This window comes from Quercus suber, unplaced genomic scaffold, assembly GCF_002906115.3.
Source record: "Quercus suber isolate HL8 unplaced genomic scaffold, Cork oak 2.0 scaffold_582, whole genome shotgun sequence".
NCBI classification, from domain to species: domain Eukaryota; kingdom Viridiplantae; phylum Streptophyta; class Magnoliopsida; order Fagales; family Fagaceae; genus Quercus; species Quercus suber.
In genome coordinates this window covers 143,785-215,873 of record NW_027070027.1, presented here as the reverse complement: position 1 = coordinate 215,873, position 72,089 = coordinate 143,785, and the positions used below count along the sequence as shown (strand labels likewise).

General features: G+C 37.5%; 2 protein-coding genes across 2 annotated transcripts; both read right to left on the bottom strand.

Annotated features, from left to right (window-relative positions):
- Positions 1-28,170: 28,170 nt before the first annotated feature.
- Positions 28,171-33,861, bottom strand: LOC112036502 (uncharacterized). Its single transcript, XM_024069341.2, has 3 exons — positions 33,557-33,861; positions 32,796-33,015; positions 28,171-28,607 (listed from the first exon to the last, which is right to left on the bottom strand). Exons 1-3 carry the CDS (start codon positions 33,763-33,765, stop codon positions 28,392-28,394), a joined length of 645 nt encoding a protein of 214 aa, XP_023925109.1. The 5' UTR covers positions 33,766-33,861; the 3' UTR covers positions 28,171-28,391.
- An 18,758-nt stretch (positions 33,862-52,619) lies between these two features.
- On the bottom strand, positions 52,620-61,124 carry LOC112002104 (beta-glucosidase 12). The gene is made up of 13 exons (XM_024034255.2): positions 60,823-61,124; positions 60,630-60,699; positions 57,536-57,594; positions 56,612-56,687; positions 56,373-56,450; positions 56,197-56,284; positions 55,459-55,714; positions 55,115-55,230; positions 53,747-53,964; positions 53,611-53,642; positions 53,225-53,327; positions 52,997-53,105; positions 52,620-52,908 (listed from the first exon to the last, which is right to left on the bottom strand). The coding sequence occupies exons 1-13, from the start codon at positions 60,988-60,990 to the stop codon at positions 52,740-52,742; spliced, it is 1,542 nt and encodes a 513-aa protein (XP_023890023.2). The 5' UTR covers positions 60,991-61,124; the 3' UTR covers positions 52,620-52,739.
- Positions 61,125-72,089: the final 10,965 nt, after the last annotated feature.

Here is a 72,089-nt window from a genome sequence, read left to right as displayed (position 1 = left end):
CCTAATTCAAACAAGAAGGCACATAAGACTTGTCCAAGATGTGGAAAGGCTCTTAGTGGAACATGTTATTTGGAGTCAAGAGCATGTTTTAAATGTGGCAAGACTGGACATTTTATCAAAGATTGCCTAGCTTTGAAGAGTAAGCCAATGGTTGAGCCTAATGATGTGAATCAAAGGCCAAAAATCCAAGGATGAGTGTTTGCCATTACTGTTGTGTGGTTATGATAGTAGACAAGGAATTAATGGCCGACTTGATTCTTTTAAAGATTTATGATTTGGGGATAATATAATAAGGATTGGTCACGAGCATATCATGTTGCTTTAAGTTCTACGACCTAGTGTATTTCCTTGGGGCGCTTTTGTTAAATGAAAATTATATGCTAAGTTTATGAAGTGTGACATTTGGATGGATTAAGTGATATTTTTTTTTAGGCATTGTAAGGTCAAAGGTGAAGGTCACCTATTTGTTGGGATGAAGTAGGTGATAAAATAAATAAATAAATAAAGGTGTGCAGGGACAGTTGGAGGCATTGTTTATAGTCTGTAGTTAGTGTTCAAGTTTGATCTCTCAGGTAATCACTCCCTAGTTTTGACATGGTAGAGCTATAGTTTTACTAGAACCATTGTCAGATAAATATTGACCTATGATTGCATCAAAGATTTATAAAAATTCCGTATAAGTATTTCGTTATTAGACTTTGGAGTTTGTAGGATTCTGATTTGAAGGACTATACAAGACTTTGTATACTTTGAAGTATTAAATTACTAGTTTAGGATTGAACCTAAAGAGAACTTGTCCTATGAAGAAGTTCCAATTCAAATTTTGGATCATAAAGAGCAAGTGCTACGTAATAAGACTATACCTTTGGTCAAGATATTATGGAGGACTTATTCCACAGAAGAAGCTTCATGGGAGCATAAAGATGAAATGCAATCCAAGTATCCCTAGCTATTTCTAAATTGAGGATAGTTTTGCAAATTTTAAGAGACAAGAAGTTGCATGCTAAATTGAGGAAGTGTGAGTGCTAGTTGAATCAAGTGGTGTTCTTAGGACATGTGATCTCCATAGATGGAATTATAGTAGGCCCTAGTAAGATTGAAGCAGTGGTAAATTGAGGTATGTTTTTTAAAATTTTCAAGGACAAAAATTTTATAAGAGGGGGAGATTGTAACACCCGCCTCACTTAAATTTAATTTAATTGCTTCTAGAGCGAAATTGATGAATTATTTAATTTATTTTGCAGGTGATATTATTTTATATTATGATATCTACAAAGAAAATAAATAAAAGAAGATATAACATGGAGAGTTATTTTGTGGATTATTCATATTTAACTTTTAGTCTCCTAATTAGTTAAGGAAAATGATAAGAGATTAAAACCTATTTGGATTAGGAGTTTAAGTGTTATTGGAATCCTTTAGAGTTCTAGCCTATCTAAACAATCTTAATTTGAGTTTAATTGGGAATTAAAGTCTTGGAAGCTTATTTAAGTTTTAGTGGGTCTTATACTCTAGCCCAAGTAGGAAAGGTATTTAACGTGTAAAGCTGAATTTATTTAAGAGTACTATTTGGAGTGGGATTGGTCTTCCGAGACTGAATTGGAGTGTTATTTTAGAGGTATATATATTGGGTCTTTTTAAGTCAGCCACATGCAAGGTAGAGAGAGATTGCAAGATTCTGAAAAAAAAAAAAAAAGAAAAAAAAAAAGAAGAAGTTAGTGGTTAGCGCATAAAGGTTTAGGAGCAGAGAATTGGGGTTTCTCTACATTGAAAAGAGTAGAATAATTTGATACTACTAGAGCAGCCAGTGTGTTCATATTGTATTGAGGTAAACATCTAACTATAAGTGCTTTATTGGAATCGTTAAACGCATCTTTGACTTAGGATTCATCATCTCATAGTTGCATGGAAGTCGTAGAAATTATATTGATATATTCAAGGGAAAGTAGGCTATCATGGAAGTATCTATATGAACGTACATTAGTTTATTGATTTTGAAAGAGATCCTAGTATTTATATATATATATATATATATGTGGAGTAATATCACCATTCTTTATAAGTTAAGCCTATATAGACATCCATAGGTGGTGTTCAATGGTATATATATTGGTACAACAGATTGTAGTATTAGGGATTACATTACAATTATATAAAATATAGTATAGATATGATATATATTAGAAAACTGTGTTAGATTTAATATTGCGAAATCTTCACAGTGGCTAAGGAAAAGTTTTATGAGAGGACTTTTTGGGTTATTTGATACTCGCCCTTATTGAGTTATTTGATCCTTAATTAGGTTCTAGTTGACATTGTTCCAGATAATTGAAGTGAAGTTTGGTTTGGCAACTAGAAGTAAGTGGACTTCAGAACATGACATCTCTCAAGATGTGTATATTTATATATATTCTTTGGTAAAAGTATAATCTATATATCTAATACTATATATAAAAGAAGAAGTTTATTCCTGCAATTAAGGCTGTGTTGCCACGTAAGGAAAAAAACCCTTCTAACTTTTGGCCACATTTACAATTAAAACATGAAAGGTTATACCGTACAAAACAAACATACATAAAAACTCAAAGCTAGTTCTCACACAAGCATTAAACATATTCTTTCATTACTAACTGCCATCTCCTCTGTTCATGCTCTGCCCCTATCTCTTCTCTGTAACAATATCTCCTTAGTTCACTCGTTGTTGCTTTTCCCTGCTGAATTGTCTACGGTTGTTCTTTGACCCTTTTCAAAAAATAGATGGGTTGGTTTTTCCATTGTTTTACCTACGGTTTGGCATGGAATGCAAAAAATGTATGCACAAGGGAGATAGGGAGACATCTTAGGCCAGCACCACCATCGAACTCTAACCACCAAAAAACTGGCTTCCCTCAACTGGCGGTACTACTACAGGGTGAGTTTTTATTTATTTATTTTTCCTTTCTTTGTTTTATGATTTTTTATAATTTTTTAAAAGAAAAAACCAAAATCTTATGATAAGTATGATTTATGTTTGGCAGTTTGGGTATTTGCTTTGTTTTGATGTAGGCATTTTGGTTATTTATGGTTTCGATAAAGGTTTTTCGATTATGATTTGGTTTTTGCTTAGCCTTTTGTTTGTTTTGGATATTTGAAAGAATTTGTTTTTGCTAATTTTACAATTAGCGTAGAGAGGAGATGGAATATTTTTGGGTGTTCGCTCTTTGTTCTGCTTCTTCTTTTCAACACCATATACCCAAGTTTCAGCAAACATTGTTGGTTATCCTCTTCAAATACTTTTTCTTCTCCAAATATGATTTTTGTTGTCTATAATTTACCACAATTGTTTTTCCTTAGCACCTGAATTTTTTAGTATCTACACTCCTAATCATTAAAACCCACTGTTAGGACATATGTGATTTGATGTTAGGAACATATGTCAAATTAGAATTGGCTAATCCTTTGACAAAAGCATTTTACTTGTAATTGGGTAGATCTAGAATGTGTTTAATGCTTCAAGGAACAAGATTTCAAGTTCAAGTGTTAAAGCCATGTAAATCTGTCCAAGAAAAAAGTGAAGAAGTGTTGGATTTTAAAGCTCGACAACTAGCCTCTATTGAGATTTAAAAAGCTGCTGAAGCCCGAAGCTCAATAGCTAACTTGATAGATACCCTATCTATTGAGGTTAATGGAATTCAGTTTTTTAGTGCTGATTTTCATCAAATCCGTGTGTATATGTTTGGGCTTTCTTTTCTCACAACCCTAAACAAATATAAGAATTATTTTAAGGGCAGTCAAAGGTTGCACAAGTGTGAAGCAAAGTTTTGTTCATGCAAATTGTGACCGGAGACAAAATTTACCCTAGTTCATCTTTTTCTTAAAGAAGCTGCTATATTTGTACACCTTAGGGCTTTGTGACCAAGGAACTTCGTGATTTTCATCGTGTGATGAACTGAAGAACTTTGCAGCCAACATTTTTCTTAAGTTGGTGATTAAGTCGTGTATTAGGATCTGCGCATCTATTGATTAGTCACATATTGGGAGTCGTGTATTGAAAATGAGAGATTGTCACTATAGAACAAGTATAATTGGGTATTAGGGTAAGGTTTCAACTGTAGGTTGGTATAAGGTACTGGGATTCTTTTACTTATAACCGCTTGTTATGATAATAGTGAATTCTCGGGAGTGTTGACTTTAAAATCATCCGATGGGGTTTTTGCCGTGTAGGTTTTTCCCATTCGTAAACAAATCACCATATCAATTTAATTTCCATTGCATTTAGTTAATTGGTGACTTGTTTGTGCTACCACGTTTTGCATGTTAATTGAATTTAATTAATTAACTTGGCTAAATCAATTGATTATTTTATCCCAGGGGGTCAATACATTCTTGGCCTATCACCCACCGATCCATTCTTTATTAAAAATTAAAAAATTAAAAAAAAAAAAAAAAACGTAGAAAGAGAGCCCATAACCGTTAATAAAAACTTTAAACATAGAACAAAATGAGATAAATGTAGAGAGAGAGAAGGAGATAGGAAGGATTTTTAGGGGGACATTTTGCCCATTTCAATGGTTGGGGAGTAGTATTTCTACAACTTAATGTGTTTTGACAGGGTAGTTTGGTCATTTTAAGGGTCTTGGGGTTGTAATTTTAGCGATTTAATGGGTTTTAAGGGGGCGTTTTGGCCATTTTAACAAAATTGAGGGTTTTGTTTTGCAATTTAGAGTGTTTCTATGGGACATTTTGGCCCTTTTGATGATATTAGGGATATTTTTGCAATTTAATGAAGTTTGGGTTGGATTTGAGCAATTTTAATGAATTTGGATAGGGTATTTTACCAATTTAAGGTATTTTTCAGGGGGAATTTAGCCAATTTTAACGGTTTTGGTGTAGTATTTTTGCAATTTAGCGGGTTTTTAAGGGGCAGTTTGCCCATTTTAATGACTTTGAAAGGGTATTTTTGCAAATTAATGGGTTTTCAAGTGGCATTTTGGCCCTTTTAGTGGTTTTTGGATGGGGTGTTTATGATATTTAATTGGTTTTTTGGGGGGGTGGGGGAGAGCTAGTTGTCCATTTTATCAGTTTGGCGAGGATATCTTTACAATTTAATGGGTTCTCGGTCGCATTTTGGCAATATTAATGAATTTGGTGGTGAGTGTTTTGGAATTTAATGGGTTTTAGAGGCCGTTTGGCCCTTACATTGGTTTCGGAGGTGTATTTTAGCAAATTTAGTAAGTTTTTGGTGGGCATTTTTAGGTTTTAATTGTTTTTACTTGCAATTTAGCTTTTTTGTTGGTTTTTGAGAAGGGAGGATTTTGGAAATTATAGTGAATTTAGGAGGGTATTTTTTTTTCAAATTCAACGGTTTTAGGGGTATTTTGGCAATTTTAATGGTTTTGGCTTGGAAATTTTGCAATTTAATGGTTATTCTAGGTGCATATTGGACATATTAAAGGTTTTGGTGGGGTATTTTCACAATAGAAAGCGTTTTAATCCATGCTTTGGAATTTTTTTTTGCCATTGAATGGAATTTTGTGTGGCGATTAGGGGATTCTAATGAATTTGGAGTGGTATTTTGGCAATTGACTTGATTTTTAAATCACATTTTCACCATTTTAATGGTTTGGGAGGGGGTATTTTTACTATTTAATGTGCTTCAAGGGGCCATACTGGCTAATTTATTAGTTTTGGGTAAATATTCCAGCAATTTGATGGGTTTCTACTGGGGCATTTTGCCCATTTTTGCAATTTAATTAATTTTGGGTTGGATTCAGGAATTTTTAATGAATTTGTATAGGGTATTTTACCCATTTATGGGATTTTTCAGGGGCATTTTGGCAATTATAACGGTTTTGGTGTATTATTTTCACAATTAAGCGGGTTTTCAGGGGGCAGTTTGCTCATTTTAATGACTTTGGAAGGGGCATTTTTGCAAATTAATGGGATTTCAAGTGGCCATTTTAATAGTCTTGGTGTGGATATCTTTACAATTTAATGGGTTTTAAGTCATGTTTTGGCCGTATTAATGAATTTGGAGTTGAGTGATTTGGAATTTAATGCGTTTTAGAGGCCGTTTAGGCTTTATATTTGTTTTGGATTGGTATTTTAGCAATTTAATAGATTTTTGGTGGGCATTTTTTTTTTAAGTAAGAATGATATATATACACACGAAAGGTTACTCTAAAAAAAAAAAAAAACTGGAATCGATCTATGTATGACCCATGACACTCCAAAAGTTATAAAAACAAAACTCCATAGCCAATAAGCCATCTCGCAATGAAGGAGTAAGTGGTCCACCATCTCCCCACAATGTCGACACATAATGCACCAGTCCACAAAATCCAAGCCCCACAATCTCAGGTTATAACCCGTTAGAATTTTATTCCAAGCTACACACCAAATGAAGAAAGAAACACGTCTAGGGACCTAAACTCTTCATATACCTCTCCAAGGAAAGACAACTGAAGGAGAATCTCGCAACTTGTTAACATACGATTGGATGTCAAAATCCCTATTAGGCTTCAACTTCCATCTCAACTGGTCTCCAACATCCATTGAAGGAGTATTAGCTCCTAAGATATGAGGAAAATGCAACCCTTCATCCATCTCCCAATCATTAAATTCCCAAATAAAATGAACATCCCAAATTCTTCTATCCTCCGCCCCTTGCCTTGACAAAGAGGCTTCTATAAAGGCCTCCTTGTTAATAGCAATATCATACAACCTCGGGAAAGCCACTTGGAAACGTTGATCCCCATACCACCCATCTTGCCAAAATCTCACTGTATTCCCCAACTGAACAACAAACTGAACATTTTTGCTAAAATCCTCCTAGCCCATATGAATACCTCTCCACAAACCACACCCATACACTCCTCTACCTAACTTAGAAGTCCATCCCCCCTACCCTTCCCCAAACTTTAAAGCTACCACCCTCCTCCACAATCGATTCTTCTCTTTCCCAAACCAGCATTATTTCCCCAATAATGACTTATTGAACGTAGTAAGTTTCCTTATACCTAAACCACAAGCTATGGGCACACAAACTTTATCTCATCCTACCAGATGAGTCTTACTATCACTCCATAGAAAATCCCTTTGCATTTTCAATTCTATTAGCCACATAAGTAGGAATGGTGAATAGCGATAGAAAATAGGTAGGAAGACTAGATAATGTGCTCTTAAGTAACATCAATCTACCCCTCTTAGAAAAATACAACTTCTTCCACTCGGCCAACTTCTGCTCACTTTTTTCCAAGATAGGATTCCAAATTGAAGGAGAGTTAGGTGAAGCCCCCAGCGGCATGCCAAGATAAGTCATGGGAAAAGTTCCAACTCTGCAGCCCAAAATTTCAGCCAAGACATGCACATCATCTATCTCCCCTATTGGAACAATTTCACTCTTTTGCACATTGACCTTCAAACCTGTTATAGCCTGAAAACAAAGTAACAACAATTGAATATGAAGAATTTGCTCGACATTTGCATCACAAAAAGAATAGTGTCATTTGCAAATAATAGATGTGAAACACATTCCCCACCACCTCTCCTTCCCTCAACTTTAAAACCACGAATTAAGCTAGCTCCCTCCACTCTTCTCAACATCCTACAAAAAACCTCCATCATAATCAAAAATAGCATAGGTGATAGCAGATCCCCTTGTCTTAAGCCCCTTAAGCTACCAAAAAAATCCGCTAGAGGCCTATTAATCAAGACAGAGAACTGAACTGTGGATATATAAGTATGAATCCACATACACCATTTCACCCTAAAGGCCATCCTATTCAACAAATCCAGAAGAGCCTCCCAATTCACATGATCGTAGGCTTTCTCAACATCAAGTTTACATATGACCCAAGAACTCGACTCTTCACTTGGCTATCAACACATTCATTCGCAATAAGAACTGAATCAAGGATTTGTCTCCTATTTTGAGTTTTAGAAATCAACTGATCTAAAACCATTCTCATACGATTTGCTAAAACCTTAGCCAAGATTTTATACACACTCCCCACCAAGCTAATAGGTTGGAAATCTCTAATATTAGAGGCATCGATCTTTTTTGGAATTAAAGCAATGAAGGTAGCATTAAGAGATTTTTCGAACTTACAATATTGAAAAAACTCATCAAAGACTGCTAAGACGTCTTTTTCCACTACTCTCCAACAATGATGATAAAAAGCCATAGTAAACCCATTTGGACCTAGAGCTTTGTCCCTTTCTAAGTCTCTTACAACTTAAAAAATCTCCTCTCTCTCAAACTTTCTTTCAAGCCAAACCCTCTCCATATCACCAATACAATCAAACTCTAAGCCTTCCACAAAAGGCCTTCACCCTTCAGATTCCTTATACAAATTTTTATAAAACTGTACTACCTGAGCAGTTACCTTGGATTCCTCCTCAAAAACCACTTCATCCACCTCCAAAATCCTCAAATGATTATGCCTTCTATGGGAGTTTGCCATCTTGTGGAAGAACTTGGTGTTGTTATCCCCTTCCTTAATACATAACATCTTGGATTTTTGTCTTCGAGAAATTTCTTCCAAAGAAAGAAGATGCTTCACCTTGGACCTCAAATCTACCCTATAACATTTCTCCCCATCAATGAGTCCAAGCTCCTATTCCTTAGCATCTAAAATTTTCAACTCCTTCAGCAATTGCTTCTTTTGATGATCTACATTACCAAACTCTTTACGATTCCACTGAATTATGTCCTTCTTCAATGCCTTTAGTTTCTTGTCAAGCACAAAACTAGGTGTACCTACAAATGAATGCTGATTCCACCAGGATTGAACTTTATCGACAAACCCATCTGTCTTCAACCATATGTTTTCAAACCTGAAAGGACTTTTCCCCCTGGCCATTCCCCCCGCCTCCAAAGAATTGGATTGTGATCTGATATGGGATGAGGTAAAATCTTTGAATAACATCCGAATAGTGTTCCTCCCAATCATAAGTGATCAAAGCTCTATCAATCCTAGACATTGATGGTTAATTTGTACCACTAGACCAAGTATAGCTACCTCCTTCTAGTGGCAAATCAACCAAATTAAGGTCCTCAATAAATTCAGAGAATCTTTCCATAGCCGGAGTTATACGTGTTCCATCCAAACGTTCACTGGGAAACTGTACAATATTAAAATCCCCAAAACAACACCACAATATCATCCAATATTGCTGAATACCAACCAACTCATCCCACATGTGTCCCCTCTCATTGTTATCATTTAGGCCATAAACCCCTGAGCATGCCTATATAAAACCATCTACCACCCCTTGCCTCTTAACTGATATTGAGAAAGTACAACCATGGCCTCCATCTTTTCCAAAGCCCTATTATCTCACATAATCAATACCCCACCAGTAGTCTGATTCACCTCCAAAGCAACCCAATCCACATATGGACAACTCCACAAACTATAAACCATTTGTCTATCCATCCTAGCAATCTTTGTCAACTGTAAACATACTACATCACACTTCCACTCTCGTAACAAATTTTTCACTACCAAACGTTTCTGAGGATCATTTAAACCTCTAACATTCCATGAAATCATTTTTAGCTTCATAACAACTAAAGTCTCCCAACTACCTCCCATCATAATTCACTGAAGAGACCAAATTTCTTAGCTCTCTTCTTCCCTTGTTTTTAGATTTAATTACTTTTCACTTACCATTGACTTCCCTATGTGACACATTGGTTGCCTTCATTAAAGATTCCAACCCTTATAATAGAGCAATGCATAGTTTCTCATGACGGCTCATAGAAAGCCCAACTAATTTATTGAAACCGGGAATTCTGCGTTTCACCCATCTAGAAATATTCAACTTAACCTCAAAACTCAAAATCTCACCGTCCCCTTCCTGTTCTACCGAAGTAGCCAACCCATTTGGAGCAATAATCTTTAGATGAGCACAATCTGAGAATTCCTTGCTTTCATAGAAACCCACTAATAAAACCATTGCATCTGCCGCTGAAAGGGATACCCTAGGTGTCGACGCTTGGCCCCAGTCATAACGACAGTGGAAAGACCGCCGCCTTCCTCTTAGGCCTTCATTCGACCACTCGCCGTGGTGACAGCTCCCGCGTGTGCGGGGCCTTGTTGGAGGGCCCCTTTCGATAATAGTGCGTGTGTGTTCCCGTGAAGCTTCGGGTGCTTTCTCTCTCGGTGGAGCAAGGTAGGTTTACCTTTGGCGTTATGGCAAGAATCTGGGCCAAATTTTAGGGGATTACCAAAGGTAAGTGAAGTTGCCACCAATCATTGGGTTTTTCTAAGGTGTGATTGGTCACTTGTTTCTAGTTGATTTTATTACCGATCATAGGTTAAGAAAAATGTCATTTTTCCTAATCTAATGTGGATGGCAAAAAATCTTGATTTTTAGGTCCGGAAGTTTAGTTACATGTGGGGAAGGTGTTAGGCACCCCACAATGCCTGTCCAAGGACAGTCCTTTGTTTTGATAAAACCTTAATTTTTGGAGATTGGCAGTAAAAACATGATTTCGGCATTGGCATACGGGGCTTCGCATGTATGGGGGCTTTGAGGTTTGGCTTTTGGAATGGGTGTGGCCCCAATCTATGCTTTCCTAAGGCATTCGAGCAAAGTGCCAAATTTCCACCGTGAAAATCTAGCTAGAAGTCACCTTACTTTCGTGGTGGGAATTAGGCATTGCTAGCCTTAAGTGACATAGATCGTGACAATCACACCGAAAAGGGGCAAGCTGGTATATATATATACATGCATCATGCACAATGCTAGCACACAGAACAGGAAAGTAAATGTCTACATCCCTAAAGTATGGCCCAAAATATAGGTGTAGGAAAATAAACAGGGATTGACATACTCTAGAGATGACAACGAATGGTACAAAGCATGATATACCTAATACAAACCATCTAAGGGAGAAAGAGAGGAGGAAGGAAGGGGTTTAAAAGAGTACATAATCAAAAGGGAAAAAGCTAAACCCTAAATCTACTGACTACAGCTGCTTGGCCCACATCTGCATGCTTGCATCCACGCCCTTTTTGCTTGTGCATAGGAGACCGTGCCCTAGCTCCATGCGTCCTCGCTCCACGTGCGTACATTCAAAGACAAAGATAAGAAACCAACAAACAAGCAATGGAAGGAAAAGATACAGAGAGCATATGAAAGGGGCATAAAACAGATAAACATGATAGACATGGCAAGAATAGCATGTGGCAGGAGATAAGACAAGCAAGATGCACAAACAAACGAGAAAGCAGGCAAACAGACAAACAAAGCAAGAAGGCAAACAAAAGGTGGTGTCCATGAGGGACAAATGTAGGTTTGGATCTGATGTCCATAACTTTATTGTGTTAAAGTATGGATGGCACACTAGCAAGAAAGACTAATGCATGAACATGTAAACAAGCGTGTAAAGATGCATAGAAAGTCAACTGGTGGCGCAAACAAGCATGGCAAGCATATCATCGCACAGAGCGGAAAATGGGAGGGCGCACACGGAGCAACCCGACATTCGGAGATGCCTCCTAAGTGGTTACGTCTAGACATGGCCTCCTGGGCATCAGATGCAACCACATAACCACATACCCGCTAAGGGCGTCAAACGTGGCAAAGCCTAGAACAAGAGAGGCTAACACAAGCATGAAACGTAGAAGCAAGCATGCACAGACATGCAAAAAGGGGTGATCCAAACCCTTTGATATGGGCCAAGGTGTATGGACAATGACAAAGACCATAGGGTCTAGATCGGGTCCAAACCAGTAGGCCAAAACACAAGAAAGAAAGATAAGCGACAAAAGGGCTACAATCGCACATGTTCTAGGCACACAAATATGGCATAGAGAGCACAAGCATATGGAATATAGCATAAAGTATGTAGAGAATGTAGATCTAAGCACGTAGGCATGTGAAAACATAGATCTAGACATATAGGCATGTAAGAACATAGATCCAGACATATAAGCATGTGAAAACATAGATCTAGACATCTAGGCATATGAAAACCTAGATTTGAGCACGCAAGCATGTAAAAATGTAGATCTAGGCGCATAAGCATGGCAACGTGTGTGAACATGTGAGAACTTAGCACATACACATGGTTGAACATGAATCCAAGCATATAAGTGTGTCTGGAAGCGGATCTAAGCACAAAACGTGGCGAAAAGCATGCAAATACATAGATCCGAGTAAAGCATAACTATAGACATGGCATCAAGCATGTGAGCACATAACCCTAACATCAACATAGAGCAAAAAGTGGAACAAAACATATGAAACATGGCATAAAACCCTAAGCATGTAGATCTAAACATATAAGCATGTAGAAACATAAATCTAAGCATAAAACATGGCATAAAAGAACAAAAACACATAGATCTAAGCGAAGAACACACATAAAGAGAGAAACATGCTAAAGAAAGCAATAAAATATATTACCATGGCAAAAAGAGCAAGAACATGCTAGGAAAAAGATTTAGAAGGTTAGGGGTGTGGATGATAGCTAAAAAGCTGCATCCACACCCCTAAACCCCAAACCTAAAGTGTAGAACCAAGGAAAGGAAGACTGAATGCAAAAGCAATACCTTGTGTTCTTAGTGAAGAGGGAAGAATCAAGAGACTTTGATGTGTGTTTTGGGTGTTTGGAAGAGAGAAAAAAAGGCAAAGAAAAGTTGGGCACAAGGGAAAATTACAGAAAATGTGTGTCCTCCTTGTCTTGGGCATGCCTGGGGCTATTTATAGCCCCAGGCACGAAAATTGAGGTAGCAGCCTTTCAAGGTCCACCGGCCTCAAAACACCTCTGATTAGGCTGATATTGACGCCCTTGGATAGATCTTCATTTGCAGTTAAAAAGGAATGGAACTAAAAAATCCAATGGTTGGATCAAACTTTATTGCTCTCGAAAGTTAGCAAATGCAGTTTTCACAATTTTCACAGGTTTCTCTATATCTCAACCGTTTTAAATCTGATTTCGACCCATGAATAGTCGTTGAATGAGAATTTGATAATCTTCCCAATGACATTGGTTTCAAGTTGTTCTGATGGCTGGATCAAAATTAGGGTTTTTGAGTCTACCTAGGATCAACTTCGGGTCAAACTTAGCCAAAGTCTCCGAGAATCTTTGGTTTGATGTAAAGCTATGAAAAGTGTTGTTTTGTGGGGGGTTTTGACGTCGTTTGACCTTTAGTCAAACCTAGGGTTAACCAGGGGAATTTTGGTCATTTTGGCTGAAAAATGTACTTTGAGCGCTATGGTGTTCGAATGGGTTGCACCACGCCATTATATATGTTCTCGTGACCCCATAGAGAGAAAATGATATTTTTTGGTTTTTTCAAGGTCTGGCATGCAAATCGAGGGCAGACAAAATACAGTATCAACACCAGGTAAGCTAAAGAGAATCTGCATGAACCACTGCCTTCTCCTCCCCACCTATATCTCCCAAGCCCAAGATACCAGCTCTCGACAACACCATAAGAATATCAAAGCGAGAAGGGCTAACCAATCGCGACAACGGGATGAGGTTCGACGACCATAGGATTGCCAAAACCAATCCTCCATTCATCAGCTTAAAACCAAAAACATAAATTCCATCACAGATGACATTCTCTACCATCTTCTGAGGCTTCTGGAGGTAGTGTGACACCTTTTCTGGAAATTTTGTACTCCTTTGAGACATTAAAAGAATCTTTTTATCCTTCTCGGTGTCAGAATAAACTTTCCAAGGCTTAGCAGGATAGTGCACCACTTGTGCTAGTGTCACAACACTTATCGCAGACATCGAAAGGCTTTCTCCAGCCTTCTCGGCCTCATCACAGTCCTTCGAAGGCATCGCGGTACATCGCGTCGCCTGTATCGGCAAAGCAATGCTATTTAGAGGCACCAAGAAACTCTTTCCATCCTTCTCGGCCTTAACCTATGCCTTCTGTGGCATCACAATACATCCCGCCACCTGTGTTAGCACCACTGAGTTCATTAGAGGCCCCAAAGGGCTCTTTCCAACTTTCTCGGCCTCATCACAGTCCTTCAGAGGTGTCTCAGTGCATCGTGCCACCTGTATTGGCAAAACAGTACTTAACAGAGGCATCGAGAAACTCTTTCTAGCATTCTTGGCTTCAACCCATGCCTTTTGTGGCATCACAAAACATCACACCACCAGTGCCAGCACCACAGAGCTCGTCCGAGGCACCAAAGGGCTCTCCCCAACCTTTTCAAGACTATAGGTAGAGAGAATAGGCCCAATAGAGTCTTTGGAGCACTCCCCAATCTCATAAGTGTTTGGGCTTGTGGTACTTGGGCCTAAATTGGAATTACTAAATGTTCGTTGGGATACCAACTTGTTAGGGCCCAAACCCAACTTACACTTGCCAAGTTCTATACAGGATCATGCTACCCATTTAAAATTTTTTACTCCCTCTTTAGTGCTATCCCAAGAAACCTGTCTCTTTCCTTTCTCATTAACCTCCATAATTAATCCACTCCCTATCCAGCATGATCTCCTAATATCATTCCCCTTCCCATTTTCATTTGATTTTGAATTCGAACTGAAACTTAATGGGAATCATTTCCTCCTTCTATCACCATCGTACCGGGCTTGCCCACCAGAATATCCCCCACCTTAGCACCTGTATGTTTCAGATTCATTGCTAACAATCCCTAATAGGCCAAAAATGTATTGACCCTTAATCAATTAATTACCCGAGTGAATTAATTAGATTCAACTACATGTAATAAGCGTGGTAGCACAAACAAATCACTAAGTTAAATGCAGTGGAAAATAAGTTTAACACAAGTGATTTGTTTACGAATGGGAAAAACCATCGAGGTAAAACCCCACTAGGTGAATTTAAAGTCACCACTCCCGAGAATCCACTATTATCAAAATAAGCAGTTACAAGTAAAACGAATCCTAGTACCTAATACCAACCTACAGTTGAACCCTTACCCCAAAAACCAATTAGGCTTGTCTTGTAGTAGCAATCTCTTCATTCAATGCACGACTCCTAGTACGTGACTAAAAAATGATGCACGGATTCCAGTACGTGACTAACACACCAACTTGAGGAAGATGTTGGCTGCAAAGTTTTTCAGTTTATCAACAATGAAGATCAGGAAGCTCCTTGGTCACAAAGTAGCTTCTACAGAGAATATGATGAACTAGGGCAATTTATGTCTCCGGTCATACCATGCATGTAACAACTAGTGCAACAACTTTTGCATCACATGCGACAGCCCTTAAACTAATCTTTATATATTCTAGGGTTGTGAAAAAGGAAACCCTACACAAATAATCAAGGATATGTGCGTAGTTAGATCTAAAATTTCTAATTTCGTAATTCTCGACAGATACATGAGCTTTTGTCGAGTTTCAACATTAAACTTCGATAGAAAGGATTCTGTCGAAACATCTGTCGAGATTTAATAAGTAGCACATCTTCAATTGTTTCTTAGTCAAACTTGCATGGCTTCAATACTAAACTTGAACACTTGTTTCTTAAAGTACTAAACCCATCTTAGATCTACCCAATTACAAATAAAGTGCGTTTTGTCAAAGGATTAGCCAATTAAATCAAATATGTACCTAACAATCTCCCCCTTTAGCAATCCGTGACAAAACCACAACAAACAAATGAATCATAAGAGAAGTCTTAAATCACTAAATTCATAATCACTTGTTGAAATACAAAACAAATCTAACCCTAACACAAACTCTTGAAAAACTTTGCAAGAAGAGAGTTTGTGGCATGGTAGACTTTAACAATCTATCTTTTTGAAACACTTAAACAAAACTCATCAAGGCATCATGTGTGAAACAGAAATAAATGATTATATACATAAAGAAACATGTGTATAAAGAGAGAAAAGAAACAACACATAGAGAGATAGGTGAAGAAAAACATATATCATGATATATATATCAAAACATATATACATAAGACTAAAGAAAGAAAGGAAAAATACATAAGAACCTCACTACATCCCTCAAAATGTATAGACACTCCCCCAAACAAAAATGTCTTATACTAACTCTCTCCCTAAGTACAAGACTACTCTTATCCCAAAACTACTCCCACTTATAGTGATGAATGACAAAGGGTAAGTCACTGAGAGGTCGTCATCTCATCATCATTGGAAGAGCTAGCATCCTCATCATCACCATCCTCATCTACTGAAGCCTCTAGAGAAAGAGATGGAGAGGAGGTGAAACCAATAAGGCGAGCTTGTCGTTGTGCTATACAACTAACACAAGTGTTCACCTGACACAACTCATCAGAGAGAGTGTCAAAGCGAGCATCCATGCACTTAAGCTGCGCCATAATAGCCTCCAGGGTCATATCACCAATTGAGGAAGAAGGAGCAGAGGTGGAAGGAATAGCTGAAGCTGCAAGATCGGAAGACTCCACATGTGGCTACTTCGGTCAAAGCTAAGCCTCGCTCCATTGAACAGAACCGGCGTCAATGGCACCCATGGTAGTGAAGCAAGGAGAATCAAGAATGGGGATGGAAAGTGGCAAAGGATCAGTATGGTAGTTGAAGGAAAGATGAGCTTATCACGGGTCACTAAATCCTGATAGACATTAATGATAGAAGTGATGAAGTGAGAGAGGAAGTCTATGAAAGATCCTCTAAGAGGGACAAAAGAAAACAAGCACGAAGCTCTGTGATAAAGTTATAGTGAGACAATGGAGTAAGAGTAAATGTCATCCCCATGTTAAAGAATCTCGAACCTTTTGCAAAGCCTAAGCATGGGGTGTTTTGCTTCCCACCCTATGTGGAAGACATCTCACAAAAATGAGACATAAGCTCATCTCTAGAAAAAGTTCGAAGATGATCACAGCTGGGGTAGTCAGGATGCGCTACCCTCAGAACATATAGTACCTCAGATATAAGATCTAAGGTAACTATGATACATGTATCTCAAAATGTCGTGGCAAATTGAGGTACAGAGGTATCGATATCGTGTATATTGGAGTAAAACTCCTGTATAAACACAACGGGAGACCTTAAGGGACTCTCAAGTAGAGATTCCTAGTCCTGAGTCCAAATGACAGAGGGGAAAGGAGTGTTGGAGAAGTCCGACAGAATAACATAACGCTCTGAATGAATGCCGTGTTTCTGAAAGTTCCCCAAGAAGTCATTTCCGGAATTCTCATCACAAAACCGAATGTGAGGAGGGGGAATAGGATCATAAGAAGAAGACTTGGAACCAAGAGGGTTCCGAGTCGGAGTGGACTTACGTGTTTTGGGTGCCATGCACAGTCTATCCAAGAGAGAGAGGGAGAGAAAGAGAGAACACATCACAACAGATAACAAAGAAAAGAAAAGAAAGGAAAATACATATGCATGAAAAATGCATGAACATGTGATGTGCAAAATTTAAATTGCATCATGGGTAAAATCCAATCCAAACCTACTAGCACACATTCCAATAATTAAACACATATCTAAACGTATGAAACATTGTTAAAATGCAATGAGAATGCAATGCATGAACATATAACATCAAAACAACAACACCCAACCCAACAATTTCACAAAAATCTCAAAAACCCAAAAGAATTTCAAAAACCCGAAAACCTAGGTCTAAAATGCATGAATGTATGAAAAATGAAGGTTTTAGAACACATACCAAGTAATTTGAGCTTGATATAGGCCAAAAATGAGGTGGGTAGAGAGATTTGAGTGAGGGAGAAGTATTTGGAGGGAGAGAATGAAGTTTTCTATCGAGAGAGAGAAGTGAAAATGAATCTGATTCGCACTCAGCCTTTAAATAGAAATTTCAGCTCGATGGATCGAGATATCTGTCGAGATCTATCAAGTACTGAATCTCGATAGAAATGAATCTTTTGAGGTGTTGTCGAAGATCTATCGACGCCAAAAACACCTCGATGGATCGAGAAGCTGTTAAGGATCTACTAGCCAAACAGAAAGTTTCTTAATGGATTGAAGAAGCTCTTGAGCATCTATCAAGAAGAAATCCAGAAACCTCAATGGATCGAGATTGTGATAAGATCTATCAAGAAAAGAAGAAAGAAGGCCTTGATAGAAGGGAATCTGTCGAGGATCTGTCGAGAAGCTATCAAGCTTGAAGAAAATGAGTTTTTCAAAGAAGGGAAAAACACAAACAGATGAATACAACAAGCAAGTTACTCAAACATATATCCAATCAACATGTTAAAATCTCAAAACATCTCTCAACAAATATGTAAAGCATTCAAGATCCAAAACACACACATGCACACATAATAAGTTTAACCAATTTTTATATTTCAAAAACAAGTTAAGAAAGTTTTGTGAGCATATATTAACATATGTATTCCTTATGATGGTCAAATTACATTATACCTACACATGTATCAAAAGTAACAAAGAATTTGCGTGTTGTGTGTGAAAACATAGCAAGAGTGCATAAATATCTCATATTATGACAATTTGAGATATGATAGAATCAAATACACTCATACACAATTATAATTGTTTGATGAAGACTATCACCTTTGAGGTACATTCTATAACTCCCACATTTCCTAGAAACACACTTGCAATCATATCTAAAAGCATTTTGATTCTTTTTGCTTTTGTATTTTTTTTTTTGGCATATTTTTCTTTTTGAGCATAGCATGCATGGGCATATAAGAGAGGGAGAAGTACCAAATTATGTAAGCTTAAACATCACAATTTTGCTATGCTGAAGCACACAGATGTTATTCATGATTGGCAGGCTTTAATGGTGAGATGGTTATTTATGTCTTTCTCTAAGGATTCTCTAGTCATTTCCGTAAAAAAGAGTGATATGAGTGTTAAGTATAAGAGATTACTTAATTATACTCATCACAAACACGAGCCACAAAGCTCACTTGCGTAGTTATGCATTGAAATGCTCATCTAAGCTACAAGAGATACAAAGTTTATAAACTTTGTTTCAATGGCCATCCAAGGTACACAAATACCAATATACACAAACACACATTGTTTTTGTATTTTTCTGATTTTTCAATTATTTTTTATTATAAAAAGGCAAAATAAACAAAAATTGAAAAACAACCAAACAAAAACATAAAGAAACACACAAAGTATAAAACTAGATGCAAATGCATGAGAAAGAAGGAGAAAGAGGAGAGACCACTCCATGAAGATTACTCCAATGTTTTGGCATAGGAATTCAAACCATTTGATATTAAGAGGCTTAGTGAACAGATCGGCCTTCTGATCATCAGTATGGATGAACTCAAGAGTAAGTGTGCCATCTTCAACAAGCTCTCGAATGAAGTGGTGTCGTATCTCTATATGTTTTGTTCGAGAATGTTGAACAAGATTTTTAGAAATATTAATGACATTAGTATTGTCACAATAAATGGTAAGATGTTCTTGACAAATACCATAATTAAGGAGGAGTTTTTGCATCCACAGAAGTTGGGTGCAATAGCTACTGGTAGCAATGTATTTAGCTTTAATAGTGGATAATGAGATGGAATTCTGCTTCTTACTCATCCAGGAGACAAGGTTATTACCCACATAAAAACAACCACCCGAAGTACTCTTTCTATCATCAGCATTCCCAGCCTAGTCTGCATTAGAATACCCAACTAAGACATCATTGGTGTCCTTGGAATACCACACGTCAAAATCGGCAATGGATTGGACATATTTTATGATTCTTTTTAAGGCAATCATATGAGACTCTTTAGGGTTTGCCTGATATCTAGCACACACTCCTACACTGTAATTAATGTTAGGTCTACTAGTAGTAAAGTAAAGGAAACTACCTATCATGCTTCTATATAAAGAAGAATCAACACTTTTGCCTAACAAGTCAACAGTGAGTTTAACATTTGGGCTCATACGGGTTCTAATAGGACTAGCAGAATCCAAACCAAACTTTTTCACAAGATTTTTGGCATATTTGAATTGAGATATGAATATACCTAACTATTGCTGATGAATCTACAATCCAAGGAAGTAATTCAACTCTCCAACCATGCTCATCTCGAACTCGACCTGCATAAGCTTTAAAAAGTTATGAGCAAGTTCATCTTTTGTAGATCCAAAGATGATATCATAAATATAAACTTGAGCAACTATCAACTCACCATTTTCCCTTTTAATAAAAAGAGTTTGGTCAACTTGTCCTCTTGTGAAATCATGTGAGACTAGGTATTGTGTAAGCCGGTCATACCAAGCTTTGGGTGCTTGCTTTAGTCCATAGAGAGCCTTCTTAAGGTATAACACATGATCCAGAAAGTGTGGATCAATGAATCCTTTAGGTTGAGCAACATAGACATCTTCTTTAAGAAACCCATTCAAGAATGTAGTCTTCACATCCATTTGGTAAAGCTTGAACTTCAAGTGACAAGTCAGGGCTAGGAGAACCCTAATGGATTCAATGCGAGCTACTGGAGCAAATGTTTCATCAAAATCTACTCCTTCCACTTAAGAGTATCCTTGGGCCACCAGACGAGCCTTGTTGCAAATCACATTTCCCTCCTCATTAGTTTTATTGTGAAATATCTACTTTGTGCTAATAATGTGCTTTCCTTCCGGTCTAGGTACTAGGGTCCAAACATCATTCCTTTAAAACTAGAACAGTTCATCATGCATGGCCTCAACTTAGCTTTCATCATGGAGAGCACCCTCAACCTTGGTAGGTTCAACCTGCGACAAATAGCAAGAATAAGACACAAAGTTAGCAACACATTTATTAATTGTACGCTTTTTTAGTGTAATATTATTCATATTTCCCACAATAACTTCAAGAGAGTGATTCAGCTTAATCCTTGAGGAATGTCCTTTCTCTTCATGAGATTCAAACTCAGGTGATGTAGGAATATCTGTTGAGACTTCTACAATACTTGGAGTACTTGAAGAAACGAGCTCTTGATTAACTTCTTCTTGAACAACCTTAGGCTTTGAAGGAAGAATTTCCTTAGGTATTTCCTCACTACTTTTAACAGAATCTGAATCTGAAGCTTCATCAATAATAACATTAACAATTTCCATCACCTTCTTGGTTCTTTTGTTGTACACCCGATAAGCTTTACTTGTGGAGGATTGTCCTAAAAATATTCCTTCATCACTTTGGGAGTCAAACTTTCCCACATTCACTCTATGCTTAAGGATGAAACAAGTACTTCTAAAGATTCTAAAATACTTCACATTTGGCTTTCTTCCCTTCCATAATTCATAGGGAGTCGTCTTTGGAGTAGAGAATTCTTGAGATATACCAGATCTAGTGCAAAAAATTTTCATGTATGAGTTCTTGAATTCTTTACCATGATCACTTCAAATTCGATCAATCTTCATGTTCTTCTCATTTTTGCAATTTTGTACACAAAGTTTCAATGTGCTTAGGAGCAGCCAACTTGGAACTTAGAAGAATGACCTAGGTTTACCTAGTGAAATCATCTACTACAACCATGATGTATCTCTTTCCTCCAAGAGATTCGAATCTAGTTGGACCCATGAGATCCAAATGTAGTAGCTCCAAAGGTCTAGATGTAGCTGATGTCTAAGTGCCTGGATGTTTTGTTTTTGTCTATTTCCCAAGCTGACATAGTCCATATACAACATTGCTAACCTTGTTGAGCTTTGGTATTCCTAACACTAATTCATGCTTAGATACTATTGACAGATGTTTTGTAGCTAGCATGTCCCATTCTTTAGTGCCATAAGTCTTCATTTGGCAAACGAATCCTATTGCACACAATATCAGCATCAGGTACCAATCCATAGCAGTTATCCAGAGTGCGGACTCTAATTATGAGTTTCTTTCTAGACTCATTCAAAATAAGACATTTCCCTTTTGAGAACAACACCATAAAGTCTTGATCACATATCTGACTTATGCTCAACAATTTCACTTTCAGACCTTCTACATATAACACATTTATAATGTCTAGCAGTCCAGGTAGAGAGATGGTTTCATTCCCTTTTGGTGATTTGCTCCCATCACCAAAAGTGACATTTCTACATTTCATAGACTCGAAAACCTAAAAGAGAGAACGGTCTCCAGTCATGTGTCTCGAGCATCCATTGTCAAGATATCACAAACATGTGTCCATTACCTTAAATGCAAACTTCATCATAAAACACACTTCATGCTTGCTTGAAAAATCAATAGGAATGGTTTTCTCTCTCATCTGCCAATTATGAATAAAACCTTTAAGTTTCAGCCTTCTCAGACGAACTCCTTTGCACATCTTCATTTTGAGAGTCTAATTTCTTCCTTGTCACACTAAGACCTTTTTCAACAATCATCAAGATAGCTTTCAAGTAACTTTTAGACTTACATTTTCTGAAACACTCAATCAAATAGAGATTAGAAAAGCAAAATGCATTTGAAAAAAAAGATCATTTCATGCCGCTTGTAGCCATGACAACAAGGGTCAATGGATTACACAGCAAAGATTAAACCTATTAAAGTGTTCCCGCTCTGATACCACTTGATAGGCCAAAAATGTATTGACCTTTTTGGTAAATTAATCAATTAATTACCTGAGTCAATTAATTAGATTCAATTACATGTAATAAGCGTGGTAGCACAAACAAATTACCAACTAAGTTAAATGCAAAGGAAAATAAATTTGACACAGGTGATTTGTTTACAAATGTGAAAAACCACTGAGGCAAAACCCTACTAGGTGAATTTAAGGTTCTCCCGAGAATCCACTATTATCAAAACAAGCGGTTACAAGTAAAAGGAATCCCAGTACCTAATACCAACTTACAGTTGAACCCTTACTCCAATACCCAATTGGACTTGTCTTGTAGCAGCAATCTCTCCGTTCAATGCATGGCTCTTAGTACGTGACTAACAAATGATCTGGATCTCAGTACATAACTAACACACCAACTTGAGGAAGATGTTAGCTGCAAAGTTCTTCAGTTCATCAACGATGAAGATTAGGACGCTCCTTGGTCACAAAACTCTTGGCATAAAAATGCAGTCGCTTTTACAGAGAATATGATGAACTAGGGCAATTTCTGTCTCCAGTCACACAATACATGTAACAACTAGTACAACAACCTTTGCATCTCGTGTGACGCCCCTTAAAAAAATCCTTATATATGTCTAGGGTTGTGAGAAAAGAAACCCTACACAAATTCTCAAGGATATGCATGTAGATATGAAATTTTTGATTTTGTAATTCTTGACAGATATAGCTTCTGTCGAGCTTCAACATTAAACCTCGATAGAAAGGATTCTGTTGAGACATCTATCGAGCTTTAATAAGCAGCACATCTTCACTTGTTTCTTAGTCATATTTGCATGGCTTCAATACTAAACTTAAACATTTGTTTCTTGAAGTACTAAGCCCATCATAAATCTACCAAATTACAAGTAAAGTGCGTTTTATCAAAGGATTAGCCACTTACATCAAATATGTCCCCAACAACCCCCTTGACTAATTTTGCCTCTCCACAAACTCCTCATGAATCATATTTTTATCTTTATCCTTGGTTGTAATATGTTGTGACTGAATCACATCCCTTGACTGCACCTGACCTTTCAATGTCTCAACAAAAGACCGAGAGGTATGAAGCCCTGACATTCTCCTCTGTGGCTGAGACACAAATTTGGTCTGGCCTAAACCACCTAAAGCATATTGGTTAGGTTCCAACATCTTCCTCAATTCAAGCCCAAAGACCTTCCAACCATTTTGTGCTTTGCCTCCAGGGATTATGATAGTCCTTTGACACTCGCCAACTTTGGGTTTAGACACTAAAAGGAACTAACCAAAAGAGATTGATTCCCGCTGCAAAGTGTATGTGGTATCTCCTTCCCTAAGTGTAAAATACTATTTGGGATTGATTCCGACCACAGTGTGTTCTATATTCTTCATCAAACATAACAGTGCATTCTTGCCCATGAATACTGACTTCATGAAGTGTTTGCCTTGTTCAAAAATATATAAGGAGAAAAAATTTCCTCCTTCCTCAACCACCATTTGAAAAAGCTTAAATTCAAAGAAAAAATTACGAATCCCACCCATACTGATCAAAGCGAGAAAAAGTTGTATGAAAAATTATTTGACTAATTTGAGGTAGCCGGGCCTCTAATCGGTGTAGGATTTTTAATCATTTTTTTTAATGAAAATATCTATTACCCTTGGTGGGCATTTTTTAGTTTTAATTATTTTTTTACTTGCATTTTAGCTTCTTAATTGGTTTTGTGAGAGTGGCACTCTGCAAATTATAATGAATTCAAGGGGTTATTTTTCAGATTTAATGGTTTTAGGGGAATTTTGGCAATTTTAATGGTTTTGGCAGAGAAATTTTGCAATTTAATGGGTATTCTAGGAGAATATTGGACATATTAACGGTTTTGGAGAGGTATTTTTTGCAATTTAAAGTGTTTTTATTGGGGATTTGGATTTTTTTTGGCAATTGAATGGAATTTTGTGTAGCAATTCGAGGATTCTAATGAATTTGGAGTGGTATTTTGGCAATTGACTTGATTTTTAAATCACATTTTCACCATTTTAATGATTTGGGAAGGGGTATTTTTACCATTTAATGTGTTTCAAGGGGCCATATTGGCTAATTTATTAGTTTTGGGTAAATATTCCAGCAATTTAATGGGTTTCTACTGGGGCATTTTGCCCATTTCGATGGTTCTATAGTATTTACGCAACTTAATGTGTTTTGATAGGGGTAGTTTGGCATTTCAATGAATTTTTTGAGGTACTTTTTAATTTATTGTGGTTTTAGGGGGAAGTTCGGTCATTTTATGGGATTTGCGGTTGTAATTTTAGCGATTCAATGGGTTTTAAGGAGGTGTTTTGGCCATTTTTACGAAATTGAGACGGTTTTGTTTTGCAATTTAAAGGGTTTCTATGGGACATTTTGGCCCTTTTTACAGTTTTAGAGGGATATTTTTGGCAATTTAATGAATTTTGGGCAGGATTTGGGCAATTTTAATGAATTTGGAGAGGGAATTTTACCAATTTAAGGGATTTTTTGGGAGCATTTTTGCGATTTTAACAGTTTTTGTGTAGTATTTTCGCAATTTAGAGCATCCTTATCAGATGTGGCAAAAATTATGCCATTTTGCCACACTAAAACCCTACTTTATTATTTTACCACATTATTTTACAACATCGCATTTATCAAATGTTTTATACTCCAATTCTATACATTAAAATAATATTTCCTACACATTAAAATAATATATTAAATTCCTCTTCCCATCATCATCGTCCTCATCAACCACCACTGCAAACCAGAAAAACCAGAACTACAACAACAACTACAACCACAACTAGAAAAATTGTTGCGGCCACAATCACCAGAAAAACCAGAACTGCAACAACAACAACAACAACTACTACTACAACCACAACCAGAAAAATTGTTGCCACCACAATCACCAGAAAAAAAAAAAAAAAAAAAAAAAAAAAAAAAAAAAAAAAAAAAAAAAAAAAAAAAACCACCACTGGCCATCACCCCCACAGCCCACCACCACTGCCACTGTCACCGCCCATAGCCCATAGCCCACCACCACCATCAGATCAACCCAAATTGCAGCAAAAAAAAAAACCACAACCAGAGAGAGGCAGAGTGAAAGGCGGACAGAGAGGAGAGGGAAGAGGGTGAGATCGACGGCGGCCTCGGGGTGAGATTGGCGAGATCGAGCGTGGCTGAGCGTGGCTGAGATCGAGCGTGGCTGGAGCGTGGTGAGATCGAGCTACGCCGTCGTCGTGGGTGAGATCGTCGTCGGAGCTACGCCGTCGTGGCTGGAGCATGGGTGAGATCGAGCTACGCCGTTGTCGTGGGTGTGAGCGTGGGTGAGATCGTCGTCGGAGCAACGCCGTCATGGCTGGAGCGTGGGTGAGATCGTCGTCGAAGCACGTCGTCGTCGCTGCCGGACTGGTCGAAGAGAGAGGGAACCGAAGAGTGAGATCGAAGAGAGAGGAACCAGAGAACCAGAGAGTGAGAGAGAAGAGAGATGGAACCAGAGAGTGAGAGAGAAGAGAAGAAAAAATGAAGAGAGAGGAGAGAGAAGAGTGAATAAAAAACCATTTTTATTTTTACCACATCTGACCGTACCGTTGCAAATTTGCAACGGTACTGTAGACATGTGGTATAAATTTTGAGATTTGGCACATCTCATAATGCTCCATTTTTGTGTTTGGTGTGGCAAATGTGCCAAATATTTAGCATTTGGCACATTTGCCACACCTGCTGTGGATGCTCTTAGTAGGTTTTTAGGAGGCAATTTGCCCATTTTAATGACTTTGAAAAGGGTACTTTTGCAAATTAATGGGTTTTTAGGTGGCATTTTGGCCTTTTTAGTGGTTTTTGGTGGGGGAATTTTCGATATTTAATTGGTTTTGGAGGGGCTAGTTGGCCATTTTCACCGTTCCAGTTTGGATATCTTTACAATTTAATGGGTTTTAAAAGCATATTGGACATATTAATGGTTTTGGTGGGGTATTGTTGCAATCTCTCTCTCTCATTTACAATACCGTATACCATGATTTCCAAATACTCAAATCATCCTAAAATTATTTAATGCATTTGGTATACTGTATACATGCCTCCCTCTCATATAAGAATATATATATATATATATATAGGTCAAAAACTCTCATATATAGATTCTACACATAAAGTCCATTATCATGTTATAGAAAGGTGTAGCACATCAAGTGTATGAAATAATTTCTATAAACTTCTCAATAGTTACGCTCTCACCTTTTCATTGAAAGGGTGTTCCTCGCTTTAGGTAATACGGTACAAGAGGAAGACATCCGATGTGAAGCAGTAAAGTTTGGGTTTGATTTGAAGTGTAGTGTGGTGTTGAGCTGATTTAAATTAAATGTGAAACAATGAGATTGTAGGTGATTGATTTTTCGGAGTAGAGGAAACCACACTTGATAGCTCGGCCAGACATGGATATGAGGCCGAGACTGTACTTCGGTTGAAAGACTACAAAAAAGTTTACAATCCTATTTCCTAATTCGCAAACCAACCTAGGTAAGTTCCCATTAAAAAAAATAATAAAAAAATAATAAAAAAAACCTAGGTAAGTTGATCTTAACTTACGAAGAGAAGAGACAATCAACTAAGCCAGTTGAAATCTTTAGTGACTAATTCCTAATTCTAATCAACATCTGGAGCCAAAATAAAGGCTTTCAAGAAGACCGCACAATGTTTACTAGGAAAATTTTAATAGTTGATTTGGATGGAATCTAAGAATACGGACACTCCAAAACCCCCTATGTCTGTGTCAGACACGTTAGAAGACTCCCACATGTGTGTCCTCAATTTGTTGTGGGGAGTTTTTTTTATTTATTTATAATCTTTTGGTTTTAGATATGATTTTCAAGATTTTAATAGCTGTATCTATTTTGCAAATTTAAAATATATCTATAAGTATAAGTAAATAAAATATTAAAATGTACCTGAAGTCTAAGCATGTAACAATTATTGTATCCCCGTCATATCATAATCCTAATTTTTTAGGAATCAACGTGTTGTTTTTTTTTTGTATTATGTTGTGTTTGGATCCATCTGAGTAAAAACTCCAAAACTCAAACCATGTATTGTTAAATTTATACTGTTAATTTTTCTTCAAATCTCTCAGTTTTAATTTTTCAAATTCAAATGCAACCAAGAAATATTGTTTTAACCAAAAAAAAAAATTATAAGTAAAAAAATATTCTATTTAAGTGAGAGACAGCAAACGTAGAATGCGTGCATTTGAAGTGAGCTAATCCTAAAAAATTAGGAGCTGAAATCAATATAATGAAGTGAGTCAAGTGACGCTACCCAAAGTAGTCATCCACTTATACAAAATTAGTTTGATAATATGACTTGGTACTTTGGGAGTTCTGAGTGTTCGACACTTAGTTATTAACAAACAAAAAATCCCAGCGGATGATATTATGAGACTTGATCTTGGAGAAGATATGTTCGCCGTCTAATCTTATTATGAAAGTTCTACCAGCATACAGCCCAGCCATCTTATTCCAAGCATATATTTTACTGTTTATTTGACCCAATACTCATACAATATTTGTTCTTTTTCTTTGACTCTAAACTGGCAACTTACAATTGAGACTGGTTATGTTTGAAAATCACCAATCATTTTGAGGACAACTCGGTAGCTGAGCTCTCCCTGATTTCAACTATAATTTGGAACGTGAGTGAATAAGGAGAGAGACGTCCCTTAATTAAAAGGGAAGCCGGTGCATTTCAAGAGAGAAACAATTGTTATCAACATGGAAACCATATTATTATAGCTCATAATGTGGACTTATAATTCATCGACAAGGATTCTTCTCTAAACTTATTGTTCAATCATACATAACTTGGCAAGGAGGATTTCAAAGTATTTATAACAAAGAGAAAGTACGTAGGTCCTCTCTCTATTGATGTAATCAATAGAGCCAAAGCACTACCTTCCCTATTAATGGGAAACCAGATTGAAACTACAGATTAAGTTTACCTGCTAAGTACCATGAGTGCATGGCTAGGCTGCCAAAGGACATGATATTAGCAAGGGATGATAACCCATGAATCATCCCAAATTTCTTGTTCATGGCTTTAAGCTTTGGATTCACCTTTGCAACTTCCACGTTCTTTGACCACCCAACTTCTTCCCCAATGTTTGATTCTCTCTCCACCTTATGCCTTTGTTTCATCATCTACATCACAATAAGCAAAACATTACAGGCTAATAAAAAACTCCATCAACGAGGACTCCATATGTAATGTCATTGGCATTATTAGAGCATTTCTTGTTTTGTGGGGTGGGGGTAGTATAAAACCAAAATTAATTACAAAGAAGTAACCCAAGGCCTTCATTGGCAGTTACAGAAGTGTGAAGGTTTTTTTTTTTTTTTTTTTTTTTTTAATAATCATTATTAAAGTTTATATTTTTTACTATTTGGGACTAAAAAGTAACATCGAATCAATTGAACTTATGCAAAAGCTTTCCAATCACTTTGTGTGCTTGGAAAAGATCAAGTGGGAGTAGAGCCTGACAAACAAGACAGCCATTAGCAATTAGGTGATTGCATTAAGAGATGGTAAGAGGTTACACATCCCATCTTTAAACCTTAGCACACTTCACAGGGTCGATATGAGCGGTAACACGCTGGATGGAGTTTCCAAAATTAACTGACATGGGTAATGCATCTGGGCCTTCTGGGAAGAATATACCTGGGATTTGATATGGTAGAAGATACAAAGGTGCAACAAAGTTTTAGATTTGACTGGTATGAAGAGTGTTGTTAGGAGAGTGGGCAGTCCTACAATTTCATTACAAACAGGGGTTTTAGTCCCATTGGAGGATTATTCCAACCCATTAATTTGTATTCCATTGGTAAAAGCAACCCCAGTAACATTTCAATCATTGACACACTTGGAATAGGAATAATGACACAGTATCAGAATGGGTACTAAACCTTTTTGGTATGTCAACAGTCAACCATTGGATCTGAGGAGAAAATTACACAGCTAGTGACTAGTGGGGAAAAAATTGAAGACAACAGGCAATGAGAGAAGAACCATTTGCAGCCAAGGAAAAGTCCAAAAAGGAATAAGGAGTTGAAAAGGTTAGCACCATCCATTAACTATGGTGCTTGAGGCAAAAGAGGAGAAAGTAAGGGTGATCCCTAGAGAGGGGGTGGGCTATTGATTCCTGGAAGATTGATATCATGGAAAATCAGAGGATTGAATGATCCAGGAAAGCATTTAGTTGTAAAAAATATGCTACTAGAGTGAAGAGGAGATATGGTAAGCTTGGTGAGGGATTTATTGGGGGCAGGGAGTGTTTCAATTTGTAGATTGGCTATCATTTGGAGCTATTGGAAATGAGGGTTGTATTTTGTTAATGTTGCAGTGTGCGAAGAGAGCTGATTGTTTTGTGGAGAAGTTCTCAGATTCATGCAAGTTTGGAATGTGGATGACAAGTTCCACTCGGTCTTTTTGGGGTTACAGTCCAAATGGTGACAGAGAAAGGGAATACTTATGGGATAAGCAGAATAAGGCCAGGAAGAAATGGGATTTAGCTTGGTGTTAGGGAGGTGATTTCAATGTTGTGAGGTTTCCCACAGGGAGACGGAATTTTCTTAACCTGTCTCAAGCAATGTTGAATTTGTCAGACTTTATAAATGAATTTGGTGGACTTCCCTTTGAAAGGGGAGAAGCTTTACATGGGGGAATAACCAGGAACAACCAGCTATGTCACATATTTTGATAAGTAACATAAAGATTTTATTAAAAAAAAATAACACAGCCCAGTACATAGGAAATGTACTAAAGGGGAAAAAACATCAAGAAACCAAGTTACAATGATAAAGCAAAACAAGAAGGGAAAGACAAGAAAAAGATGGTAAAACTAAACACCATTCGAGAAGAATAAAAAAGACAAAAAAACTTAAACTCAAGAATGGACTGTTTGCATCCATAAAAGCTTTTGGCATTCAATTCCCACCATATACACCACATCAAACAATGTGGCACAATCCTCCATATATCTACATTGTGATGTCGCCTAAAATTGCATGACCAAGAATCCAACAAATCCATTACCAAATCCATTACCCTTTGCGGAATCACCCAACAAATACCAAACAAGCAAAAGACCATACTCCACATCTCATATGCTATAGGACAATGAAGGAGAAGATGATCTACAGATTCCCCACACCTTTTGCAAATATAACACCACTCAAGTACAACAATATGCCTCTTTTGAAGATTATCTGTAGTTAGAATGTTGCCTAAAGAAGCAATCCAAGAGAAAAAAGCTACCGGAGGAGGAACCTTCGATTGTCACACCATTTTCCACCAGAAAGATACGACAATAGAAGGGGAGAGAGAATGATAACACCCACTCACCTTGAAACCTCGACCACTAGTTGGCTTCCAACAAAGTTTATCAGAACCAGCACCTTGCACCTTCGTGGAATAGATCAAGACCATAAAAGCATCCAATGATTGTGACTCTTGTTCATTCACTGAACAACGAAACTATAAGTCCCAAAATATTCTCCCATTTGAGTATTGCATAACCTCCAAGACAGAAGCATCCCTTGTCCTACTAATATTATATTAATTTGGAAAACTCTCATTAAGAGGACGATCCCTACACCACACATCATCCCAAAACTTCACTTGAGTACCATCACCCACATCATAACAAAGGAACTTGGAAAAATTCAACCAGCCACTTCTAATGAAATTCCACATACACACCATACGCCCCAGACACAAATTTTGTACACTAGCCACCCCACTCATTCCCATACTTTGCCTCAATGACCCTTCTCCAAAGGGCATCATTCTCCAAACCATAACACCACAACCATTTGCCTAATAAGGCAGAATTAAACCTTCTCAAACACCAAATACCTAACCCTCCATTCTTCACCAGCCTACATACCTTCGACCAATTTACTAAATGAAATTTATTGATCGCTTCTTAGTCTTGTTGTCTTAGGAAGAGCATTATTTTGATGTTTATCCAAAGGCTCCTTCCTCACCCAGTGTCAGATGATCATCTTTTAGGATTATGGGGGCCAATGTAAGGGAAAACACCATTAAGATTTTGGAAATATGTCACTTCAAGTACCAAGGTTTTTTAATAAGGTGAGGGACTAATGGGGTAGTTATAGGGTGACAGAGTCAACCAGATTTATAATGGCCAGGAAAATATATCAATTAAAAGATCTGAAAAAAAATGGAATAAAGAGAGTTTTGGTGATATAGGGGTACAATAGGTTAATGTCTTGGCTGAATTATCGAAACTAGATTTGAAGGAGGAGTACAGCTTAAATATGGAGGAAGAGGAATAGAGAGGAACTGAAAGCCAAATTAGAAAAAATAGCTCTTATGGATGAAACAATCTGAAGACAAAAATCTAGGGTAATTTGGCTTATGGAGGGGGATGGGGAATTCAGTTTTTCCACAGGTTGACAAACTCTCACATGAGTTCAAATTTTATTGGGAATTTTGAAGTGGATGGAGTAATGTTAAGGGTGGAGAATCAGGTAAATGAATGCATTGTTAGTTTCTATGAGAATTTGTATGACAAATTATGTTGATTGGAGACCGGAGGTGGATGGTATTGAGTTTGCAACACTTGGAGGGGAAGATAGAGATTGGCTTGAGAAGAGATTTGAGAAAGATGAAGTTCAGATATAAAATATATTAATAGGCAGAAGACACCAGGTCCAGATGATTCACTATAGCATTCTACCAAAGGTGTCGGGGTGGTTAAGTTTTTGGAAGAATTTCACATTGAAGGCTACTTTGGGTGGAGCATGCCTCGTTCATTACTTTGGTTCCTAGGAAACCTGGGGCGTCTAACATAAGATATTGTAGACCCATTAGTTTGGTGGGAAGCCTTTCAAAATTTTGGCCAAGGTGTTGACCAATGGGCTGAGGAAGGCTGTGGGTAAAGTTGTTTCAGACTAGCAAAATGCTTTCATGGATGGAAGAAAATTCTAGAGTCTGTTTAAATCACCAATGCGAATTTGGACACTCGAGTATGTAACAAGATCCCAAAAGTAATATGCAAGTTGGATATTGAAAAGGCTTATAATTGTGCCAACTAGACTACCCTGTTTTATCTGCTATATATGGATTTAGGGATAAATGGAAGCTTGGATAGGCTCTAGTATCTCTTCAGTCCTACTGGTTTTCTTAATTGCTTGGGGGGTTTAAGTTAAGGTGGTCACTAATCGTCAAGTAAAAATCTACATATAGAGAATTGAGATTAAATTTGCCATTTGGAAAATTCAGAAAATCATAACTACATAACATAAAACATCATAGATCCACAACATGTATAGTAAAAAATAACTTGGAATTAACAGGAACTTTACCTCAATTGTCATGGGTGTAAAAACAAGCAGATTGGCGAGATTGAATGCAAATGCAGACAGCAAGAACCCGAGTTGGTACTTCTCAGCGGTAGACGATGACTTCCAGGGATGCAGATATGCAAATGACCCCACTGATACTGCACAACAGATCCCAACCATGGAGAAATACGCAGGAAACATCTTGCTTTGCAAATTTCCAAACTGATGCCTCGGAAGATTCCTAAATTATCAAACGGATATCAAACGGGTTTTTAACAATATAGTTTAGGAAACAATATTCAAACAAAATTATCAATCATCAAACCAGGCCACAAATAACACAAAGCAACAGCTCTTCATTGAAATTTAATGTGTTTGCAAAAATTGCATGGCATTGCTGACATAAATTATCATATATCATTATGACACAACTAAACAGCTTTGCTCCTTTGTTACTAAGAAGGTAACCCAGTGATTAAGAATTTAAGACAAAACCCAATTGTCAAATCTTAAAACTTTATCAGATAGAATTTTGATGAGCACAAAACTATACTAAATTAAGCATAACAAAACCATTCAGCTCTCGTAACTCCACCTTCCATTTTCAATGAACAAAATAAAATATCCAAATTTTGTTCTTTATTTTTAATCATATCTAAAAATTTTAAATTATCTGGGAACCAATAAATTAATTAACAGAACAAACAGATCCATGACACAGTTTCGTTCAGTCAAATTTAACAAATTTAACAAAACACACACCCAGAGAGAGAGAGAGTTACTTGAACATGATGATGCCGCCGATGAAGGTGACCCAGAGAGCGGTGCCGAAGGCGGTGGAGTAGCAGAGAAGATGAGCTAGCTTGAGATAGATAGCTAGCTTACTAATTGAATTCTCACCGTCCGATTTCGATCCAAAGGTCTCCGGTGAGAATATCACCCCGACCGCTAAGAATGCCACGGCCCCTAGGAATCGCGTTAGCCAACCCATCTCTCTCTCTCTCTCTCTCTCTGTGTCTGAGTCTGTGTCTGCGTGCGCAAAATGGTAGGTAGTTGAAGAAATTTGTGGGTTTTATTTCTAAGACTGGCACGGTGGCACCTACTCTGTAGTTGGTTTAGTTGATGTCTTTAATTATTTATTTTCGAGGGAAATTACATTTTGTCCCATTTGTGAGACACTTGCTTTAAAAATTGTTACTTTACCTACATTTATGGCGTTAGCTCCGTTTGTATCTTGTTACTGTTAAAAATAAAAATAAATTTGTATTTTTGTTATTCCTTTATGTCCATCTCCTCTCAAAACATAAAACACTAAAAAATAAAGAAAAAAAAATCTAAAAGCTAGGTTTTGTAAAAATTAAAACATAATTTTTACATCTTTTTTTCGTGTATGAACTTTTAGATCTTCCATTTTAGCAGGTTGAAAATTGAAAATTAAAAATTGAATGTATAGGTGGTGACAGTTGGATTCATAGAGGGAGGTCAAGCAAGAAATGTAACTCCAGAGTCAGTGAAATTTGGTGGAACTTAAAAGAGCTTGACCTCTGAAGGTCTCTCCTACGTCAAGCAAAGGATCAAAGAGGTGAAACATGCATTCCTTGTCTGGCCTTCATTCATTCCTACCACCATCACCATTCTATCAGTTGAAAGAAAAAGTAGTGAACATCGATCTAATGTGTTCCCTTGCAGGTTATAAAAGCACAAGCAGCTGTGCATCGATGTAGTGCTGTGTTGGACTTCAAGGAAGACACACCACTGCCTTATCCTGTAATGGTTAAGGATGAGGCATTGTATGAACATGCAAAGAAAGTTGGAGGATCTCTACTTGGGCAATCCAATCAAATTTCAATTTTTAATGTGTTAAAAATAGAAGATCTAAATTATGATAAAGGAAAAGAACATGTAAAAGTTAGGTTTTAATTTTTACAAAACCTAGCTTTTAGATATTTTTTTCTCATGATTTTTTAATTTTTTATGTTTTAAGGGGAGAGACACATAAAAAGATACTAAAATTACAAATTTACCCATATTTTTCATAAATGTGAGTAATGAGAGATAAACAGAGTTAACTTTAGATGGGTAAAGTTTCAATTTTTAAACCACAAGTGGGTAAATTGTTTTTCAGGCAAATCATAAGTGGGCAAAGTGTAATTTCCCATATTTTCAATTTTTAATGGCTTCTAAGTAACTTTTTAAGAAAAAAAAAATACACCAAAATTTTTAATATAATATAATATAAAAATTATATAATATATCATTAGAAACAGACACCATAAATTGAAATTCTCTAAAAAAAATTATGAGAAATTGCATTTTACCCATTTGTGGTTTGACCTATTTTAACAGTGCTCACCCGTGGTTTAAAAATTGTCACTTAACATACTTGAGGTGACCTCCGTTAGACTCTCGTTACCCACCTTTGCCATTTCCGTAAGAAAATCTCATTTACTATATAAGCCAAAATTAAAACCAAATTAGAACCCTAAAAAAAAGGAACGAGCCCTCTCCCTCTCTCTACCTTAGAACCCCGAGAAATCCCCAAACCCATAATCCCTTTCTCTCTTTACTTTGATTGCTATTTTTTTTTTTTTTTTTTTTTGTGTTTTCTGGTAGGATGGGAGAATTTGGAACAAAGCCAATGAGGCTGCCTTGAAGGCAAGTTTTGTAGTTATCGTATAATTTTGGGTACTAAGGTAGAGAGATTTAAACCCCGAAAAACTGCACAAAGGGAAATGGATATGAACAATAGGGAGGATCAACATGACAACAGGGAGGATCAACAATTTCCAGCACTTAATTTCTAAAGTTTTGATTTTTAACATCCAAGATCTCACACAAAGCCACTGTATATACATTGGTAGCACCCAAAGGGGGGATCGGCAAAGATTGACCAAGGGAATAGAGATATGAGAGAGGAAGGTTTCAAAGCCAAACAAACCCACCAGAAAAAATCACAACATCATGAACAATAGAAGAAAAATTACTTGATTTGCTGGGTATAATAGAAGCATAGTGAAAATTTCAAAACTAAACAACAACCCAGAACCCACAGAATCACTAGATCCGCCACCAGATCGATCAACCGACTCTTCAATTTGGCCGCCATAGCCAGCGATGGCTTGGATTCGAAGGAGATGAAGGTCAGATAGAATGGAAAATCATTCTCCTTGGCTGATTTAGACTTCCGAGAGGAGCGTGGCTTGCCTAAGTTAGGGCTCGGCGACGATGCTGGATCAGTGGAATTCGCCTCCCTCAAGATCGTGTTTCGAAAGTCGAAGGAAGCGTGAAAGGAACAAATCTCCATTGTCTGTTGCCTAGCTGGGGTTTTTTTTTTTTTTTTTTTTTGCAGATTTTTTTTTTACTTGCAAATCTGTGTTTTTTACTTAGGGAACCTAGCAAAAGAGAAGGGGTTAGAGTTTTAGAGAGAGAAAGCCTTAAGGTAAAGATAGAATCCAGCAAACTGGTGGCTACCATTTATTCTTAATTTTTGTATTTTATTTTGTGATTTTTTTATGAAGAATTAAGTAGTCAGTTTTTGGATTTAGCAATGGAAGTCTAGCGAATCTGTGGGTGTCTGTTCACATGAATTTGTGGCTTTGTTTGTGACTATAGGTGTATTGGGTTTCTTGTCATTGTAAAAGTATGTTTGGCAATTGCAATGGGCATTGGGTAAGAATGTTAAACGCATCATTCCATATACACTTCTGGGTTTTGATTGCGAAGAAGAAGAAGAAGGAAAGAAAAGAGGAGAGAAACATAAAATATAATGAAAAATACATATTTACCGTATTTTTAACGGTGAAAAGGTAGAGGTGGGTAACAGAGGTCTAACGGAGGCCACCTCAGATGGGTTAAGTGACAACTTTTAAACCAAGAGTGGGCACTGTTAAAATAGGCCAAACCACAGGTGGGTAAAGTGCAATTTCCCCAAAAAATTATATAATTCTTCTCTCTTTTCTTTTTAATCTAAATATAAAATTCAATAATTATGAAATTATACTTAGATATTTTTTATGATTATTGTTATGCTTATATATACATCAATCTATTCCATTTTTTTCAATGACGTGGCACAATTTTAATAGAGGATTTAAAAATGGGTAAGGATTTGCTACAAACTAAGTTGCAACAACTCTTACAAAATGCACATGTGTCAAGTAGCCATTTGGTGAAAAATTCAGTCTTGACAAGGAAGTTTTTATTTAAATATAAGTTCAAACAGGTGTTTATATGAGGCATTGACACATGTGCAATTTTGTAGGAGTTGCAGCAACTTAGTTTGTAGCAAATCCTTGCCCTTTAAAAATAGAGGGTTTAGAATTTAACTCTATTGTATTCTCTTTAAATAGTAGATTATATTTTGAAAAGTAAATAGCAGATTATATAACTCTATATATAAACACAATTATAATAAATTTCTATTAATAACTGTGGGGGATGAGATTCTAGAACCTAGTAATCTCGGCCCACTTCGTACCAAGCCCAAGACCCATGCTGAGGAGGAAGAAATGCCCGAGGACGAAGTGTGAAAGTCCAAATTGCCCAGGAACTTTGCCGAGGACGACCCCGTCCTCGGCCAATCAAGACCATGGGAGGAGGAGGTAACAGGCCACCAAAAGCAGCCTTCCCGAGCATCTAAAGAGAAGGAACAAGTACAACGTGTCAGCTGTGGAAGCACGGTGGAGGAGCAAGTCCAAGATGAACTGTCACCTCCATATTAAATGCCCACAACTAACGTTCTGGCCACATTAATGAGGAAATGACCCCTAAACAGCGCAGTCTTGGTTGCTGCAGCCCACAGAAAGAATGGGTAGACGGCTGATAGGACAAGTACTCAAGTAATGACCTGCTTGATCAACAAATGTAGGGCTAAGATCAACTAAAAGGGGATATATAATGTAAGGAATCCCTTTTGAAAGAGGGGCAGAAAAGGGGAGGAAGAAATTAGAAAGATAGAACACTGAAGCAACCTGTAACAACAGAAAAACTTTTGTAATCGATCACTAAAGAAAGAATAAGAACCTTAAGCTCCCAAGAGGAGGGCCGAGGAACGTCGTTGCACATTTGAATCCACGTCCATGTTATTCAATCCATATGTAACCATGCCTAGCCATTGTATCCCTTATTAGGGCCTAGTTCTTGAACCCGCTCTCTACAAATTCATTGTATTGGGCTAGCTGAGCTTGAGTCCGCTCACTCAACAGTAGAAGTGCTCAAACCCAGTCCCTACAATTGGCGTCGTATGTGGGGAGAACTCGTGTGTTAGTAAGGGCAACGACCGAGCATGGTAGGATCAAGCCCTCATCAAGCAGGCTCCCATTAGCCTGAACTGGTCAAATCCCATCATTTGGGTAACTTCGCCAACCCTGAGCGCGATCGAAATGATGAGAATGGAAGATTTCAAGAGGGAAGTGTGCACACTACTCAAACCAGCAGAAGCTACTCGCATGGGGACAGTCATGTGCCCCAGAGACAAAACAACAACCGGGCCATACAACCAAAAGAGGTTAGGAGTTCAATGACCCAAGGGCAGAACGATGAGCAGGCCATGCAACGAGAGATAGAAGATTTGAAGAGGAGGTTGCGCCATGCACAACGAAGGCGACCTCAACCTAGCCCCAACTTGCCCTCTGATGATGAAAGCAACAATGACTATAGACAAAGATCGAGAACCCTTCCAAGCGAAACCTTCTCTTATGAGGAAGAGCACTATTGAGAGTGTAAACATAAAAGCCCATCTCCTAGGGGCTTAGGATATGATGCCATAAGCAGGGCACTGGATCAGCTATCTAAGTCGCCTTTCACGCACCACATAGAAGGGGCTACCCTTCCTCGGCGGTTCCAGTAGCCAACCTTCTCCATTTATAATGGCAAAACGGACCCCGTAGAGCATGTGAGCCAGTTTAACCAAAGGATGGCTGTCCATTCTAAGAACGAGGCATTGATGTACAAGGTTTTCCCTTCTAGCTTGGGTCCAGTGGCGATAAGGTGGTTCAATGGCTTGAAGACGAATTCCATAGATTCGTATAGACGATTGACCCAGGCCTTTGGCTCTCGCTTCGTTACAAACAGCATAGCCCCATAGCCCTTGAGCGCGCTACTGTCTTTGTCCATGCACGAGGGAGAGACTTTGAAGGCCTACTCGGGCCTATATTGGGAGATGTATAATGAACTGAAGGGAAATTTTGATGATGTGGCCATCAGTACCTTCAAAAATGGTCTCCCAACTGGACATGGCCTAAGGAAATCTCTGATTGGCAAGCCTGCCACCAGTATGCACCAACTGATGGATCGGATTGACAAGTACAAGCGAGTGGAGGAAGACTAGCTGCATGGTAGAGGAAAGGAGAAGACCATCCCTCAAGAGAGGAGGGATTTCAGGTCGGACCAATACAACAACACCTGCCCAAGGAGAGACTTCGCGAGGTAATCTAGAGTAGCCGACACGTAGGCGGTCCAGGCCGTATTTTGAGAGCCAGTGCACAGGGTGTTGGCAAAAATCAAGAACGAGCCATACTTTAGGTGGCCGAATAAGATGGTGGGGGAAACCACGAAGCGTAATCGGAACCTTTACTGCCAGTACCACAGGGACTACGGACATACTACAGAGAACTGCAGGAATCTCCAGAGCTATCTAGACCAACTAGTCCGAGAAGGAAAGCTGAGGCACCTTCTGCATCACCTCGGCGACCATCAAGGCCAGACCAACCAGGAGCCGAGGAAGGATAACGCCCTGAGGGCGCCTGCAGAGACGATCAATGTAATCTTGGCCGCACCAAGAAGAATAGGCATGTGCCCTTCGCGAGTGTTGTCTGTGGCCCAGATCCCTACCAAGGAGTCCCAGCCAGAGCCGAAAAGGGTTAGAAGGAATTTTCACCCAACCTTAAGCTTTTTTAGAGGAAGACAAGATTGGAACCACCCAGCCTCATGATGATGCTCTGGTGATCACTCTTAGAATTGGGGACTATGATGTAAGGAGAGTGATGGTCGATGATGGCAGTGCGGTTGAGGTCATGTACCCGAACCTCTACGAAGGGCTAGGGTTGAAACAAGAGGACCTAACGCCTTATAGCTCTCCCTTAATGAGCTTCGACGGGAAGCTTGTTATCCTAAAGGGCATGATCATGCTGCCCATCCAGACTGGCCCAGAGGTGGTGAAGGTGAACTTTATAGTAGTAGACACCTACTTCCCCTACACAGCCATCGTAGGAAGGCAATGGCTCCACACCTGGGGGCTGTTGCCTCCTCCTTGCACCAGAAGGTGAAATTCCCGTCAGGGGATCAAGTTCTCGAAATCCTTGGTAGTCAATCCACAGCAAGGCAGTGCATGGTGATTGCCATATCTCGTCGGCTCGATGCACAGCCCTCGGCCATTGCTGAAGAGGGCTTATAGCAATCAAAGACACCGGCGGTGCCTCCTGATGCAGCTGCAAAGGAAACAAAATGTGAGGATCTGGAGAAAGTGGTAATTGGTGATGACCCGGAGAAGTTCTTTCGGATCGGGGCTCGGCTGCCCTCCAATGAGCAGGAGGAGCTAATTGAGTTCCTCAAAAATAATATTGATGTATTTGCATGGGATGCATGTGATGCCCTAGGGATTGACAGCCTTTGAGGATCAGGAGAAGACAGCCTTTGTAATGCCCATTAGGAACTACCATTACAAAGTAATGTCATTCGGCCTGAAGAACGTGGGGTCCACCTATCAAAGGATGATGACTAGAATGTTCGAGCCGATACTGGGCAAGAGCATCAAAGTCTACATTGATGATATGGTGGTAAAAAGTAAGGCGGTCTCCGAACATTTAGGGGACCTCGACTACACCTTTGATGTCTTGAGGAAGCAGAAGCTACGCCTGAATGCTTCCAAATGCTCGTTTGGCGTGGGATCCGGCAAGTTTTTAGGATACATTATTACCCACAGAGGAATCGAGGTTGATCCTGACCAAATCAAGGCTATTCATAATCTAAAACCTCCATAAAATCCCAAGGAGGTCCAAAAGCTTACAGGAATGATCGCGGCCCTAAATCGATTCATTTCCAAGTCGGCTGACAGGTGCAGGCCCTTCTATCTCCTGATCAACAAGTGGAAGGGATTTGAGTGGTCCGAGGATTGTGTCGTGGCCTTCCAGCAACTCAAGGAGTACCTATCCCGGCCACCTATTATGTCCAATCCTGAGGCTGACAAGATCCTATACGCATACATCGCTGTGGCATTTCACGCTGTGAGCCTGGTACTGATCTGGGACGACAATGGCATTCAAAAACCAATCTATTAAGTTAGCAAGTCGCTACATGAGTTGAGGTCAAGTAGCTACCCTTAGAGAAAGCCATACTAGTTGTGGTCCACGCTACACGGAAGCTCCCCCATTATTTCCAGGCCCACACAGTGGTTATCCTGACCTGATTACCCTTGAAGTCTGTACTTCGAATAGCTAATTACATAGGAAGGATCGCCAAGTGGAACACAATTTTGGGGGCTTTTAACATCAAATACATGCCCTGGACCTCCATAAAAGGCCAGGTCCTGGCTGATTTGGTGGCCAAATTCGCTGAACCACCAGTAGAAATGTCAGCCGAGAAGATAAGCTTGGACAAAAAATCAGTTGGGGCAATCTCCATCTCGAGGCTACCGTGTTGGAAGGTATATGTTGATGACACGACGAATCAGAGGGGGTCCTGAGTGGGGCTGGTCTTAGTGTCCCCTGAGGAGTTTGTCATAGAAAAATCCCTGAAGCTCGAGTTCTTGGCCACAAACAATGAAGTCGAGTATGAAACACTGTTACAAGGGATGGCCATGGTGCAGAAAATGGGAGGAAAAGCAGTGGAAATGTTCTCGGATTTGAGATTGGTGGTAGGCCAGGTAAAAGGAGAACTGGAAGCCAGAGATTCGAGAATGCAGGAGTACCTAAGACAGGTCAAGCACTTGCAATCAGATTTCGATCTTTTCAGCTTGTCATATGTCTCCAGGAGTAGGAATACTCATGCCGATTCATTGGCCACGCTTGCCACCTCTTTGGCAGCGAATTTGCNGTTTCCACGCCAGTGTCTCGCATGGGAATGAAGCGAGTATACGCACCTGTACAAAGATGATCGGTGCCAGAAAATGAGAGGAAACACTGTTACAAAGGATCACCATGGTGCAGAATGGAGGAAAGCATGGAAATGTTCTGGATTCAGTTGGTGGTAGTCAGGTCTAAGGAAACTGGAATCCAGAGATTACGGAAGCAGGTACCGCAGTCTAAGTGCTTGCGCATTTCGACTTTTACTTGGGTCCACTCAAATGCAATACTATGCATTCATTGGCCACACTTGCCTCCTCAGTAGCGGATTTGCCTTGGATCATTCTTGTAGAGCATTGGAAAGAGCAAATGAGGTGGCAAAGGGCACGGTCCACATCCATCAAGTTGGGATGGGTCCCAGCTGGATGGACCCTATAGTGAGGTTCTTCAAAGATAATGTTCTACTCGAAGAGAAATCAGAGGTTGAAAAAATACAAAGGAAAGCTTGTTGGTTCTGATTGTCCAAGGACCACATGTTGTATAGGTGCTCCTACTTTGGACCATACCTACTGTGTATCCACCCTGAGGCATCAGAGTTACTGCTCGAAGAGCTGCACGAGGGGATCTGTGGGAGCCATACAGGAGGAAGATCCCTGTCTCACCGGGCCGTGACATAAAGATATTGGTGGCCGGGGATGCAGAAGGAGGCCTTGGAGTATGTTAAGAAATGTGACCAATGCCAAGGGTTCACCCCATATATCCTATATTGTGTCTATTATGATCATATATCCTGTATTTTGGTGGCCACCTGAGTACTAGATAGAACCAAGGTCTTGTATGATCCTCGGACTCAAACCTATGGGAAAACTAACCACTTCAAGAAAAACCTGAGTCCTAGACTGAACCAAGGTCTTGCATGGTCCATGGACTTAAGCCTATAGGGAAACTAGTTACTTACAGGAGAATCTAAGTGTTAGACAGAACCAAGGTCTTGTATGGTCTTCAGACTTAAACCTATGGGGAAACTAGCTACTCAGAGAAGAACGTAAGGGTTCGGCAGCACCAATGTCTTGCATGGCCCTCAGTCTCTGGAGAGATTGGCTACATTCAACAAAGGTGTAAACAAACATAAGCCCATGAGCATCACTTAAGGCATTCTGAGGCGCATTGAACCTAACCCGATAGCATAATCAGCAATTAACGGCTATCTTAAGCATTTTTTTACTGTTTACAGTAACCCATTCATGAGATGTAGAACCAATATCATGAAGTTGTTCCCTCAGTATTCAATCTGGCAAAAATAGGTCGTGGTGTTAAGGTGGTTCAATTATCGACCAAGGTCTCAGTGGGAACAGTACCTATGGGCTTTACATTTTTCGGTTGTCAATTTAGACTGAAAAACATGCTGAGCTTCTGAGATTGTGAAGCTAATGATTAAAACCCATGTTATATAAGTAGCAAAACTCATCACAATAACAATAAACACCAAGTAAAAAAGAGGATTCATGCATTCAACTATTGAAAAAATATGGTTTTGTATCTCATACAAAACACACATAGTGGAAGCAACAAAAAACAAATCTACTTCAATCATGAAAGATAAACATGTAACCATGAATTCAGAATAAAGAATAGAAAGCGTACCTTGATGTAGTGAATTTCAAAACCTTGACTTGAGAATACCTTTAATCTTCATCTCAATTCCATATTGTGCCCAAAATGTGTGGTTTCTCAATCAGTCATTTTGTACATAAACTCTCAAAGAAAAATCATTCTTTTTCTCCTTGTGGAGAAAAACTGATTTCTTTTTCTTTTCATCTTACGTACGTCAAACTATTCACTTAGTTTCTTTATTTAGTAACTTTTATTAAACAATGACTGATTATCTAATTGGGTTAGCCTTTTGGGCCTACCCAATTGGGTTTTAGTTTGTGGCTTGAGATGGGACCAAAGGGAACAAATAAGACTCTAGCTCTAATGGGCCTTAGGCTTTTCTGTCAACTCTTGACAAGTCCAAAGTTACTATTAATTATATTCAATACCACTATAAGAATATAATTGCACTCTAGGCCTTATTAATAAATTATATCCCAAGACTTTATTACACATACAATCCCTTCATTAAAATATTCGTAGTAATACAAAGTCATAAATATTACTGCCACTTTGAAGGTTACTACATCTTAATCCTTGAGTACCCGGTTTAATCCTTTATGTTATTCATAATATATTTATGAAATCCAATTCCATAAATATATACTTTATTAACTCTTTACTAAAGTGGTTGGGCCCAACACTCTGAATAACCAAATCCATTAAACTTATCTCAAGGGAATATTTTATATCTTCATTAAGAGATTATGAATTCCATCTTGAGAATATATGTTCCATCAACACTAAATGCGGCTACCTAACATATTGAGGTTTTAACCATAACTTATAGATCTCACTCCTAATATGTCAAAGCAACCTACATCTTATGATCAGGTCCATTATTCTCTCAAGATTTAGAGTTGATGTAAATAGAAGTCGTGAGCTTTATTATTCATTTAACAGTCATTAGGAAATAATAAATCTCACAGCGGTCTAGTTCAATATATCTTAACTCTTAAAACATATCAACATACTAACTAGAAGTCTCCACTTCGATGATCAAGACAAATCATCATAGTTGATATGTTATAGTCTTCGTAGATGAAATGCCCAATTTCATCACCGACTACGAACTAAAATTTTGAGTTTACAAAGAACTTGCGATTTATATATTCTATGACTAAATCACATAAATCTCATACTATGCATCTCATGGACTAAGATAATGTCTTATTAGTTCATAAAAAATCTCATATAATTAAACAACTTAATTATTTATAACATGCCAATAAATTAGATTTTAGGGCATAAACCCTAACATCAACTTGAAAGTAGCATTACAGTGCTTAAAAAGGAACGAAAACCAAAAAAAGAAAAAAAAAATGAAACATAAAATAGAAACTAGCTAGGACAGCCTATTTCTTCAATTTGAACTTCACCCTCCCTTAGGAGGCTGTCCAGAGGTATCCTCGGAGCTCTGAGCTAGGGGAATAGCCTGTAGAGGCACCACCATGAGAGCTGTCTCTTTCGCTAGAAAGGCAACTTTGGGAAGGTCCCCCTCGGTAAGAAAAGCCTAGGAGTTAGTAAGAGGGACTTGAGGACCAACAGGGGGCTTCACCGCATCTGAGGGCGCTTTCAGGTTACTGGTTTCTCCTTCCTCTAGCACCCCTTGATGCTCAGCCTCCTCGGCAGGCCTATTAGTAGAAGTGGGATCCTTGGCAGCATCGGCCTGGTCCCTGTCTGCCACTTTTGGGGCGGTGTCGACCTCAGAGGTGGCAGAGGCAGCCTCTTGAATAACATGAGGGTAGTACACTCTCTCGGCCTTCCTAAGCTCAGACGAGGCCTCAACCCCCACTTGGTTAAGAGCCTCATCCCAAGTCTGGGAGCAGTAGTGCCTGCATACCTCAGGGACTTGAGCTATGAGGGTAGCCTCGGTCTTAGCCACTCCCTCAGCAAAGGCCTCTTCCTCTACTTGCTCTTTAGAGCTCTCGGCCTCTACCCTCGCAGACTCATCCTCTGCTTTGGCCTGTAGAGCCTCATCCTTGGCGTACTCGGCAACACCTTTAGCCCTCACTACCTCAGCCAACTTTTGCTTTAAGTTAGTGATGTGCTCCTTGGCAATCTTCAGTTGGCCTTCAGCGTCTTAAAGGCCCCTCATCTGGACGGCGGCCTGCTTTTGAGCACTAGCTAGGCCTAACACCGCGCTATCTCTGGCCTTCGTCACCTCCTCTAGATCCTTCCTTGCCTTCTTGAGGTCAGACTTGGAGTTCTTAAGGGTCCACGTGGCTTCCAAGCGCTTGTCGCGTTCTTGGTCCATGGCCTTGCTTTGGTTATTGGCCTCCTCTTCCAACCTGTAAGTGGCCTAGACAGCTTGCAAATCGAAACAAACAGGCGACAAGTTGGGAACCGAAGAGCCAAAATCAATGAAGTCTCAAGCGTTCGATGGCTTATCATGCTTAAGTACCTCTTCAGGTTAAGGATGATCTCCTGCCTCCTCAGGTCCTCCAATTGAGCCATATCGACAGGGAGTAGCAGGGATCTCTCCAGTGCATCGGCCACATATACGCCTTCACCCCTTCTGAAGTCCCTGAGGGAGGCATTATCCATCAAAGGCACCCCATGGAGCATTGGGGCAGGGAGCCAAGCCTGGGCCTTGAACTGCACAGCCACCTCTCTTCCTTGACCCTGCCCAGCTTTTTCCTGCTTAGGTGGCCGCCGAGCCTCATCCTTCTCCTTGGAAGAACGAGCCTTGTCAGCTCCCATAGGCCTTTTGCCTTTAGGGCCCTTCTTATGCTGGGGATCAATAGGCTCGGGCCTTGGTGGCAAACTCTGTTAAGGTGGAGGAGGTGGAAGCTTGGACTGGGAAGAGGACGACCTGGTCTAAACAGGTTGAGACTTGGGCAGCAGAGGAGAAAGCTTGGATTGGGGCTTTCCCGACTCGTCCCTCCCTAGCTGACCCTTAAGCAGGTTAAGTAAGCTGGTCTGGGATTGCCTCTTAAAGCCCATCTCGGCCTGGGGAGAAGTCCTTGCAAAGAAGAGGTCAGCCTCGGTTAGATTAGGATCGCCCAAGTCACCAGAGGGATCTTCGACCAAGTAGACTTAGCCAAAAGCGCTAAATTCGTCATCGGATGGACCCAAATCAGCAACTTCTTCCTCTTTCCCTAGCTCTTCTCCCTTAGCCTTCACAACTTGGGTGGAGGTAGAAGTACCATGGAATACCTTCTGGAACAAGAGACCTTTTAGAAAACAAGAACCCGTGCTTTACCACAGTGATTTGGCGAAGCCGAGGATCATGAGCCCTAATCACGTGCTTCGGGGCCGAGAATGACTTCTAGGTCGGATCGTATCCAAGGATCTTGTGAGCAGCCTTAACTTAATTGTCAGCCTCGTTCACAAAGATCTCTGCCCTGTGGACCCTTTCCAAGTCCTCCTTGTTGACCAGGTTAAAATGACGCTCAAAGGTGTGCGGATCTGCAGAAAAGGAAAACATGTTCCTATCAGCAACCAAACAAAGCAGGCCTATAACCCGAAAGACTAGACCCTCTCCTACTCAAAGTACCCAACCTGGCGGCCCCTCCTCTGTTGGACAGTAAAGGCCATCGTGCCACTCCCCGAACACGATGAGAAACTCTTTGTTTAACTCCTTGCTGGACTCGGGGAGGCATTAGATAAGCCGAACCCTATCATCCCTCGTCTTCATGTAATAAGACTTACCTTTTAGTTTTTGGAGGTTATAGCACCAATTTACATCGTAATGGGTTAACCTCAGCCTCATCTTCTCATTCAAGGCGTCTACACAACCCAGGATTCTGAACACATTAGTGGCGCATTACGTGGGGGCCAACCTAGAGTACCTAAGGTAACCCCTTGTTACTGGCCCCATGGGGATTCTCATACTGCCTTCAAGAAAGGCGATTATGGGAATCACAACCTCACCCTTCTTCCTTCGAATATGCCATTCCCCTTCCTCACAATATCTCAAGCCCACGTTATTGGGTATCCTATAATCGGCGATGAATTTCTCCATCGCCCCTTCGGACTCAATTAACTTCTTAAATCTACCCATCCCTAACAACGGCTAAGAGACTCAAGAAAGGGCGAAGTAAAGAAAGGATTCAGAGAGAAAATTTGAGCTAGAGAGAGAAGAAGACTTACAGAAATGAGGAAAAGCTCCTCGGACAGGCTTTTTGTGTTGAAAAAGGCGTGAGTGTAGTTGGAGATTTGACCGAATTCAATGTACGAGTGTAAGAACTCTTGAGTGCAAAAGTAAAGTGGCCAATTGGATCAAACGGGTATTTATACCCCCAATTAAAGATAACCGTGCAGGTTTCCCCGCTTATAAAGCTGGGAAAAGCCTAGTCGTTGGATTGGCATCACGCCGTTGAACGTGGGGGGCACAGAGCCGCAAGAATTAAATGAGGGCGCCCTCTATATATCAAAGCGCCAGAAACGTGCCTTGGACAGGCGAAAAGACTCTGGCACTGACGGAGGATAAGATGTGACAAGCCATCACGACGGTCCGGGGATGTCAAAATCCTCCTCTCCGTCCGAGAACCCGGACAACAGGATTTTGAGGGGCTATTGTGGGGTCAGAGAACCTGGTAACCCCGGCCCATTTCGTACCAAGCCCAAGGCCCATGCCGAGGAGAAAGAAACGCCTGAGGACGAAGTGTGAAAGTCCAAATTGCCCAAGAACCTTACCGAGGACGACCTCGTCCTCGGCCAACCGAGATCATGGGAGGAGGAAGTAATGAGCCACCAAAAGCAGCCTTCCCGAGAATCTAAAGAGAAGGAATAAGTACAATGTGTCAGCCGTGGAAGCATAATGGAGGAGCAAGTCCAAGATGAATTGTCACCTCCACATTAAATGCCCACAACTAACGTTTTGACCGCATTAATGAGGAAATAACCCCTGAACGGCGCAGCCTTAGTTGCTGCAGCCCACAGAAAGAATGGGAAGGCAGCTGATGGGACAAGCACTCAAGTAGTGACCTGCTTGATCAACATATGTAGGAATAAGATCAACTGAAAGGGGATATATAATGTAAGGAAACCCTCTTGAAAGGGGGACGGAAAGAGGGAGGAAGAAATTAGAAAGATAGAACACTGCAGCAACCGGTAACAACAGAAAAACTTTTGTAACCGATCACTAAAGAAAGAATAAGAACCTCAAGCTCCCAAGAGGGGGGCCGAGGAATGTCGTTGCTCATTTGAATCCACGTCCATGCTATTCAATCCATATGCAACCATGCCTAGCTATTGTATTCCTCATTAGGGCCTAGTTCTTGAACCCGCTCTCTACAAATTCATTGTATTGGGCTAGCTGGGCTTGAATCCACTCACTCAACAGTAGAGGTGCTCAAACTCAGTCCCTACAATAATAATAAAGAAAAAAACAAGCTTCTAAAATTATTCCATGGCATTACATATCAGCTAGCAGTTTCATATTCTTTCTAAAAATAATAATAATAATAATAATAATAAAAAGAAAGAAGAAGAAGAAGAAGAAGCTAGCAGTTTCGTATAATTAGATAGATATTCCAAATTTTAATTTTAAAAAATCCCAAAAAAATTATTTGGCATTTAATACTCCACATAAGTAATGGTGTGTGTATATATATATATATATAATCAATTTCTTGTTCTATATAAAAATTTAATTTCCTGCTTACGGTTAAGAAAAATTTGAAGCCATGATTAAACAAAAAAAGAGTATGATTAAGTTGGTAACTTTTTTTGTTGTGTTTATCCTTATAAATATTTCCTAATTACATGATAATGAAAATGCCAATTAAATTGAAGTTTGAGTCATAATTATTTTTTTTTTGTTGTAAAATTGTTATATACATAGCATCTCTCATTTTTTTTTTTATTAGAAAAAATTACTGTAGTTCTTTTTTTAATCTGAAATTTAGTGTAGTTTTGAAGTATGCGTAATTAGTATTATAAACCAACTACAAATTATACAAGCAAAGTTTATGGGTTCGGTTTCTACACTCTTATTCTTATATGTCTTTTTGAATTCCAATTATCCAATTAATGATAACATGAGAACTTTAGGAGTTTTGTAGTTATTCTTAAAATGATTTTAAATAGCCAACTACATGTTATATATATATATATATTTTTTTTTTTTTTTTGTTGCTCTTTTTAGCAAAATCATGGATTTTAGTCATTCTGGCTTTGAAATTCTGGGTAAAAATATCCCATATACTTGGTCCACTACTTCCTTTTCTTGCTTCACCTTCATACTGGAATTTAAACACACATTAGCACATATGTATCATGCTTGACACCCCAGCCCCAGGACACATGAAGACATGCTTTTTTATAATACAAACATATAGGAACCTAGGACTAACCTTGTTAGATGACGATGTCGTCCCAAAAGTACTGTGCCGGGCCCGGGACCAAACTCAAGTGGAGTCCAAGAACCTAAGAAGGTTAGTAGCAGGCTCCAAAGAAGGGTTTAACAGTGAATTACAAGAAGGTTCTTAATTTCCTTTTTCAAGGTTTGACCTTGTTTCTATGGTATGTAAATCTGGTCCTATGTACTAACGTACACCCCCAAACATAAATTAACCCTGAAAAATCAATAAAAATCTCAACTTGACGGGGAAATTAAACTTTACGTACTAACCTAAACTATATCTCATATTACATTTTATATCTTAAACTTTTCGAATGCACGTTTTGCACCCTAAACTATGACCTTTGTTACATTTTAAACTCTTAACATAATTAAGTTTGTTGTTAATTTGGATGAAAATTCAAAGTTTATGATGCAAAGTGTGTAATCACGAGTATAGTTTTGGTGGTAAAGTACAATTTCTCTTTTGTTTTTAAGGGATAAAAAATGGGCAATTAGGTCTCTTTTCACTTAATGTTATATTTTTCCATCAAAGTTAACAGCAAACTTGATGTTAATGTACAAAGTGTAACAATGATCATAGTTTAGAGTACAAAATGTGCATTTGAAAAGTTTAGAGTGCAAAGTGTAATCAGAGGTATAATTTAAGATGGTGAACTGTAATTTTCCCTAACTTGATAAAAGCCTAATAAAAATAATTATGGATTGGAGAGTAAATTTCCTTGCCCTAATTTGTGATATTTTCTTAGCAGCCGAATGCAAGAATAGAAAAACAAAAAATTGGTTGAATTACATCTTCCATTGCCAGTTTAGGGTTTTCTTGTTCTCTCCCTAAAAGTATGATAATAAAAGATAAAGATATATATATATATATATATATATAGAGAGAGAGAGAGAGAGAGAGAGAGAGAGAGAGAGAGAGTTACACCTGGTGTAACTTCATAAGGGTTACACATTTTTTGAACCATTGATTTATATTAGATCTAAGGGTGAAAAAAACACTTATAGTCATGTATTTATTGTTCCCTAGAAATCAGTAACTAAGTCATTAATTCTTCTTATTAAAAATGGAAAAAAAAAAAAAAAAAGCATTAACTCTCTGCTCTCCCTCTCTCACATGGTCTTGTGTTCTATCTTTTATGTACTTTCACCCTTATCAATGGAAATTAAGGGCGAATTCAGGAAACAAGTGAAATCTTTATTATTATTTTATGTCTGGGAGTGTTTGATTTCTTTGTTCAGTTGCTACCACCTGTGAAGCTGTTCTTTCATGGGACCATGCTTTTTGTGTTGCGCCACCAATGACAGAGTGTTTGATTACTTCATTCATTTATTTATTATATTATATCCATTCTTTCCTATATAATTGTAGCTTGTATCTGAACTTTGTGAAGTCCCTTAGTTTGTGGCTAGACCTAGTTATGAGACAACTGAAAGCAGAATCAAAAGGGAGTTTAAGTCTTATGGTCCAATCAAGCAGGTAAGTATTTTGAGCATTCCCTGCGGGGCTTCGTTAAGATGTTCAGTTCTGTGGTAGCTTTATCCTTTCTATTTATCATATTAAAATTAGAAATAAGTTCTTAAAGGTAGCATATATGCTCTAGCTTTATGGTTGACACAGTGATTTATTTTTTCACCCTTAGATTTCTTTTTACCAGAATTTCTTTGTCATTCCAATGACTGAAGTGAAAAACACCAAAACATATTGTGCAAACGTCAAATACTGCCTCAATGGTAAAAAATAGAACACAAGACCATGTGAGAGAGTGAGAGAAGATGAAGATGATGATGGAGAGTAGAGAGTTAATGCTGTTTTTTATTTTTCTATTTTTAATAAGAAGAATTAATGACTTAATTACTAATTTCTATGGAACAATAAATACATGACTATGAGTGTTTTTTTTACCCTTAGATCTATTACAAATCAATGGTCTAAAAAAGGTGTAACTTTTATGAAATTACACCAAGTGTAACTTAAACCCATCTCATATATATTGGTGATGTGAAAATTTGTGGGACTTTCAAAGTTGATGTGGCAAGCTCTCATAAGGTCAGCAAAAAGTCAAACTTTTCAGTTTTACTAGTTTGTTTATTTCAATAAAAGAAGTTAAATGTTTAGGGCTCATTTGGTATATGTGTTTAAACACATGTTTTCAGTTTTTAAACATTACAAGTATTTCTACACACTTTTTTACCCACACTTATTTCCAAAAAAATTGAAAACTGTTGTTTAAACATATATACCAAATGGGTAGTATCCATTATTTTTTTTTAAACTCTTTTATAAAATTTTAAGAAAAATGTTTTTTTAAAGAAAAATATGAGACAAAAATGCCTTTTTTGGAAGAGGTGAAGTATGTTAGAGATGCTTATTAATTAATATGTCACAAATCCCAAAAAAATCATTTAAATAAGGTCCTATTAATGAGTGTCTGAAGACAATAGTTAACAAATTATAATCGATCACATTTTTTGGTACAATAGTTAACAAATTATAACCGATCACATTTTTTAATCGATCACATTTTTTGGTACAATAGTTAACAAATTATAACCGATCACATTTTTTGGTACAGTTACATATTTATCAGCTAAAGTTTTTTTTTTTTTTTGGTGGCTTTCCAATGCAATGGGTCCATTAAATTCCTCGTTAACATATGCACGAATGAACCATTAACAAAAGCAATTTAAATATTCACATAATATGTTTTTTAAATGACACTAATTATATTCTTGAGACATTATTTTATAAGGTTTATATAGTAAAATTTATAATAGTTCTAGCATTTTCTTTTCTTGGAATTCAAAACAGTTGGAGTGTTTTATATGTAGTATATATAAAATTATATATTATATAACAAGCATTTCTGCATTGGAGTCATGAGCTTTATACCGATTACAAAATTTGAAGAGCCTACAAATGGAAAAGAAAATATATTCATTATATTGTTTGAAGACAACCCAATGCTAATAGATAGTTTATAATTTCAGCATAGTTTGTGTCTACTTCTTGAGGAACTTCTTGTACCAACGGGCTGAATGTTTAGGGTATCTTTTATTCCCATTTTTATAGTCTACAAAGTTCAGTCCGAATCGAATGGTGTAACCTGAGGACCACTCAAAATTATCCAACAATGACCATGCAAAGTATCCCTTAACATTAGTGCCTTCCCTATATATACCAAAGAAAGAAGTGAAATCCAGTTAGAATTCTATAATTTTGAGAGAGAGAGAGAGAGAGAGAGAGAGAGAGCACTTACTTGATAGCCCTAAGAAGATACCAAAGATGGTCGCGGTGATACTCAAGTCTTTGTTGGTCAGCAAGGGATTCCTTACGTGACAAAGTAGCATTATTGAATTCACCCACTCCTACAAATATAGTTGGGAGAATTTAGCTTCAAATGGCAATCTCATAACTAGCAATAACATTCCAATTTTTCATAAGCTTGTGGGATAATAAAAGAAAAAGAGGAGTTAGAGGAAATTACCATTTTCGGTGATATAAATTAGTGGATTGTGGTACTTCCTCTTTATATACAGCAAAATCTCCCGAATTCCTTTAGGATAAATATAGAGCCAACTTGAAGCAGTCTGCGATTTTTAAGGGATACAAACATAAGGGAACATGATGTGATTATCTTTATATTTATATAATCGTATCATTGATATAACATCAATCATATTCATTACCACGTCACTTTATAATTTTTGTTCCCGTAAAATTGATAATAGCTTTACTATTTTCTTTATGAACTTTCTAGAATGCTAGGCCATTGAGTACTTTCAATATACTAAAGAAAAGAAAAAGTTGTTTGTTTTTCCTCTAACTACTAGAACAAAAATGTTGAAATGTATTTAGCTAGCTAGTACATACCGCTGGACCAAGGAGGATCCCATTCCGTGAAGCTGCAAAGTGCAAAGACAAGAAAAATAATGACCTAGGTAGTATTACCATATTAGATAAATAAGAAACTCATAAGCATGGCTGCAAGTGTTGAATTTGTGCTTACCAGTAAGATTAGCGGCAGCATCTGTCGCGTAACTTGCTCTATCACCAGTAGGTTGAGGGGCATAAGTTGCATAATAAGCAGTATAGTAATTTAATCCTATAAAATCAAATGATCCTTTTACTAGCTTGGACTGCTCTTTGGTGAACTTGGGTAATCGGTTTTTAACGAGAGATCGCATGCTATGCGGATAGTCACCATTTGTCAATGGGTCCATACACCTGCAAAAACAATAGAAAATTTAAAATTTATGCATATTGTTAATCTATAAAATTTGTACATACATAAGTTGAAAAAAATTCTAAAGAAAGCCAACCAAAAGGTGGTGTGATATTTAGTTTGAAAGCGACGATTTCATCTTAACAAAAAAGAAAATTAGAAGAAATAGCGTGATTTTGGATGCATGCATTTTGGTGATTGCTTATTTGCTAAAATTATAATAAAAAGGAAGAAAAAAAAAATTGGTCATAGTATAGTCCGTCAAATTCAGCTCAAAAACCTTAAAAGGTTTTTTTTTTTTTTTTTTTTTGGATTTGCCAAATGCACAACTGAGTTAAACAACAACGAAAAGGGAAAGAAGAAAAGAAAAGAAAATTTAGGTCATTTAAACAAGCTAGGGAAGTTTCTCAAAGCAGATTTCTTGGTTTTTTCCCAATAAATTTTTAATTGGAAAAAGTTTTTGTCCAAATGGAAATAGTATTTTGTATCAAATGATACCACCATGTCGTTCATATTAAAATCTAATAAACAATAGATATGTGTACAAAAAATAACTACCCACTAATACATGTATTTCATTTATTAGTGGGTAATTATTTTTTGCAAACATGTTTTTTACTTATTAGATTTTGATACTGCTGATGTGATATAATTTAATTCTAAATAACTCTTTATAAAAATGAGTTAGCCCTCCAAAGTCCAAAGTGTGATTTTTTTTTTTAAATGTTTCAATATCAAATTAGATAACTTTTTTATGTTTATTAGAATATAAAAATATATTAAGTTCTTTTTAGGATTTTTTAGTAGACGTAAATATTTTGATAACTTGCATATTCACCATACTTATGAATAATGACTTTTTTGTGAAAAACTTATTTTAGTATTTAAAAAAATTCAAGACTTTATATTTATTAAAAAAAAAAAAAACATATATATAAGTGCTAACTACCCCCAAGCAAAATTTCCGGATTTTGCCCGACTTCAATATATAATTAATCATTGGGAGATCTACTTTTGATTTTGCCTTCATTTGGGTTGAGAAATTTAGTGATATGGGTAAAATTAACAAATTGTACCCACTAATTACATCCTTCAGACGGGAAGGTATTTAAATTATAAAATGTAAAATAAAAACCATCAAGCAGAACTTACCATCCAAACATAGAATCAAGGTAACGTAGCGCAGCCCCGCGGTCACTCTCTGTATCAGACAGTGGCATTATCCAGTGACTCGGTAACGTTATCCCTATTGCACCTTTCTGTGCTGCCTGCATGGTGAACATCTTTTCTACAATCAAAGCTTATTCAAGGGATTTCTTATATTTATCTAAGTTAAACTTCATTATCATTGTTCAAATTAGTTTTAGAAATTGCTATTTATGTGGACCGTATCATTTGAAAACCAACCATGTACATATAGGGTTTTTTATTTATTTATTTTTATTATTATTTTTTTTAATTATAAATTTTATATGTTAAAATTTTGGAAGTCGAACCTGATATTTTTTCTTATACACTTCAACAGCAGCTGCATGAGCAAGCAGTTGGTTGTGTGTCACCAAATATGGCTCTGTTCCTGAATTCCCGCCAGTGCAATTTAGATTTAGCCAAGCAGAGCATCGACCTGGTGCTAATGATCCTCCTGCATAACCATTATTGCTGAAAGTCCATGGTTCATTTAGTGTGATCCAATGCTTTACCCGATCACCAAATTCCTTGAAGAGAAGTTCCGAATAGTCCCGAAAATCATCACTGAATAGTAGATGCACATGTTAGAATAATCGCTAAATAAATTTACTTTTTCTTGATAGTTTAACCTTTTTAGGACAAATGGTGACTTACTAATTTTATAATAATATTGAGTTTGAACTTGTCTCTCCACTCAATGTCCAATTTTTTTAAAAAAATTAAAAATTTCACCTATTAGGCTCCGTTGTTGAGTTGGGCTCCACTTATTAAGGAAATTTGAAAGCCATATATAGAATTGTTAAAATAATGGTTAAATTTAATAATTTTAGGATTTGACACAAATAGTAGGTTATCACTTAATATCGATGTCCTCAATTTTTCTTTTTTCTTTTTAACTATAAATGGTAGTCATTTAAAATCCTTATTGTATATGATACAGTCAATATACATGTAAAACATCTATAATCGGACGGAGAACATGCATATATTATTTGGTAAATTATTCTTCTTTTTTTGGGTAAATTTTTGGTGAATCATTCACTTACACAATGTGTGGACTTAGGAAACCACCATACTCATCTTCTAATGCTTGGGGAAGATCCCAATGGAAGATTGTTACAAAAGGTTGTAGACCTGCATTCAGTAATAGAAAAATAAAGTGTAAATTATAAAGTGTAAAATAAGTTCTTGATATTTTGGAATTTTAATATTGAATCCTGACCTTTGCGTAGAAGCCTATTGATGAGTTTGTTGTAGTAATTGATTCCTTCCCTATTCACACCACCACTTAGTTTTCCTTCTGAAATTAGATTCAAAAATGAGATTGTTAAAAACATAATATGGTCACAAAACAATAACCATTCCATTCCACCTAAGATGTGTACTTGATGGTACCCATTTTTATGTCCTTTTCATTGGATGGATCTAAACTTTTTGGGATTATGAAAAAGATTATCTTACTTGGCAGTACCCGAGACCACGAAATTGAGAATCTGTATGCATCTAAATTCATCTTTTTCATAATCTGAACATCTTTCTGCAATATATAATCACAAAACATATATAAATTGTTGGAAAAATCTTAAATGAAGATTTCTTATATTGTGATTATCTTATATTTGGTTAGATATAAAAAAAAAATGTGGAAACATAATTGGGCCTTGAAAATGTAGAAAAGTCGTTAACAGCTAATTACGAGTTTCACTACCTTGTTTGCTTTTTAGAAAAATTTTAGAATTCAACCTTTTTGTTCTCTATTCTTCAAAGAATTCAAATTTGGATTGATAGAAAAAAAAAAAAACCGTAGTATGAAACAAAATGGCCAAAGAGATGAAGGAGAAAAAAAATATCTGGTAAAGGCTTTAGTGTTTGAGCACGGTACAAGGACAATTAGTTTTTTTTTTTTAAATTATTTTGATTAAAAATAATATAAGGTCCACTATCAATTGAAATTCAGTGAAATTAAAAAGAAAAAGTTTTGGATAACATTCAAAATGCCGTGAGCTAAAATTGTGGGACAAGATAAAAGTCGGTATAAACAAATGTGATGTTAACTTGGTTAAAAAAAGTGCGGTGAATGAATCCCTCAATTTTGTATTACTGTGTAACTCTTTACCCTTTTCTGGCGAGTCCAAATCTTTCTGGTTGCTAAAGCAGTTTTCTTAGACAGCTTTTTGCTTCTTTTTTTTCTTTTTCTTTTTCTTTTTTCCATACTTCAGAATATATATACATGTGCATGTGTGTGTGTGTCCGCGTGCATGGGCACTTGAACCCTCGGTTATCAAACTATGTAATTGTACCACAAAACTCTTGGTAATTAATTACCAATTAATATGAGTGGCTTTCTTTCCAGTTTTAATTATGAACACGAAACAACATATATACCTTGTAGCGATGATATTGATCGTTAGCTACATCTCCAGTGCTTCTATCCGTTATCCTTTCTGCAATTTCATTGTAAGTTAATAATGTATTAAGAGAATACCAAAGGATTCTATTTATTCTTTTACTATATAAGAGCCATAAGAAAAACAGAACTAGTACTTAAGCCTCACAAGTCACAACCATAACATACACAACTCATTTCTAGTTTGGAGTTCAGTTATGGAAGAAAGGAAGGAAGAGAGGAGAACATGAAGAAAAATAAATACAAAAAGATAGGAATGTGACATTTTACGTTCTTCTTCTTCTAATTCTTTCTTTTTTCTTTTTAAAAAATCAATTGGGGACAAGTATCCTCAAACTCTGTCATAGATCTTGTTAAGTCATCAATATTTAAATAAATATTATTAATATTATTTTTATATTTATTTAACAGTTTTAACTTATTAATAGTGGAGCAAAATCTATACGACTTATTGTTAAAAAAATTTAGAATCTTTTAATGAAATTACCCTAAAATTTTTAAAGAAACTCAATAATGCTCCATTTCCCGTCAGTTTTTTGAATTGACCATTCCACACTAAGACAATGAATTCCCTTATATTCAAATTAGGCCATATAAGGGAGAGTTGTTATTATTTTACCAGCAACAGTGTCCAATTTCATGCGTTTACTAATTAGTCTATACTAAAATGCCACATTTAATTACTTCATGCATGACTGCATGAGTCTTGGCTTACTAATGTATCAACCAAAAAAAAAAAAAAAAAAAAAAATTAAAGTGAAAGCAAGAGTACTAATTAGTCTATACACTAAAATATCACATTTACTTCCTGCATGACTGCATTAATCTTGGCTTATAAGTGGGTTCCAGTTAACTTAACTGGTAAAGTCTCTAATGGTTGAATAAGAGATCTGAGGTTCAATTTCCGCCTATATTAAAAACTGATTGGTATCTTTATCTAATAATAAAAAACTATCATCAAGAGAGGATATCATAAATTAAAACTCTCAAAAAAAAAAAAAAAAAAAAAGTCTTGGCTTACTAATGTATCAACCAAGAAAATAAATAAAAGTGAAAGATATAGAATCTTGGCTTACTAAATTAGACTATCGGTGTTGGGCCCTGAATTTTCACACACTTATAAATACTATTAATAACAACAAATTGGATCATTGGCTTACGCATAAACAACCATAAACACAAATATCAAATGACATTTAAAAGTAATGGTAATTTGATAGTTGGGGAACAGGAAATTTGAATTGTGAATAGGAAAAGGTTTGATTTCAAACATGTTTAGTCTAAGGCTTCAATCACTAATAGAAAGATGATGTGTCCTCTCATGTACAATGTGCATGACTCACTTGATTGGTTGAGCTAAGTTAGTCATATATATTGCACATAATTAGGACAAATGTCATCATTCTATTAGCGATTGAAGCCCAATGCTCCAAACATGTTTGGACCAAAACTTTGTACTTCTAAATATCTCTTTTGGAAATACTGGCGAACGTCAACCAATTGAGCTACAAAGGTTTTGACTAAATACAAAACATTAAGATCCTCCTAGATAGAAATGAATTATTTCATGGTTAAAATTAAATATTACACCAAAAGTTTCATAATCTAGAAGATGGTCTGCATGAGCTTTACAATACTAATTTGGCCCACAGGTTTTGACAATCTACAAAAGCTCTAGCAGCAAGAGCGAATACTAGCCTCCCAGAGCTAGTTCCGCAGAAAAAGTGAAATCCGGTGTAAAACAGGAAGAAGTAAAAAGAATTTTGTTAGGTTCTAAGAAATTAAGAACTAATGTATTAGAACTCAATTTGTATTTTGTTGGCAAACCATGATCAAAACATTTAGTCTTGTTTAGGCTTGCTCAAAGTTGGGTCTTTTATGTAAAGTTGGAATCAAGTGGCTGCAGAAGTATTAGTGACTTTCGGCCTGGTTCGATTGATCAAAAATTAGATTCGATCGATCGAAAGTCATTTATCAGCAAAATCAGCAAACGTAGAAAGGCCATAACTTATTCGTTTGAAGCCCAAATCGCGAGCTGTTTTTTCCAGTATTTAAAGGACATCATAAGCTAACCCTATGGAGGGTTTTTGGAGCTTTTTAGAGAGATTAGAGTGCCTCTTGTGCCTCTTTGGTACTTTAGGGTTTTGTGCCCAAACCTCTCTAAGGTTGTTGCTCATATTGCTGTTTTGTGTAAATCTCTTGTGAGATCTTTGAGGAGCTTTCCTTTACACAAAGCTTAGGGTTTTCAAGGTAGAGATATTATCAAAACCTTGATGATCATTTAGTTGTAGATTCAAGAACTTAAAGAATATCAAGCGTGAGTGCTTGTAGCTGATTGAAGAATTCAAGAAAGAAGGAGTCCATGGATTCGGAGCTTGCACGTTGTCGTGTCAGTAAGTTCTACTGGTGGGTAGCATTAGGAAGTCAAGCGGGGAGCTTGTAGTCCTTCTGTATGAACTTCGATTCTTTCGCATAGTGGATTCAGGTTTACCTTGAGGATAGCTAGGTCAAATCCTCCCCAAGTTTTTACCATGTGGTTTCCTGGGTGATCATATCATTGTGTCTTTTATTATTCCGCTGCTTTATTATTTTGATATGATTATTTGATTGCTTTAACCTAGAATTGCATAATTTGACTAAGTAACAACTTGGCTAATTAATCTAGGCTAACCAATCTGGTTGTGTTTTAAGGGGTCTAAAACCGTTCAAATTTTATAATGCCTCTACCTGTACAGAGAATTGAGCAGCTATTTTGCTTGGTCCTAATACCATATGCTTTGATTTAAGTTGAAATAAAAAGAAAAATTATTTTCATTTGAAATGGTTCAATGTTGATAATATGATGATTAATGAGTCTAATTCAAATTCAAATACAGATAAAAATAGGCTACCAAATATCACTCCATTAATTCTCTCTTACAAATCAATGATTTAAGTAACTGTTGTACATTCTGTGGAGAGGACTTGAAATAATTTTTCTGAAATTAAATTTCATCGTAATATTGCACAATATTTCATTGGTAATTCATACTTTCGAGTTTCATATTGTTGGAGAGAGAAAGAAAAAGAGACCTGGATGTTCATGACTGTAGATGTCCCATATACTTGGTCCTCTACCATCTTCTTTTGCTGCACCTTCATACTGCAAATTTGAAAGAACGCACATGTGCACATAACAATATTGATCATATGCTTCACATCCCAAGACATTTGAAAAATAAAAGTTATGATACAATTAACATAGAGAAAATTGAGACTTAGTTACCTGATAAGACGCTGATGCTGTCCCAAAAATAAAACCTCTGGGAAAACTGGTCCGGTTGAATGAAGTGTCATGACTTGATGAAACAGCAGTGACATTAATCAATAAGGCAAGAAGAACTAGGAGGCCTAAGTCTGGATATCCTCGAAATGCCATAATTGATTTTGGCATTTCGTGTAGCACTAGGTATAATCTGCTGGTTTTTATAGAGGAGCATTACGTAATCTAATTTATTTAGAAAAGAAAAAGATAGAGATGAAAGGAAAAAAAATGGAAAAGGACATGCTAATGTAAGTGATCATAGCTGTCTTTCAACCGATTGTTTGACATTGTAATTACCACGTAAATTTATAGATATCCTACCATCCACATCAACTCGTGAAAAAATTAATCTATTTTAGCATAAAAATTTATTTTTTCTATTTTATTTTTAATCATGTCTTCAAAACACTCATTTTAATTTTTATAATTGTCTATCTCTTCATACTCTATTAAGATAAAAATTGGATTAGAAGGTATAATCTGTCATCCACTTATTCTTTTTCTTCACTTAACAAAAAAAGAAAAACAAAACAGAAAAACTTAGTAAGACTTATTTAAGTAAGCCTAGTTTTAGTATATATTTTTTTGGCCTCCAGGGCATTCAAGTACATGATTGCCAAAATAAGTTGGAATGCCTTCTCATGTCTTTTTTATTCTCATGCATTCGGCATATGCAGGGACGGACCCAAGTAGGGGTCTAAGGGGGCCTAGGCCCCACTAAGCCCAAAAAAAAAAAAAAAAAGGCTTAGGCCCCCCTTGGTTTTTAGCTCAGGCCCCCTCACCTCAACCATCCCTATCCTAGCCAGCCAGCCCAGGAGCAAGAGCCCATGAAAACCTTAAAATATATATATATATATATATATAAAAGAGAGAGAGAGAGAGAGAGAGAGAGAGAGAGAGAGAGAGAGGGAGAAAACCCAGCAGAAGACTCCAAAACAAATAGAAAAGCCAAAAATGAAGGAAAAAAAGAAAAAAAGAAAAGAAAAGAAAGGGAGAGGTGAGAGACTAAGAGAGTACCGTACTCTCTTGCTACCTAGTACGCCGTGATGCTGTGATGCCGTTGCCACGCCCATGCGAGAGAGACCTTGTACGCACACCACCATCAGCTGTCGCATACCCAAACTGGAAATGGCCACATCAACGGCGCCATTTGAGACACATCTTGCCGCCACCGCGGGTTGCTCGATCTACCTAGGCCCAGCCCAGCTTCATTGCTCCACTGCTTCAGCCTTCACAATTCATAGGTATTTAATCTATCCTTTCCTTCAAAACCTAATATAATGTTTGTGAATCTTAGAATCTAAAAATCTATGATTGTGGACTTGTGGTGTTTGAGTTTTTATAGATGAGTGATGAACTGATGTTGGTGGTTCTGTGATTGTGAATTGAATCTGTGCCTGATGGCCCTGACTGCCTATAGTGTTTTTTTTTTTGGCTTTGTGACTTTTTGTGACTATCTCTCTTGTATTATATAAAGAAGAGAGAGAGAGAGAGAGAGAGAGAGAGAGAGAGTTTGTAAAGATTAGAGAACATATTAGTGTAGTGTTTATCTATTTGTTCTTTGTTGACTGCTAGTTGGGCAACAAGAAGGACAAGTGACAAAAAAAAAGGGTAAAGTTAAGAAAAGTTTTTGTTAGTAGTACAGAATAAATTTATAGTGTCGATAGTGGGATTGGGTTCGTGTTTGAAATATGGAGACAAGACAAAGACAAAGAGATAAATAAAGGCAAAGACCAAAGACAAAAGAAAAAAACAAATCATATAATATAGAAAATTGTCACACAAATTTAAGAAAATAACAGTGATTCACTTGCGCCTATTGTTAACTCATAATGCTAAATTAGATAAATTAATAAATTGAAAAAATTTGAGAAATACTAAATTTATAATTAAATGCATCATGTATATGACCTAGATTCTAATATTTGTCTTTAATTAGTAACAACAACCATTTGTGAGATAATATATATGATTCTTATTTTATTTGTAGATCATGAAAAAATCAACTACAATGTTTGATTTTTTTTTCAAAAGAAAAGATTCAAATTCTTCCAAAGTCAACGTGGGATTTCCAACAACTAACGTTGCTATTCCAATTCCAGAAAATGTGGATGTTCCAATTCTAGAAAATATTCATTCCCCAATTCCGGAAAATGTCGATGTTCCAATCCCAAGAAATATTCATTTTCCAATTCCAGAAAATGCGGATATCCCAATTCCGGAAAATAACCATTTCTCTCAAACACAATTTCAAAAAGTTGATCTTGATTCTTTGGATTATGATCCCGAAACACGCAAACAATTATGGAAATATCATGTTAATCAACATGATGAAATTCAACAGGCTTACATTAAAAATGGTCCGCACCAACCTTCTCTAGAGACATACAAAAAAAGTGGAAAGCACAATTGTAGCTTTCAAGCTTCTTGGTTTGAATATTATTCAACATGGCTTGAATATTCTCCTACAAAAGATGCAGCTTATTGTCTACCTTGCTTTGTCTTTCATAATCCAAATGGGGTTGTAGGACAAAATACATTCACTGTTGGTGGATTTAGAAATTGGAAAAAAGTTGTAGGCAAAAATTGTTATTTTCAAGGTCATATAGGAAAAGATCCTAACTTAGCTCATAGAGTTGCTGAGCAAATGTGTAAGGATTTGATGAACCAATGGCAGCATTTATAAAGGGTAGTTGATCATTTCACTACTAAAAAAATTGCAAATAATCGGTTGCAACTAAAGACCTCAATTTTTATTGTCTGACATCTTGCCTTTCAAGCTATAGCTTTTAGAGGTTGAGATGAAAGTTTTAGTTCATCTAATCATGAGAACTTTCTTGAATCACTGGGTATTGTGAATTTTTGGAATGAGAAAGTTGCTGAAATAATAGAAAAAGCTCCCAAAAATGCAACCTATACATTGCCTAGGATTCAAAAGGAAATTCTACATATTTTCTCAGCCAAAGTGAAGGTCATTCAGGATGAAATTGTTGATGCAAAGTTCTGCATAATGGTTGATGAAGCTCATGATGAGTCCATGAAAGAGCAAATGGCTGTGGTTTTTAGATATGTAGATGCGGAAGTCTTTGTGAAAGAACATTTTTTTGGGTTTATTCATGTTGTTGATACTGCAGCTTTGACTCTAAAGAATGAGATATATTCTTTGTTATCTCAACATTGCTTAGGTATACAAAATATTTGAGAGCAAGGATATGATGGAGCAAGCAACATGCGAGGTATGTGGAATGGATTACAAGCTTTGATTTTGAATGATTGCCCATATGCTTACTACATCCATTGTTTTGTACATCGCTGACAATTAGCATTAGTAAAAGCATCAAAACAAGTTGTCCCCATTAGTGGGTTTTTTCTTCAATTGCTTTTGGTGATCAAAACTATTAATGCTACATGCAAGTGTAATGAGCAATTAAAAGTTGCCAATGCTAATGAAATAGCATGTTTGATTGATTTTGAAGAGCTTGAGACTGAAAGTGGACTTAATCAAATTGGCACTTTACAACGACCTGTAGAAACACATTGGAGTTCACATTTTAAATAAGTTTCTAGCTTATTAAGGATGTTTACTTCAACTATTGAAGTTTTACTAAATATAATTGATGATACAAGTGATGGAGAACATCGGGTAGAAGTAGAGTCAGCTTATGATGGTTTTACTCTTTTTGAATTTGTCTTCATCTTGCATCTTGAGAAGGAAACGATGGGGATCACTGATAAACTTTTTCAAGCTTTGCAAAGCCAATCTCAAGATATTTTAAATGCCATGCATTTAGTTTCATCTACTAAAGCACTTATTCAAAAATTTAGAGATGATGGATGGGATGGCTTACTCACCACTGTGATATTATTTTGTGAGAAGCATTGCATTGATGTCCTAGATATGAATGCTTCTTATGTTGGGAAGCGAGATCGAGCTCGTAATTAGCAAGATAATGTTACAATTGAGCATCATTATCGAGTAAATAATTTTTATGCTGCAATAGATTCTCAACTACAGGAACTAAATCATCGGTTTAATGAAGATGCAATGGAGTTACTTAGGCTTAGCTAAGCTTTAGAACCTCAAGAGGCATTAAAATCTTTCAGAAGTAGTGATCTTTGTTTGTTGGTAAAGAATTTCTATCCACAAGATTTCACAGATTATGACAAACAAGTGTTGGTGAAGGAGCTTTATCATTTTGAGCATAATGTAGTCTAGAATCCAGAGTTCAAAAAATTGAAAAGTTTATCTGAGTTGTGTCAATGGTTAGTGAGAACTGGAAATTCAAAACACTACAAACTTGTTTATAGAATGGTGAGACTTATGCTTACTTTTCCAGTTTCTACTGCTACTACAGAGCGAGCATTTTCAGCTATGAAAGTTGTCAAAATTGACATTCGAAACAAAATGGAAAATGATTGTGATGGACTCTTTGATGTTATACATTGAAAAGGATATAGCTTCAACATTTAGTTTAGATTCAATCGTAGATGATTTTGAAGATTTGAAAGAGCGTCGAGTTCCCTTTTCATAGATAATTGTATTAAGAAACAATAGTATTTCGTGTCTTTTGTTTTTGTTGGTTGATGATTGTATCTTAATATATTAAGAAACAATGATTTTTGGATATTTGTCTTGGTTGATAGTTTATTAATACAATATGGATGCATATTTGAATTTTTTTTTTCACTTATCTCCGACCGCATACATGAGTACCTCACACCTTCCCATGACATAATTTGATCCCGAACTCGTCTTTGGTGGACATAGATCATTTTTCTTATCCATTGAGTCAATCAAATAAAAAAGAGTTTTTATTTCTTGTTTTGTTTTCCTTTAAAAATAAAATAAAATAAGTTGCAACTCCTTCACTCTTCAAAACCCATGATTTTTAATAAAAAAAATCTCAAACACATCTTTTTTTCCCCTCTAAAAACCTTTCAAGAGGGGCGTTGTCATGTGGCGGGTGTCCACAATTAGCTTGTGAATTTGTTATGTAGCTTGCGTTTTTAGCTTTGGAGTGATTTGAATAAGCTGCATAATTAGCAATATTGTAGTTCAAACCTAGAAAATCAAATAACCTATTTACTAGTTTGGATTGCTTTTTTGTGAACTTGGATAATCAGTCACCAATGAGAGATAAAAAAATAAAAAATATTTTGTTTAAAACTCATAAAATAATATCTTATTTAACAAGCATTTCTGCATTAGATTCTTGTGCTCCATACAAGTTACATAATTTAAAGAGTGCAAAAATGGAAAATAAATTGTCTTCAATTCATTTTTTGGAGACTATCCATTGCTAAAAGATAGTTCATAATTTGCGCATACTTTGTCTACTTCTTGAGGAAATTCTTGAACCAACGGGCAGAATATTTGGGGTATCTTTTATTCTCATTTTTGTAGTCTACAAAGTTGATTCCAAATCTTACAGTGTAACCAAAGGACCACTTAAAATTGTCCAACAATGACCATGCAAAGTGATGATGTTCTAAAATCGTCAATGAGTTGTAAGCTCCAAGTCACTTCAATGGGTACTTGTGAATAAGAACAAAGGGACCAAACAAAAGGCACCAGTGTGATACTAGCCAAAAACCCTCCGAAGGTCAAGTTAGTGAATGAGAAGTCTTTATGAACTCTATAGTGAGAGAGCTAGATAGTTTCTGCAAACCTAAGAAAAGTGGAAGTCTGGTGTTTTTATAGCAGCTGGTGGGAATCAAGATCCCTTGAGAGTGGGGATTTTTCCTTATGGAGAAGATCTGGTTCCAGGGTTTCCAAAATTTTAGGGTATCTTTCCAAATGAGGGAGATATGAATCTGTAGCAGGTCCATCTTGCGTGATTAGCAAGATGTTTCCTTGTGTGAATTTCTATGAGGGTCAAGTAAGGCCATGCTAAACTTGTCGGCTCTCGATTCTCCCCGTCGGCCTTCCGTTTGCCCTTTCGATAGTCCACCTTGTTAGGATTCAGTGTGGCCTCGTCATTTTTTATGTCGACATTCTAGTCCCTCCATCTACTCTTGAGGGATCGACGGACCTCTAGGTAGGGGTGTCAATGTTCGACCCAACCCGCGAACACAACACGAACCCAACACGGGTTTTTTCGGTTTAGAGTTGGGTCTTAATGGGTTTGGGTCATAAACGGGTCGACCCGAAAGTGACACGATAAGAAATGGGTCATAAACGGGTCAACCCGCATAACCCGTAACAGACACGTTTGACCCGCCAATTTATTTGTGTCAACTCGAAATGACCCACTTAACACAATCCGTTTAACTCATATAACAAATAAATATTTATTTTATTTTAGATTTGTCAAATACCTTTTATATCCAACATATATTTTAAATTTAAAAAGAAAAGTAAGTAATTACAAAAATTTATAAGGGATATAATTAGAAATTGAAACTTTACAGACCCTAGAACTACTAATACTTTTTTTTTTTTTTTTTTGCATAGAACTTACACAAATGAAATTAGATGAGCTTGTGAAAGATGTTATGAATTTGGACATCAACAAAGAATCTATGGATGATAATCGTGGTCATAGTCAAGTTTAGTCTACTGTTTGCTCAAATTCTTTCAATATTGATACTTAGCATTTGGCGAGTTCCAAGAATATTATATTTTTGTTGAACTATGTTATTTTATTTTTGTGAAATTTTGTTATTTTGAATTTGGGTTGAAGTGTATGCACTTCTTTTGGAGTGTAAAGAACTTATTTTTAAATGAATGTTATATTTTTGTTGAACTATATTATTTTGAATATGAGTTGCAAACTTGAAGTGTATGCATTGCTTTTTGGGATGTAAAAAAAATTATTTCTAGATAGATGTTATATTTAATATTATGCAAGTTGAAATGGGTTGTGTTACATTCGTGTCAACCCAACACAACTCATTTATTAAGCGTGTCAAATGGGTTGGGTCAGGTTAACCCGCCTTATTAACAGGTCGGGTTAGGGTTGAAGGATCATGACATGATTATTAAATGGGTCGGGTTAGGGTTGAGTCATGTAGTCGAATACCCCTACCTCTAGGCACCATCAGTTACTCTTGTATGACGTGTCTGGTCCTTAGTAAAAACATCCCTATCAGCTACCCCCTACTCCATGGCTCTGTCGGTTTCAACTAATGGGCCATGGAGTATTGTGAGTATTTTATGGTCATTAATTGCAGTTTTATTGAAGAGGGTGTCATTAAATGGCGTGAGTAGCTTTAGGTTTTAAATGTTAGGTGACATGTGGCGCTTACTAGTTGGCCTCGTTTCTAATCATAAATGTCACTTCGTGTACCACACCTCTTCTCGTTATAAATAGTTCTTCCCTCTCTAGTCATTTCTTTTACTTTACTATATTCTTCATCTCTTGAGAGCTTTGAGATCAGAAAATACACACAAACCCATTGTTCACAAGCACCCATCGCCTGTGCCTCTATCAGTCTCGCGAGTCTCGTCACTTTTACAAAGCCATCTATTTATCCTGTCAGTCTTTTTCTCTCCCCTTTTGTTTTCATTTTATTTCTATCTTTTCTAGCTAGTCGCCACCTCTATAAAGACCCATCAAATAGGTTCTTAGAATACCTCTGTCGCTTGTAGGTGAATAGATGTCAAGTGATAGAGTAGCGATGAGTGAACAATCGTTGTTAGTCCATGAGGGTGCGAGCTATGATGAACTCTACCTGTCAGGCCGTGAGTCTGAGGAATACTTAACCTCATCTTCAGAAACAGAACCGTCTACTTACTTCCCTGCTGAGGAGGAAGAGGAGTATAAAGAAGTGACGATGAGGGCGACGAAGGGGTGGTTGATGAGGAAGGGGAACGTCAAGAGGTTGGTGACGGTCCTAGGCCTTTCATCCTTCCCCTTATATGGACGGTGAATGACTTCTACCTAACCATGTCGCCAAACGTTTTTAACAAACTTCGCAACCGTTTCCAAATCCCAAATAGTATTCCCATCCATCTACCAAGGAAATAAGAGATGTGTTACTCTGGGAAGACAGCAGACGTTGGTATGTATGACACCATGTTTGCTGCAAGTCTGAGGTTGCCATTGATGGAGTTGCACCGTCAGCTGGCTAACTATCTTGGGTTATTCGTCAACCAAACAGCCCCAAATGCGTGGAGGATATTCTTAGGGGCCAAGGTGATATGGGGTCAGCTGAGTGGTGGCAATCATTGCCTTACCCTTGACAAGTTCTTCTACTGTTATAACTTCTAATACTTATATATATATATATATATTTTTTTTTTTTTTGTTTCCAGCCCAAGTCCGTACAAAGATTATCGACGAGTAGGAGAGCTTTATTAGGCGTGTCTTGGAGATCCCCTTTAAGTAGAGGAAGTGGAAGGATTTAGTTACACTTGATACTATCCATGCCTTTTGTGGTGGTCCAGTTTCAACACCAGAAACCCGTCAGTTACAAGCCTTCTCCCACTGTCGTAAGTTCTCTTTCCTTGCTTACTTGTTGTGCATATCCACTTTTGTTTTACTCCCATCGTCTTTATTTATTTTTGTTCTTCAAAGATGGATGCAAGAAGGCAGAGAGCGTAGGTGAGGAAAGCCGCCGCTGCACACAAGCAGAAGGAGTAGGCGTCGAGGTCGGCTCCTAATATGGCCCCTAAAGCCACACTTAAGAGAAAGAATAATGTCAAGGAAGACCGTTTGTCAAAGAAGGGGACGGGTCAACCGATTGGGGAGCAATAGCTGAAGGCTCCATCACCTCTTCCTCCCTTTTGTGATGGAGCTAGGAAGGGTTTAATGACTAGGAAAGGACTCGTTGCTCTTGGCCCTGTCCAAAGGCTGGTCACTCACAAGGATTTTGCCGTGGAGATGGTCACCTCAATCATAATGGAGACAAACATGGATCCTTATGGTGAACACTCTTCAGAGGATTTAGGGGCTTTTGGCCTCTACAACCTATCTAGGGTATGTCCTCGTCACTTACATTTTATACTTCAAAATATTTCCTTTTGATTTTAACTATCATGCTTTGTTTCAAGCATATAAAGGCCCTTCAGGACAGGTGCGTGGCTAGTGAAGGGGTGACCTGATGGTACCGCAAACGTCAGGAGATTAAGAATAAGAAGCGAGCATAGTACTCGGAGGTACCCTCAATCAGGATTTGACGACCAATACTAAAGCGCTTGCGGAGGAGACCTATCACCTCGAGGAGGTGGAGAAAGCAAAGAGCAACTTGGTGACAAAGTTGGCTGCTCTTCGTGAGCAGATGGCGAAAGCCAGAGTCGACGCCATGGCAGAGTTTTGTATTTCTCAACCCTTATTTGATGCGTGTGGAGTCTACTATGGTTACGGGTTCGAGGATTGCTTGAAGCAAGTGAAAGCCGTTTATCCCAACCTCAACTTTTCCTAGGTTGTAATCAACGACACGGTCCTGCCGACGCCTGAAGGAGATGACACCGTCAACGATGAGATCGTTAACTCTGTTCACACGATTGAGTAGGAGGTGAAGGACACTAAAGGCATGGTCATCGTCCAACCTGCCCCTGACGGTCTTGATGCTATTATGGTCTCGTTCGTTGAGAATCCGATTGCTGCTAAAGGTTTGCCTGCCGTGAACCCAGCCACTCCTAATGCTCCTCCGTCTTGATTTTTCTTTTCCTTTGTATTTAAGTTATTTTTTTTTAGAATTATTTGTAAGACAGTAATTAATGCCCCCTTATTTTGGGGGTTTTTATGTAAAAACATTTACCGGTTTAGGCTATATTTACTGTTTTTATCCATTGCCCATACTTATATTTTGTCTTCATTTCAATTGTGTATGCCTTTGTTGTATTGGTACCGTTGACATTTCATTCTATCCGTCCACCCGTAGGTAGGGCTTAACGTAATTTTGGGACTAGGTACCCGTCAATATCCTTGATCCTTCGTCCATCCCAAAGGTAGGACTTAATAAAAAATTTTATGACCAGGTACCCGTTGGTATCCTTGGTCGTCTGTCCACCCCATAGGTAGGACTTGGTAAAATTTCTAAGGTACCCATTGGTATCCTTAGTTGTTCGTCCACCCCATAGGTAGGACTTGGTAAAATTTCTAAGACTAGATACCCATCAGTATCCTTGGTCGTCTGTCCACCCCGTAAGTAGGACTTAGCATGGTTTAGATGGTCCACTGAAGGGTAGAGAGTAGAGCAACAATTCTGATAATGCATCCAAGTCTTATTACTAATAAAAAGAGCTAAAAAGAAACTCGACATCGTTTGACATTCAACTTTTGATATAAAAATGGAAAAACGAAAAGAAAGCAAGAAAATAAGCTGCATCCGACTACTACTGGTAGTACTTCCTTAAGTGCTCGGTGTTCCACGGGTGATGGAGCCTCTGCCAATCGTGGGTTTCTAAGTAGTAAGTCCCCTTCCTATGGCAGTCGGTGATCTTGTAAAGTCCTTCTCAATTGGGGCCCAGCTTACCTTGTGAGGAATCTCTGGTGGCCATTGTTACCTTCCAGGTCCCCGATTTGAAAATGACGAGGCTTGACCTTAGTGTTGTAGTGCTTTGCCATAGGGTCCTGATAACGAACCATCTTTTGTTCTACCGTTGCTTTGACTTCGTCAAGAAGATCTAACTATAGGCACATCCCTTCTTCGTTACTTCCTTCATCATGATGGGATACTAGATGGCTAGTCAGTCCCACTTTCGTTGGGATGACAACCTCATGTCCGTATGCGAGGCAGAAAGGTGTTTCTCCTGTAGGTGTGCGAACCATTGTTTTATAAGCCCACAGGACACCGGGTAACACATCTGGCTATATGCCCTTTACCACCTCAAGCCGAGTTTTGATCATCTTGAGCAGGGATCGGTTTGTGACTTCAACTTGTCTGTTGGCCTGGGGGTGAGCAAGAGAGGAGTAATGATTCTTGATCCCTAACTGTTGGTAGAAATCTCTAAATGCATAATTGTCAAATTGCTTTCCATTTTCAGAGACAATGACCCTGAGGGTTCCTGATAGGCCAAAAATGTATTGACCCCTTGTGATTAAATTAAATAAATAAATAATTAATTAATTAGCCAAATTATTAATTAATCAATTTAACATGCAAACACTTAGTAGCACAAACAAATCACTAATAAACTAATTATGCAGCGGAAAATAAATAATACAGTGATTTGTTTACGAATGGGGAAAACCTGACGGAAAAACCCTACCGGGTGATTTTCAAGTCACCACTCCCAAAACTCCACTATTATCACAACAAGCGGTTACAAGTAAATGAAT

What these genes read in the sequence shown, in the direction of transcription:
- LOC112036502 (XM_024069341.2), bottom strand. Translation starts at nt 33,765, where the DNA reads ATGGGTTGGCTAACGCGATTCCTAGGGGCCGTGGCATTCTTAGCGGTC. An exon ending in GGCGGCATCATCATGTTCAA is followed by an intron (nt 33,016 to 33,556) that starts GTAACTCTCTCT and finishes TTGATAATTTAG; the next exon opens with GAATCTTCCGAGGCATCAGT. An exon ending in TTACACCCATGACAATTGAG is followed by an intron (nt 28,608 to 32,795) that starts GTAAAGTTCCTG and finishes ATTGTGATGTAG; the next exon opens with ATGATGAAACAAAGGCATAA.
- LOC112002104 (XM_024034255.2), bottom strand. Translation starts at nt 60,990, where the DNA reads ATGCCAAAATCAATTATGGCATTTCGAGGATATCCAGACTTAGGCCTC. An exon ending in TGCTGCCGCTAATCTTACTG is followed by an intron (nt 53,643 to 53,746) that starts GTAAGCACAAAT and finishes TGCACTTTGCAG; the next exon opens with CTTCACGGAATGGGATCCTC. An exon ending in GGATCCTCCTTGGTCCAGCG is followed by an intron (nt 53,328 to 53,610) that starts GTATGTACTAGC and finishes TAAAAATCGCAG; the next exon opens with ACTGCTTCAAGTTGGCTCTA.